We start from the raw sequence: 67654 nt of genomic DNA on the forward strand, positions 1-67654 counted from the left end.
GCTGAGGCAGGAGGATCTTGAGTTCAAAGCCAGCCTCAGCAAAAGTGAGGCCCTAAGAAACTCAGTGAGACCCTGTCTCTAAATAAAATATAAAAAAGGGCTGGGGTCATGGCTCAGTGGTAGAGCACTTGCTTAACATGTGTGAGGCACTGGGTTCAATTCTCAGCACCACATATAAATAAAGTCCATTGACAACTAAGAAAATATTTTTTAAAAAAAGAATATGAAAATCTGCAGTGTTCAGGTCCCTTTTGTGAAATGATGTATTTGCACAGAACTTCCATGCCTACTGCCATAGATTTTCACATTTCTTGTGTTTGGGCCAGGCTATGTGGGCAATGACCAAACCCACGCCATCTTACCCTGAGACTCCACTTCATGGAAGACATGCTTCTCCCATGGGAAAGCCCCGCCTCTGAGCCCACCAACAGTTGCTTAGCATAGAATGACAGCATGTTTGGCAACACAAAATGGCAATTCTTATACAATGTAAAATTGTTCTCTCTTTGGTTCCCATTTTTCTTGGACAATGTATGCTGTCAGAGATTGATTGTGTAGACATTAGTAACCATTCTTTAATTTGTACTCAACCCAGATCATTTTTAACCCACTTTCCCTTCTGCTCATGATTTTATGTCTCCTGACGTTTGTTTATGGTTTTGAATCATAGCAACAGCCACTTAGGGTTAATGTGGTTTTGAACTATAAATATTCACTCTACCCCTTGAGGGGGTTGAAGGGTGTAGACTGGCAGCCTGCCCCTTGGCCTGCCAGCTGGTGGATTCGTACCACTGGCTGGTGAATAAAGTTTCCATCTCCTGATTTAAGATCGACTCAGTGATTTATTGCAATCTCACCATAACACCTGTAATAACTAATGCAATGTAAGTGCTGTGTATCTATTTGTATATACATGTACATATAAACAGTAGGCTGTATTGTTTAGACAATCATAATAAGAAAAAAATTTCATGCACATTTAGTAAGGATGCAATTTAAAAAAAAAAAATTTCGACCTGTGGTTGGTTAAATCCACAGATACAGAGGCCTGGGTATAATGTCCACACAAGACTTGTACATGAATGTTCATAGCAGTTTTATTTGCAATAGCCAAAAGCTGGAAACAATTCAGATGCCCATTCAGTGAAAAATGAATGACACACTGTGGGTCCATCTGCACAATGGAATACTACTCAGCAATAAAAAAAGGATGAAATATTGATACACACAACAATGTAGAGAAATATTGAAATAGCTGCTAGATCATCTTGTTCTGCCCTCAGGGGAACCTCAGCCGGTCCCTGTCCTTCATGCCTCTTCCTGTCCCAGACTGTTCTAAGTGAGGACCATGAACAGGTGGAAGGTCTAGTTCCCCAATTATCCCAGTCATTGATTTTAAAGTTTCCATCGTCAGTTCTAAGTTCAAATCTAAAGGTATCCCATCAACACGGCTTGCATAGCTAGATTAGGTGGTGTGTATGAGCTTCCTATAGCTCTGTAACAAATTATCATAGACCAGGTAGAAGAAAAAAGCAGAAATATATTCTTGACTAGTCTGGAGGCTACAAGTCTGAAATCAAGATGTCTATGGGGCCACACACCCCCTGAGGGCTGTAAGAATCCGCATCAGGCCTCTCTCCTGGCTTCTGCTGGCTGCGGGAGAGCCTTGGGGTTGCTCAGCTGTGGAAGCATCACATTAATCTCCATCTGTCTTTCTGTGGCCTCCTGCCTTCTGTGTTTCTGGGTCTCTCCACTTCTCCTAAGGACACTAGGCCCTGGATTCAGAGTTCACCCTATTGCTATGGACTATTCACCTACCCACCTCAAATTAGCTAATTATACCCACAAAGACCCTGTTTCCAAGGAAGCTCACTTTCTGAGGTTCTAAATGAATTGGGAGGGATGCTACCAAAACCTGTTGGGGGTGTCCACTGCCTAAGCAGGAAACATTCCCCTGAGGGTCAAGGGAGCCATAGATGGGCAAAGGCTAGGTGTTTGGGCAAAGGTTGGAGGCCAGGGGATATTTGAGTCTTCCCGCCCACCTTAGGAGGGAAAATGCAGAGAGACGGAGGAGGAAGAGCCGGTCTCCAGCTCCGGGTGAGCACCTGCTTTTCTGTGCGACTTTGGTCAGGGGCTACTCCTCTCTGGGCCTCCTGTCCCTGCCTGATTAATGGAGCACAGGAGGTCAGGCCTGAATTCCCCCAAGATCCTCGCCAAGGTTGAACACATTCCAGGGGAAGGTGGGGTCTTTCTCAGGCCCTGGTGTTGGATCTGCGGGTTTTCCATGCTGTCCAGAAGGGCCACCAACAGCTTTCTCTTTGTGGACAGAGAAAACTCCGGTCTCATTTTGAGGGGCAGGAGCGGGAGGGAGGGCAGCCTCTAGGACTAGAGCCGGGAGCCAGGGAAACGGGAGCCAGGGAAACGACCACCTGGAGGTGGGCCGACCTCCTGGAGGCGGGGCCTGGGCCTCGCAGCCCCAGGCTTATTTGCATCTCATGCCCTCCAGCCAGTCAGAGGCCGGGCCTGTTGGCTGGAGGCCTGGGATTGGTCCATCCTGAGATTCCACCCCAGGTGGATGGGCCAGGCCGGCCCTGCCTTCAGAGGTTCGTCTCTCCCTGGTCATGGCCACCAACGTGTCCAGGGCCAGGGGTCCCGTCCACCTCCTGCCCCAGAAAGAGCGGATGGTCCTCATCGTTGGGCAGGGATCCAGGGGGCTTTTTGGTTCCAGGAAGGATTTCTTCAGGACCCTGAGGGTAGGGGAGAAGAAAGACCCCATCAGAGGTCCTGTCCCCAGGTGGGGATCCTGATGACCTGGGAGGACCAGCAGTGTGCAGGGTCGCACAGTATCTCCTTGTCCAGCACACTGTCTAGGCCTGTCCCCTGTCTGCAGAACCTCTCTTCTCTGTGCCTAGGCCACCTACAGTTCAGGCCACTGATACTCGCTCAGACACCGTAGCTCCCTCCCACCTCTGCCTTTCTATTTCCCTTTGAGAAAAAAATATTTTCCCACAGCAGCTGGAGGGAACTTTAAAACACTCGGGCCAAACCATTCCCTCCCCAGCAGGCCTGTCCCTGCCACGGCTGGTGCACCCGCTGTGACCTCCGGTGTCCTTCCCTAGGGCTGGCTCCTCCTCATGGGCGGCCGGACCTACCTCTTCCAAAACACCGACCTGACTTTTCTGGCTGCAGATGCGCCCCATCACAGCACCCCGCTTTGTTATCTTAGCCCCCACTGCCTGCTGGGATCCGACTTGTTTCTTTTTGTAGATTTCATCTGCTCCCACAGCAATCACATGCTGCTGGCCCACAGCCATCTACCCCCATCGTGTATCTTATGTAAGAGTTTTCTCTGAGTTGGCTCATTTTTGAATTAAGTCATTTTATCTTAAGAGATTATATATAAATATCCTAAGAGCAAATCTCTTGACCCTGACAGAGGTAGGAAGTCATCATAAAAAAAAAACAGATACAAGCTGGGTACCTCGGCACACACCTGTAATCCCAGAGACTGGGGAGGCTGAGGCAGGAGGATCACAAGTTTGAGGCCAGTCTCAGCAACTTAGCAAGACCCTAAGCAACTCAGTGAGACCCTGTCTCTAAAGAAAATATTAAAAAGGGCTGGGGATGTGCCTTGGGATGTGGCGGATGGGCTCATTGGTTACATGCCCCTGGGTTCAATCCCCAGTACAAAAACAAAAAAAACAAAAAAAACCCACAGATATGAGAAAAGTAAACAGTATTGAGCCCTGCTTGCTCCTGTGACCGGAAACACTGCATTCTCTTGGGGATGACCCTGCGTCCACCTGAGCCTGTCCACAGGAGGGAAGACAGGTGGGGACGGATGGGGACTCACCACATCCCTCCCCTGAGTTATGGCCACCCACCAAGTGCCCAGAACCACCGGGCGTCCCTTGCTGTGCAAGCCCAGCCGAGACTGACCTTCACCAATGTGTCGTCCAGGGCAGTGATCTCCTCCTTGGGGGCCACTGACGCCGTCTGCCGAGCAAGGTCCCACCACAGCAGCCCAGGGCCCAGGGCGCTGCGCTTGGTGGGGCCTGGGGGGGGGATTGAGGCCATTAGTGAGGAGGCAGTGGGGGCTGGGATGGGGCCCTGGGGGTGCAGGGGGGGCCTGGGGCCGGCGTGGGGTGGCTCCAGTCCCAGCCCCAGCAGCTCTGCCGGTCTCTGAGCCCGTCTCCTGTCCGCACAGCTGCTGGCCGGGGCGGGGCGGTGCCAGCCTGTGTGTCGCCCAGGGCAGCATCCAGGTGTCTTGAATGGCACCTGGCACGAGGAGGCTCAGCGAGGCCTAGGGACTGGAAGTCTGCCACTCGGGGAGTGGGACTGCCACTCTGTCGCTATTCACCTCTCTTGGCTTCTTGCTATTCTCCGTGGGAGTCAGAAATCGGCGCGGAGTCACCGCGTCGCGGAGAGAAAAGGCGTTTCAGCACCAGGGACAGCGCCCGCGCCCCCTCCCTCGCCTACAGCGGGGACTTGTGTGGAGAGGGGACAGCTCGTTCCTGCTTCTGCAGTAGGGCCAGCCTCGGAGGTGGGGACCGTCCCCGAGGTGCAGCACAGGGGTCCCAGTGCCAAGCCTGCAGAGTCCCATCCTCCTCTCGCTGCTGGGAGGGGCCCTGCGGCAGGGATGACCCGGATGACCCAGGTGGTGGGCCCGCTTACCGCTCAGGTAGCTGACCAGGGCCCCGCCCAGCATGGTGGTCAGCGTGCCCAGGGCGCCGTAGTACAGGTAGGAGATGGCGTAGAAGCTGTCAGCTAGAGCCGGCCTGCCCGGGGCCACCCTGGAGCTGGAGGGGAAGCGTGGGCAGGAGCCTCCCGTCGCACCCCTGCCTCCCTCCCAGAGCCCTCCCAGGCCTCCCACTGCTCTCCACCTCCACGGCCACAGCCTGGCCCGGAGGACCCCTCAGCCTCACTCCATGTCCTCAGCAGCCAGCGCTGCTCCCCCAGGATCTGCTCCCAGGCCTCGCCACGCTCAGCAGGAGCCAGCACCACTAAAACGTAACCCGGGCCTCTCCTGCCGCTGCCTGTCACCATCCATGGCTCCCTATTGACCCCAGAATCAAACCAAACTAAACCCTTGGAAGACAATGTACACATAGATCCATGAGGGATGGTGTAGGCACCGGGCTCCTAGACGGGACAAATCCGGCAGAAGCTAAGGGGTGGGGGGAAGACGAATTGGACTTCATCAAAACTAACAACTTTCGCCAGGCATGGTGGGGCCCGCCAGTGATCCCAGCAGCTCGGGAGGCTGAAGCAGGAGGATGGCAACTTAGCAAGGCCCTACCCAATTCAGTGAGACCCTGTCTCAAAACCAAATTTAAAAAGGGCTAGGGATGTGGCTCAGCGGTCGAGGGCCCCTGAGTTCAATCCCTGGTACAAAAAAAAAAAGAAGAAGAAGACGAGGACGATGACGATGACGACTGTCAGGGACTGGGTTGTAGCTCAGTGGCAGAGCACCTGCCTAGCATGCGTGAGGCACTGGGTTCCATCCTCAGCACCACATTAAAATAAATAAATAAATAAAACAAAGATATTGAGTCCATCTACAACTAAAAAATAAGTATTTTTTTAACCTTTATTTTATTTTATTTTATGTGGTGCTGAGAATCAAACTCAGTGTCTCGCACATGCTAGGCAAGTGCTCCGCCACAGAGCCACCACCCCAGCCCTACAACTAAACAAACAAAAAACAAAACATAACAAAACAAAAGAACACTGTCAAGAGAATAAAAAGATAAATTATAGAAGGTGAGAAAATATTTGCAGAATCACACATCTGATAAGGGTCTAGTACCCAGAATAGAGACATATATAGATGATGTAAAGACAAAGGACTGGGGTTGTGGCCCCTGGTAGAGCCCTCGCCCAGCTGCACCAGGCCTGGCTCCTTCCCCAGCACCGTCAATAAATAGATAGAATTAAAATTAAAAAAAAAAAATAAGACAAATGACCCAATTTTAAACTGGGCAAAGGATTTGAATAGACATTTCTCCAAAGAAAATATGTGAACAGCCAATAAACACATGAAAAGATGCTCAGTATCACTATGGGGAAATGCAAATCAACCCCAAGGAGAGGCCCTCCACCCTCTAGGAGGTCTGGGTTTTTTTTTTCTTTAAGAAACAGCATTGGAGAAGATGTGGAAAAGCTGGGCCCCTGGTCTGTGGCTGGTGGGAGTGTAATTAAACAGAATTACCATATGACCCGGCATTTCCACACCCAGGGGTACACCAAGAGAGGAAAACACTTCCACACCAACGCTCGTGCGCAGATGTTTACAGTGGTTCATGATCCCAAGGAGTGGACAACCCCCGTCCATCAGCAGATGAGCAGATTAACCAAAAGTGCGGCCACCCCCACTGCAGATCTACTCGGCCAGAGGAAGGAATGGAGTCAGCCTGGCTGAGCCTCGAACTAGGCTGAGGCCAAAAAGGTCACTTTGTCCAGTTTCGACTCCAGCTACAAGAAATGTCCACAAGAGGCAAATCCGTAGCAAGAGAAAGTGGATTCGTGGTTTGCCGGGCGGAGGCTGGGGATGAGAGGAAAATGGAAACGGACTGCTCATGGGATAGGGCTTCTCTCTGAGTTGATGAAAATCTTCTTTGTTAGATAGTGCCCGATGGCCGCATAAATTTTATCCATATATGAGCAGACCCACTTTTTAATCCAGTCTGTGGTATATGACTCCTATCTCAATTTTTTTTTGAATTTTAATATTTTTTATTCTTTAGTTTTCGGCGGACACAACATCTTTGTTTGTATATGGTGCTGAGGATCGAACCGGGGCCGCACGCATTCCAGGCGAGCGCGCTACCGCTTGAGCCACATCTCCAGCCCCTCCTATCTCAATTTTAAAAACTGGAATCCAGTTGAACTCCTCTCCTGCATGCCTCCTCCTCTTCCCTCCTCTCTGGACCTGGGCTGCAGCAAGCTGAACTAGCCTCAGGGCCTTTGCACTTGCTCCTCTCTCCTCCCGGAACACTATTCCCGAGCCACGCTCCTTCTTCCTCAGGATTCAGGGTTCCTCCCTGACCCCACACTCTCAGGCCAAATGTCTGCTACCTCCCAGACCAGCCTGCTCACCTGGAGGTCCTGCTGGAGGCATTGGTGGTGATGGTCAGCTCCAGAAGATCAGAGGCGTTGGCTGAGAGAGTCTCGCAGCCGTAAGAGGATGATGGCAGGACTCCCATGATCTGGGCGCTGGGCGGGTAGAGCGTGGCGCCCATGGCCACCCACAGCGAGAGCACCAAGCCCATGACTAGGCCGGAGAGGACGCCCTGGAGGCGGAGCCAGCGTCAGGGGAGGGGGCTGCCAGGCCACGCCCCCAGGCTCCCCCCCCCCCTCCCCTGGCCCTCCCCACTCACCGCCGTGTTGCAGGCAGGCAGGAACATCCCCAGCACGAAAGCCCCTAGCAGGGGGCCGCTGATGACACCCATGACCGTGAAGGACCCCTGTGACAGTAAGGGGGCAGGGCTGAGGGCAGAGCCGTCCTCAGGTCACCCACCGGGAAAGCAGGACCCAGGGGTTCCACCGTCCCAAAGGAAGGGGAACCCCTCCTCCCACTTCTCGGAGTCTTTCTCCAAGGCAGGGAAGTCCTTTCGGTCCCCAGGACAAAGCCCCCCACCTCCCTTGTCCCCTGGCCGCAGGAAGCGTCCTATCCAGTTCTGCGCGACGTGGGCGACCCTCTCTGAGCCTCAGTTGGGCCGGGACGATGCCCCACGTCTTGGGGAGATGGGGCGGGGTGGGGTGCAGAGCTCACCTGGAGGACACCACCCCCCAGCAGCGAGGACAGAGCTGCCACTGTGAGACAGGCTGAGCCGTAGATGAGCGCTGCAGGGGACACGGGGTGGCCGGTCAGTGGGAGGCGCCGCCCCGCTCCCGGGCCCGGGCCCGAGGTGCCCCAACTCACAGAGTCCCTTGGAGATCAGCATGAGTTTCCGGGGCGCCAGGTTGGGCTTCCGGGGCTTGATGAGGTCCTCCACGGTGACCGCGGCCATGGCATTGATGCTGGTGGACGCCGTGCTGGGAGCGGGGAAGATGGGAGAGGGGTCGGCCAGGTAGGGCTTGTCACCCCCGCTCTGGGGTCCACCTGTTGCACCAGCCACTCAGCTACCAAGTCCAGCTAGGCTGCCAAGACCCCGCCCATCAGGAAGCAGAGGTGGGGGTGACCAGAGTCCCCAGGGAGTGGAGGACCCCTGCAGTCCTGTCCTGCTCCGGAGACACGGGATACTCCCAGGAGAGCAAGGGTACTGTGACCAAGGTCACACGAGACAGAAAGGCGGGTTGCACAAGGGAGACTGAAGGCATGTGTAAAAGGACCAGTGTGGGTAGCCCCAGAGGGCAGGGGTGGGGTCAGCATGGTCAGGATGCAGGACAGCAACACCTGCCTCATAATAGGTGCTCAATAAACACTCATTTGAGGAGGAAGGAAGGAAGGCAGAGGAAGAGGGCTGCGTCCCTGCTGGAGCTGGGGTCCTTGTGCCCAGGGGTGCCCGCTGCCAAATCCCACACTGGCTGCCATCTGGGCAGTGGGCAGGGACTGTGAATGGGTGGATGTTCCAGCATCTTCCAGCCCCAGGGACACAGTCAGGATGGAGGAGGCCCTTGGGGACTTAGATGTGGCTGCTGAGCAAGTCGGAGGCTCACCTGAGGGTGCCACTGTAGGCACAGGCAAGGAAGAGCCCGGGGACTCCAGGCAGGTCCTTGAAGATGTCCAGCACGAAAAGGGGCATGTACTGAGGAGGAGAGCCGGGGTCACCCTCCAGGACAGCAGCGTCCCAGGGGAAGCCTCCTCTCTGTCCTGACCCTGCACGTCCCCACTGCCCAGGACACACGGGACTCAGAGTGACAATGTAGATCTGAGAACTGTCCCTGAGCCCCACTCTGTGCCCAGTCCTGGAATCCCAGTGACACAGGGTCCCCTGTCATTTTACTCACGTGGATTGTGGGGCCAGAGTGGGACCGTTAGGGGGCCTAGGATCTGACCCCGTTGGCGGGACAGCAGATGGGATAGCCTTGACCTCTGCCAACTCGGAACCCCATGGCTTAAGCTCCAGCGGGGATGTCACCCAAGAAGGGGACCTGGTCCCAGAGCTGCCCAGCCTCCTGCTAACCTCAGGCGCGTTCTTCCCCTCCGGGCCCCAGTCTCCTCCTCTGTAGAGGAGAGCTGCAGCAGCCTCGCCCTCTCCACACTGAAGAGCTGATGGCACACTGACGGCTTGTGAAGGGAACAGCATGAGGAACAGCAGGTGCTTGGGACATCAGTGTCAACACCACTTCATTCTGGGTCACATTCCCATATCCTCCTTTTTTTTTTTTTTTTTTAAATTGGGGATTGAACCCAGGGGCATTTGACTTACAACCCTAACCCTTTTTATTTTTTACTCTGAGACAGGATCTTGCTAAGTTGTGAGAGTAAAGGTTACTAAATTGCCAAGGTTAGCCTCAAACTTGTGATCCTCCTGCCTCAGCCTCCTGAGTAGCTGGGATTACAGTTGTTTGCCACTATACCCAGCTCCATCTCCTCCTTGATGTCCCCTAGGGGGTCTCTGGGACTCTCAATATGAATGTTCCCCTCCCCTGCTCACTGGGCTTCCCATTGCCTCCCAGACTCATCTCCCCCTTATCCTACATCCTCCTCCGAGCTGTTTCCTGCCTCCGGGCCTTTGCACAGGCTGTTCTTTCTGCCAGGAAGGCCCTTCTAGCTCCATCTGCCAAGATTGAGAAGTGGGGCACAGGAGTGCCAAGGGCCGGGGGCTCAGTGGGACTCACTTGATCTGGGGCAGAGATACGCCCTGTGAGGAGGGGGTCACAGCTGCTGTAGAACACAAACATGACGATGCCGCAGAAGGCCGCACTGGACACGATCAGGACCAGGCCCAGCTGGTTGATGAGGAGGGCCCTGGGGGGAGGGGCAGCTCAGGCCAGGGAAGGGGGCCGCGGCCCAGAGGCCTCCCGGGGCCCCACACTCACAGCTTGGCCTGCCTCTCCGTGCGGCAGGCGACGTAGCGCTGCACCTGGGCCTGGTTCACTCCGTACATGGAGAGCCACACCAGCGTGCCACCCACCACGAACGTCCAGAACGTGTAGCGACTGCGAGGATCAGGGTCGAAACTGGTAGGGACAGGGCGGGTCAGCCATGTGCAGATGTCACATTGACCTCACCTTCCCCAGGACCCCAGATGACCATTCTGGATGTCTGGGCCCTCAGAGAGCCTCTGCGGCCGGCCCTCAGTGTGAGGAGCCGTTTGTCTGATTGAATGCACTTTTTATTCCCCGAGTCACCTCCGTAAACATTCAGAAGATGCTCTCTCTGGGCTGGGGATGCAGCTCGGTGCTAAGGCGCTTGCCCACCTTGCATCAGCCCTAGCTTCCATCCCCAGCACGGAAAGAAGAAGAAAAGAGAAAAATAAATCAATGGGTGCAGAGGCACAGGCCTGTAGTCCCAGAGGCCCTGGAGGCTGAGGCAGGAGGATGGTGAGTTCAAAGCCAGCCTCAGCAACTTAGAGGGGCCTAAGCAACTCAGCGAGACCTTGTCTCTAAATAAAATACTAAAAGGATCGGGGACATGGCTCAGTGGTTAAGCGCCCCTGAGTTCCATCCTGAGTACAAAATAAATAAATAAATAAACAAACAAACAAACAAACAAACAAATCATTCTTTCTTTGTCCAGCTGGGAGATCCAGGAGGCTTCAGTGTCCAGGCTGGCCTGAGCATAAGGGACAGAGCTGGATGTAGACCTGCCTCTCCACCCCCCAGAGCCAGTCCTGGCCACAAGGAGGAATGGGGCTGGAGGGGTGCAGGGTGGCAGGGGCAGGTCTCTGTCTGCAGGGAGCTGGGGAAGGGGCAGAGAGGCTTCCTGGAGCAGGCAGCATTGGCTGGTCCCCGGGGCACCAAGGGGGTGTCCTGCTTTACAGTTAACTCACTCCAACAGGTTGATCCTGGAGTGATTCTGAGCGAGCCTGAGCACACGCCAGGGCCCTCCCATGAGCACGGTGCCACGGGCCAGGATGGCCCAGAAGCCAGCGAGCATCACCACCACCTGGAACACATCCGTCCAAATCACAGCCTTCATGCCGCCCTGCAGGAGGAGCAGAGAGGGGTCAGCTGGGCGCCTGACCGTGGCTGGCCCCGTCTGACTTGGGGACCAACGTGTCTCTCTGCCTTAGTTTCCTCATCAATAAAATAGGGTTAATAGGGCTGGGCTGGGGCTCAGTGGTGGAGCGCTTGCCTAGCATGTGTGAGGCCCTGGGTTCAATTCTCAGCACCGCAGACAAATAAATAAAACAAAGGTCCATTGACGACTAAAAAAATATTTTTAAAATTACAGTAGGGTTAATAATGGTTTTATTTGTGAGATCTAAATAACTTAATAAGTGAAAAAGACTCAGAAGAGCACCTGGAACTCACAGGGACCCAGTGAGCGATTACTGCATGACTATTCCCAGGACTCTACTGTCATTACTAATTATTATTATTATTGGTACTGGGGATGGAACCCAGGGGCACTCAACCACTGAGCCACATCCCCAGCCTTCGTTTATATTTTATTTAGAGACAGGATCTCCCTGATTGCTTAGGGCCTCGCTAAGTTGCTGAGGCTGGCTTTGAACTTGCGATCCTCCTGCCTCAGCCTCCAGAGCCGCTGGGATCACAGGGCGACTCCACTGGGCCCAGCCATTATTAGTTACTTTTTACCCAGCCAATCTGGTGGGCTTAGAAGTCCCCGGATTTTTCTTTGGAGAAGACCCTCCCCTCTTGCAGGGCAGCTCCAAGAATAGCCAATCAGAGCGCCCCAGTCCCTCAAACTGCCTGGAATGTTTCAGTCAGAACCTGGGACCATGATGAGCCAGAGGCTGGAGAGGCGGGTGCCGAAAGGACCCTGCTGGGCAGGAAGCCAGAAGAGGTGGGAGCCTGGACCTGATGGAGTCCAGAGAAGTGGGAGAGGGACCCCGTCGGAGGCCCTGATTCAGCCACGCCTGAAGCTAGCCTATTCCTGGATTCTCAGCAATGAGCTTTTCAGATCACTTTTCATTAGAAAGAAGAGAAAACCGAGACCCAACTAGGACCAGGGTCATAGAAATTTGGCGGACCCAAATTTCCCCCACAGAAGACCCAGTGGGCATGAAGCCCCCGCGTCCCCCCCCCCCCGGGGACACTCACCACAGTCGTGTAGAAGGTGCAGATAATTCCAGTGGACAGGAGTGACGCCCAGATGTCCAGCCCGGTCACTGTGCAAATTAGACATCCCCCAAATTAGTCGTCCCTGCGGGGAGCAAAGTGGCCCTCGGAGTCTTCGGCCCTCCTCCCCCTCTTCCTGGCCAGCCTTCTCCGCCGGGACCCCTCCCCCGAGCTCCCAGGCGACCTTGGTTCAGGATGAGCGCAGGTGCGTAGATCACGATGCCGGTGTAGAGCACCTGCAGGCAGAAGGCGGGGCTGTGAGGCAGGGCGGGGGCGGGACCGGCCTGGGCGGGGTGCGGGCGGGGTCCTGTGGGTGGTGGGAGGGGCCTACGAGGCGGAGCTAAATCGCTATGTGGGCGGGGCCTGGGGCTGCGCTGGATTGGGGTGGGTCCCGGGAGCTGGGGACCGGCTGTGCGCGCTAAGGTTGGAGCCTACGGGGTCGCTGGGTTGAAGGCGGCGGAGGCCACTCACTGTAGCCACCAGGTACTGCACTGTCCCGCAGAGCCGCACCACGCGGCTGAATCGCAGCTCCAGGTACTGCAAGAAGGAGCCGAGGGCTTGTGGTCACCGGGACAGTCCAGAGGAATCTGGGGCCCCTGCCCGGCCTCTCCGTTTGGACCCTCCCTCCGGAGGCTAACTGCGCTGGCCCTACTTTTGCCCGAGCGCCCCGCGCACACCCAGATCTGTCCGCGCACACGTGCCATCTCGGTGCCTTGCACAGGACGTGTGCCCTGAGGAGCGATCTGTACTTGCACACCTGTCCTCCCACTTATGTCTGACCGCTGGGATCGCCCTTACAGCGAAGTGCGACAAAGCACACTGTAGTGCCGGTGGCCAATGGCATTGGAGGCTACTGAATACCGGACACGATTACCGCTTTACTCTTCGTAAAGGCGCGGGGAATCATATCAACGGCTCACCTGGGACAGGTAGAAAGCCTGAGCAGAGAAGCGCCCTTGCTCAAGGTAGAGGTCAAGAGTTAAGCCGGGTTTTGGACCCAGAGCCGGGGCTCGTCCCCTCTGGAGTGCATAAGTATGAAAGTGCGGGACACGTTGGGGACAGGTGTGTGCCTGCCCACACGTGAGTACACTTCTGGCTGAGCCTGCACCGCCCTCGAGCGCCCGCACCAAGGAACCAGGACACCCTCTTCGCTTCCTCCTTCCTGCCCCTCGCACCACTGCCTGGGGCTCTTCCCAGAACCCTCCTGCAGGTCTGCCCGGGGCCCCACCAAGCGACAGGAGCGGATCTGCCTCCCGCTGCACAGTAGCTCGCAGCCCAGGTACCTGGTAGGTGCTGGTGAGGCCGAGGCGGTAGAAGACCGGCATGAAGAGCAGCGCGGTGAGCAGCGAGTTGAGCATCTGGCCCAGGCACATCCAGAGGAACTTGAGGCCGTAGCGGTAGGCCTCGGCGGGCACGCCCAGCACCTGCACGGCCGACATGAAGCTGGCGGCCAGGGACAGGCCCACCGGCAGGGCCGTCAGGCTGCGGCCCCCGGTGAAGAAGTCCTCGGCGCTGCGCTGCCCGCCCCGAGCCAGCCCGACCCAGAGCCCGATGCCGGTGGACACGAGCAGCATGAGGGCGAAGACCCCGTAGTCCCAGGCTCCGAACGTGGCCCGCGCTGCTGCCTCAGTGACCTCCATGAGGGCAGGTGCGACGGCCAACGGTGTCCTCGGCCAGGAGGCTGCACCGGTGTGGGCGGTGGAGGATGCAGGGGCCCTGCAGGGGAGTCCCAGCCTGTCCCCCTCCGTGTGGGGTGACAGCAGCAGGAGGGGCAGGGGCTCCCTGGGCCGGAGATCTGCGGGCCCTCGCCGTTTGTCCCTCTGCGCCTCCGTCTATCTGTCCACTTCACCGCGCACTCTGGGGCCAGCTGCCCGACCCAGCTGCGTGCGAGCAGCTGGCCAGTCGGACCCCCTCCCCGGGCGCTGCTCTCCGCTGACAGCGGGAGGTCGCGGTGGGGCTTAAAGAAACAGTTCGAGGTTGTGGGCTGCGGATTTATTGGGCTCAGGGGTCAGAGTGGCTCCGCCCCAGACCTGGAGGCGGCCCGACCCGCACCCTTTCGGGTCTGGGGCAAACAAGCTGGGAAGGCCGCGTGGTGTCTGCTGGGGGTGGGGGCGCGGGGTCCTCCCCAAAACTCCACTCCCCCGCTTCCTTTGGAACTTTTCCCGGACCCCTGCCTGTCCATGCCAGCGGTGGACCAGTAGGGAAACAGACTTAGGGGCCTGCCATTTGCCCAAGGCCACGGAGCCTGCTTCAAGCACTCAAAGTCCCTGGGCGCTCAGTGTCCCGCAGGTCGAGGTTTCACTTCAGGGTTTTGTGGGCGCCAAAGGGAAAACCGCTGAGCCTCAGCCGCTGGCCCCAACTAGTATCTGGATCTACTGTTTCCCGGAGCCTCTGGGAAAGGACATCATCAGCCCTGCCCTCTGGGCACCTGGGCGGGAGACATTCAGGGCTCCAGTCCTGCGCGGGTGTCCTTGGGGGATTCTTGGCTCTTTCTCTAGGAAGAGCAGCATTCCCTGGGGCTCCCGTTCCCCATCTGTAAACGGGAAAAATAGCCCGCGAGGAATGAATTGAGCCTGGTAAGGCCGCCTGGCCGCGGGGTGCTTGGTCCCGTCACCTGGAGTCCATTATCTCCCACTCACTGCCTCCTTCAACGGAGCAGGGGAGTCATCCCGGGCCCAGGCGGGAAAGTGGGCGACAGAGGTCATGGGGTGACTGCTGTGGCTGCGGACCTCAGTACCAGAAGACCTGCTGCTACTGAGGAGGCCCTAAATAATCCCTCCAGCTTCGCTTCCTCTTTTAAAAAAAATACATTTGTATTAGCTGTTGATGGACCTTTAATTCTTTATGTAATGTGGCGCTGAGAATCCGGCCCAGTGCCCCACACGTGCTAGCAAGCGCTCGGCCACTGAGCCACCACCCCAGCCCTTCACTTGCTCTTAATTGACTTAAAAAGCACTGGCCGTGGAGGCCACAGGGCTGGACAGGACATCTCTGGTCCCTCTCTGGCTTTGCTGCAGATCACACCTCTGATCTGTGGGTCACGATGATAACAGTTGCCTTTAGGGACTGGAAGGTCACTTGCTGCAAAAACCAACTCTTGGGCCCACGGGAGTGTGGTGGCTGGCTTGAGCCGGTGGGAGGCCCTGCCTCCCTATTGTCTGTCTCCTTTAACTTAAGGAGCAGGTGCAACGCCACTCTGCATGGAGACATGTGGCTGGTTTGAGTTTTGTCAAAACTCTCCCGTGGGATCAACGACTGGACTCCGGGGCTCTCTCTGCCCCTCCCCGCCCCCTTTAAGGCTAAGCACACCCACCAGCCACTTCGACCCAAACAGCAGACCAAGAAAGGAGTGATCGGAGGTGCAACCCAGTTCCTGGAAGACCTGCACCTCTGCCCAGAAGGACAAGAGGACTCCTCCCCTTTCCAGCCGGTCCCTCTCCCTCATTGTTCCTGTCCTATGTTCTGTCCCTCCCCTCCCCCCCACCCCACCCTGCACAGCCCCTGGGAGAAGCGGTTGTGAGCTCTCTTCTTTCTGTGTCCACTGGACACGCCTTGCTCACTCGTCTCCACGACGTCACCTTTTTTTGTGAGACAGTCCCCGGAACTGGGTTCAGAAGCACCTTGACTATCCAGGAAGGAGGGGGGATCTGGGGGTCTCCACTGTGCCCACAGCACGGAGGCGGGACAGGAGCTCAGGGTTGGAGGTCTGCTGCCTAGGGTCGTGTAGCCACGGTCCCTAGGAGCTGTCATCTCAGCGCCCTTCCTGGTGGACCTGGGGTCTCTCTGGGTTGAGGTCCTGCTGGGACCCGATTTCCCAGGGGACCTCACTCTGAGAGCTCAGTTCCCTCAGATTACTGTCCTCTTCTCCAGCTTCCGTCGCCCCCTGGTGGCATCCTGTGGCCTGCACATGCCACCTGGCAGGGTCCAGCACCCCCGAGAGGTCCCACCTGCCCCTGGACAGTCTTCTCATGCCTTCACGCTATGCTGTCACACAGGCAGCTGTTGAACAAAGCTCTGTCCCTCCACCAGGGTGATCCTGCGGGCACCAGGCTTGGGCTGTGAAACTGGTTCATTGAGCACCTACTGTGTGCAGGGCGTGTCAGGCGCTGTGACCCAGCAGCATCCAGGAGGGCCTGCCCTTGTGCTGCCTCCTGACGCTGACCCAGTCAGCAGTCATTTCAGGAGGTGAGGTGAGAGGTGGAGACAGCCTGGGGGTCCTGGGGGTCCCTCCTGGTGAAGACCTGCAGGGTGCGCGTGCTGGAGGCCTCGGGGAGGGAGCTCCAGGAGCAGCACCTGCTGTGGGAAGAAGCAAGCATGGAGGCCACTGTCCCCCTGGGCCATGGGGACAGTGCTGGGGAGCCACTTGAGTCTGGGGCAAGTGACCATATCCAAGATGGAGCTGCAGGCTGGATTTGGACATGTCCTGGAATCCTGGGGGGAGGCTGCAGGGCGGGCGGGGCACTCTCCTGTGGTGGTGGGGACGTGGGGGGAAGGAAGGACTAGCAAGTTACACAGAGACCGCGGTCCACAGGGTGGGCAGCCCCAAGTCAGGAGCCGGCAGGGACCATGGGCAGCTGCAGACAGTGGGGTGGAGGGGGCTCGGGTGCTGCTTGCCCCAGGCACCCCAGGGCTCCCTGAAGATGTGGCAGAGGCCAAGGGTGACAGCTGGAACTTCTGCGAGGTAGTGATAATCCCCACAGGGTTTGTCACCAGGATTCTGTCCCTGAGCTTTAGGACGTGGGTCTGGGCTCTGCTGTGGCCCTACTTATCTCACCTGGTCTTGGCATTGCCCTGGCTCTGGAATGGAGGCTCACACCCATCTCCCACATTCCCCGACACCTGGCACTTTGGCACCCAAGAACAGGGCTCTGGAGAGCCTCAATACCAAGAGGTGAAGGGGTCCCTGGACCTTCCCCCTGCTCCTCCTTGGGCCCCAGCCCCACTTCCTCCTCACTGGCCACATCTCCAGCCAGCAACCCTAATGCCTGTCAGACTAAAGAGGGTAGGCATGTCCCCAGCAGTCTCTACAATGCCCTGCCTCCTTCAGGCCCTGCTTTAGTTAAGTCCCATCTAACAGGGCAGCCCCTGACCACAGCCTGGTGACTTGACATATTCTAGTTTTGAGGAAGTGGGTAAGACCCAGGGGTGGGGGCACTCTACGGGGTCAAGGTACCAAAGTTCCTCCCACAGTGTTGCTTGTCTTCCTCATGGTCCAAGAGGATTGCTGGAGGGCTGGCCCTTATTCACACTCTCTGACCAAATGGTTATTTCCTGAAAATGGCTCACATCACAGAGCCACCTGATAGGGTGGCATTTAACTAGGGCGATCCGGAGAAAAGATAAGCAGGTTGACTAGCAGTTTCTGTCAGAAAACACGAACATTAACAAAATCCATTAGACAAGTTTTTTGAAGTTTAGCCACATCTCCAATAGCATACGCTAAGGAACATCACAGGTGTCCTGCAAAACAGCATCTGGGACTTCCCCGGGTTTCTGCCTGTGTATCTAAAGAGCTCTTACAAAAACAAGAACAAAAGTGCTCAGCTTCCCTCACAGAAAGAAAACAAGACAAATTCAAATGTGACTTAGGAATAAGTTTGATGACCCATGGTTGGAAGTGGCCTGTTCTTCAGTATTGTTGGGAAGGTAAACTGGTCCACCCGTAGAGAATCTTCAATGTTAAAAAACCCAGGCTGCAGGCCGGGGCTGGAGCTCAGTGGCAGAGCACTTGCCTAGCAAGCATAATGCACTGGATTCAATCCTCTGCATCGCATAAAAAATAAAGGCATCGTGTCCATCTACAAATATTAAAACCAAAACAAAATCAAACCACCCTGGCTAGCCAGCCACACCTGCAACCCCATGGGCTCAGGAGGCCAAGGCAGAAGGACCCCAAGTTCGAGGCCAGTCTGGGCAATGTGGTTAAGACCACAGGAAAATTAAAAGGATGTAGCTCATGGATGGGGTTGTGGCTCAGTAGCAGAGCACTCGCCTAACTCGCGGGAGGCCATGGGTTTGATCTTCAGCACCACATAAAATAAAGATATTGTGTCCAACTTAGCTTAAAAAAGGGTGTGTGTGTGTGTAGCTCAGTGGTAAGGCACCCCTGGGCTCAAACCCAGTACCAAAGCTGCGGGATGGGGGTGGGGGAATGGGACGTAACCTGCCTGTCCATGTGTGAATACACAGCCAGTGTACTCCACGTGATGTACAACCACAGAATGGAGACCTACACCTCATGTGTATATGAGGTGTCAAGATGCACTCTACTGGGCCAGGGCTGTGGCTCAGTGGTAGAGCGCCTGCCTAGTAGTATGAGGCACTGGGTTCAATCCCCCCGTACCACAAAAAACACAAATAAATAAAGGTATTGTGTCCATGTACTAGTAAAAAACAAAACCAAACCAAAAACCCTCCACTGACATTTAAAAAGAATTAACCCCCCCCCAACCCTGTCAACCCTACCCAGCAATTTATTAGCAACAGCACCCCACATGGTAAAGGGACATCCATTTCCCCCGAGACTTGCCTCAGAGCAAAGATCCTGAGATGGAGGAGTCAGCTGTTGAACGGGGACAGGGTGACCAATGGGCTTCTGCAGGGTCCCACCTGCAGACCTCTATTTCCTGTGACTCCATGGACACAGCTCAGCAGGCCCCACTCCTGGGCCTCTGTGCAGGCCCACTGTGGAGAAGAGTGGGGTGCTCTGGACACTGCAGATCTAGGGGTTGCCCCAGGTCTCCTCTCAACCTGTGGGTCTCTGGGATATTAAGGAAGGCCCCGTAGCCTGTCCCCAGTGCTCACAAGGTGGTCATTTTCCAACTATTGACAAAACAGTAAATGTCATGCTGACCTTCAGATGAAAACACCAAGCACCAGAAAGCCAGGGCTGCCCAAGGTCACACGCCAGGGGAAGGAGGCTCCCCAAACCAAGTTCTTGGCTGAGCCTCGGCTCCATCTCTGCAGACTTAGCTTCCTGCTGGTTGGGGAAGCCAGGGTGGTGACCTCCAGGGTGGGATTAGCTTGTGCCTGGTTTTTCCAGGCCTGAACTTGTTCCCTGGAGACAAGTACCTATGGGGAGACCTTAATCTCCTTAGGCAAGATTAGCGCTACCTCATCCAAGAGAGCAGGTCCCCAGGATGGCAAGCAGGTGCCCCCACGTGCCTACAGAGAATCTGGGGAACTGCAAACCCAGTTAGTTCTAAGCCAGGGTCAGCCAAGAGGGTGAAGCCTCAGGAGGCGGCAGGGAATGTTGCCCCACCACCTCAGAGGACTCTGGCCAGGGGCAGGAGATAGACAGGGCTGAGGCCTGTGTCTCAAACAGAGTGGGGACAGATCCAGGGAACTATGACCTGCAGCTCACAGCCCTGGACTGGCTGAACAAGCAGGAGGGAGCTCAGGGGACTGGGGAGACGTGGGTTGGTTCGTTTGCACTGAGGACTTTAGTACACAAGGATCAGCTCAGTTGTCCCCCAGGGAGGTGACCCGGGCTGGATTCCTCTCACTGCTCAGTCTTGAGTTCTGTAGAGCGTGCAAAAGAAAACACAGGTCTGAGCCTAAGAAACAAGTTTATTTGGCTAACGCCTGGGGGGGCCCTGAACCTAGAAGAAGGTGTTGGGCCTCTTGGTGGTGAAGCGTGGCTTGTGCTGGCGACGCAGGACCCGATGGGGCAGCGGGAACTTGATCTTGGAGTCCTGTGGGGAGAAGGTAGTGAGGGGATGGAGGCCTCTTACCTGCATCTTCTGGGGCTCACCCAGGTGTGACAAGCCCCCTGTGTGGGACCCCCTAGGTGCAGCCTGCCCAGCAGGGCCCTTAGGGCACTCACGTGGAACTGCTTGACGGCCGGCCGCCGGCACTTGCTGGCCGCAATCTCCTCCACCTTCATGATCTGGATGGAGTGGGCCCGGGCACGGTGCCGGGCACCCATGTCTCGGTCTGCACAGGGGGGAAGGGGCAGTCAGCCAGGTAGTAGCCTGGGGGCTCCAACTGGGGGATGACTAGAAGTCACAGGCTCTGGCCCCAGCAGGCCTGGTCAAAGGAGTGTAGAACCTCCAAATTCACTTTGAGGGGCACAGCCACAGCCTCTCAAAGGCGACGAGATCCACTTGCTGTGCGCACCTCTGTTTAAACCACTGCTACGAGAAACAGCAATTCTTGGGTTGAGGTGCAGGTGGGAGGCACGGGGAATGGAGCCAGCCGCCAACAATGGGCAGGGCCGGGCCAGGTTCTTGGTGGGTCTGAAAAGACGTGGGGAGGACTCTCTAAACCGGGGAGGTTGGGCATGGGTATGATGAAAGATGGCGCATGATCCACACAGCCAGGGGTTATTCCCTCTGAGCTAAGGTGTACCTGCTACCAGGGTCCAGACAAAAAGCCCCCTGGGGCCTGAGCCCCTCCATCCGTCCTGCCCTGGAGTTCTGGTGTGCCCAGTCAATGGCCTGAGCACCTCTCATTTGCTCTGAGAGTCAGCTGGAACTGGAGATGCCTGTACTATTAGCCTGAGGTAGGAGGCGACACCAGCAACTCACAGCACTGGGTGACAGCGCCCGCGGTGGTCAGGTCGCGGTATTCTCGGTACATGTTGTGGGTGCCACTACGGGAGTCGTAGCGCAGCCAGATACCAAAGTTCTTCACCCGCAGCGGGGACTTCTCAAACACCTGCCAAGGCAAGGGGTGGTCAGCATGAGGTGCAAATGGCAAGAAGGCTCACCCGGGTCCTTAGTCCTGCCTCGGAAAGACAGCCCAACCCCCCCGGGGGGCCAGACTCTGGAGCAGCAGTTTCCAAGTCTTGCTCCTCTAGGCACCCTCAGGGGGCATGCTAAGTAAGGAAAGCACCCCAAAAGCCCAGTATAGAAAGGGTTCAGGCAGGGCTGCCTCCTAGCACACACGGACACAGCTGTGGACAGTCCCTGATCTCCAAAGACAAGCAGGCCAAACTAGCCACTGCCTAATGTCCACTACAGTGCACCTGCCCAGTTACAGGACCTCTCCCTACTTCACAGACATGGCTTAAGAGTCTTCACCAAGGAGTCCTGCCACGCCAACTACCCTCCTCCCAGGGTCCCAGGGTATATAACTATGGATCTGCACAGGGAAGCCCATCCCACACCATGGCTCCAGGTCTCTGAAGACTGCTAAGCCTGCAGATATGCCCAGTGCCAGCTGGAAGGCGGAGATCCACTCCAGATCCCGTGCCGTCTCAGACTCTGCATACCTGCCCACAGTAGACAATTTCCCCTGAAGACTTCTTCATCTTCTTTAGCTGAGATACAAAATACCAGAAGCGGGACTTGGCAACAACGTGATTGGGTGCAAAGATTCGCATTCGGTAGAGAGGTGGGGTGTGGCATTTGGGGGTGGGCAGGCAGCGGCCCACCACCTTGTATTCTCGAAGCTGAAAGAAAATAGCAGTAAGGCCAGGCTAGCACCCAGTACCAAGCCTGGCAATAGCCAGATACAGGAAACGGATGCAGGGTTCTCCTAGGACCTCCAGCGGGAATTCAGATGTTGTGGATCGTATTCCCAACCAGACCTTCAACCACAAACAAGTTTATGAGTCAGAACAGTGAGGATTCTGGGTGTATTTCAAAATTTCTGATGCGCATTTCAAACCTGCTGTCCCTCCCTTTCTTTTTCAAGTGGGAAAACTGAGACCTTGATTGGCAGCCTCCTTTCTCAAGCTGTCATCCCTAACTGCTCTGTGATCCCTGAGAGTCACTCTGCAGTTTAGCGATCATGCTCTTCTATCGTGGGGTCTTGAGATTTCGGACAACTCAGGAAAGAACCAGGACAAGAAGCCCTCTGCAACTGTGGGTTCCCTGCAGAACCCTTGTCTACAGGTGTAAAGGTGAGGATGTCTGCCAAGTCCACAAATGGCAACGCAGCCTTTACTGACATAAATGAAAAGTAGCCACAACTTTCCAAGACTCTGCTCCTACTTCCTGCTCTGGGCAGATCCACTGGCCTTGTAACCACCCACCTAGGAAGGGAACAATGGAGCTGGCCCACAACTGATCCAGGGAGGAAACCGAGGTTGCAGGTCTGTACCTCACCCGTTCTTTTTTCCCGGAGGCAGAGTCTTGCTAAATCGCCCAGGCTGACCTCGAACTCGCGATCCTCCCACCTCAGTCCTCCGAGCAGCTGGGACTGCAGGCGAGCGCCACCGCGCCCGGCTGGCCGTACGTTTTCCCCGGTGCACTACAGTGCCCCGACTCTGCCCGGCGCGTGCACAGTCCTAAGACCCGAGCTCCTAGTTTGCGCTCGATGTTTGCCATGTCTCCTCCCAGCCACGCCAGGGCAGAAGCGACTGCTATCCCCTACCAGGTTAACTTCGCAGACGGGCAAACTAACGCTCAGAGACTAGAGGAAAGGCCGCGGCACAGCCCCCCACGCTGTGCGACGTGTCCCTTCCCCTGGGAAGCGGACTCGGCCTCCCTGAGCCCTTGCGCCGGCCCAGGCCAAGCGCAGGCCTCCCCACGCGGCGCCCGCACGGCCGCCATGTTGGCAACACCTCGGGGCGTCGGAGCGCGGCCTAGGAGGACCCAGACAGGAGCACGCACCGCCGACTCGGCCTGCGCCACCGACCCGGGCCCCTGGTGCGGTCCGCACCGCGTCCCCCAACCCCAGGCCACACGCGCCCATCTTACCGTGCCCGAGGCCTTCATAGCGCTCTCTCTGCGATCGCCGCCACCCACAAAAGGAAGTTGCTTCCTTCGCGCAGCCGCTCACCATGAGTCCACGGCAGGAAGTCCCGCCCTCTAGAAGCTATGCGCTCATTGGCTTCTTGTCTCGGCGCTCAAGGAGGTCCGCTTCCTCATTGGCTTCGAATCCATCCACCAGTCCCAGCCCGGCCTCGCCTCACCGCGAGACTACATTTCCCAGGTGCAGCGGGCGTCACCTGTTCCGGGGCCGTGACCCAGCGTCGGCGCCAGCGGCGCTCGAAGGGTCTCGTGTGGACTCCAGCGTTCCTTTCCCCACAGAGCCCGGAGGCAGCAGAGCCTACGATGCATTCGTGGGGATTCTTCCAACCTGGCGCCTCTTCTCCCCTTAAGTGCGTTACGGAGGTCTTGAGTCACGTGCCTAAGAGTTCTCATCTGTAAAATGGGAATAAAGATGTTTTTCTCCTATAGATGTTCCACACGAACGTTGATGAAGCGCTGAAATGCTAGTTACTGTTTTGGGAGGTCTGATTCGTGTTTTGTAGTAGCTGGGATTCAAACCCCACCTGTTTGCTCCCGGTTCTCACAGATCCTGGGGGACCCGAGGATGGTGGTGGAGGATATTGGGATTGATCAAGATTCAACCCTTAGGGATGAGGGTGTATCTCGGTGGTAGAACACCTGCCTAATATGCATGAGGCCCTGGGTATGATCCCCAGCACAGAAGATCCAGCCCCTGGGTATGATCCCCAAATCCAAGATCCAGCCCCCATCCTTGAAGGGTTTCTGGCTTAGCAGTTTGCTCAGGCAGAAAGAAGTCTCTTTGGCGAAAAGGAAATAACTACAAACAACTTACTGATAACAGGTTATAAAATAAAGCAAAGAAGAAAAAAAAGAGGAATAAGTATTTATTTTCGAGCGGGGGTGGGGCGCGGGCTCCTAGAGGAGATGACACTTGAGCCCCGTGAACATTTTTCCTTTTTAAATTAAAATGTAGTAGCAGCTGGAACTGAAGTAGAGCGCTCCCTGTCACCAAAACAAAACAAAAAAAAGTAAAAATAAAATGAAATAATTAATAAAGGTTTAATTAAGATTCCATACAGTTCATTGAACGTGTACAATCTCCTGGATTTAGTGGTGCACACCTGTTGTCCAAGCTATTCAGGAGGCTGAAGCAGGAGGATCACTGGAGCCTAAGGTTTCAAGGCCAGCCTGGGCAGTATGGAAAGTATTGACTCTTTCTATTGGAAATAAATTGTACAATCCAAGGACTTTTAGTACATTCGAAGATGCACTTTCATATATCTTTCATACATGTACAGTTGTGTAAACATCACAACATTAGAATATTTTTACCATCCCCAGAAGAAACCCTTTACCAATAGCTTTCACTCCCCATTCCCTCCCCCAGCCCTAAGCAAATTTGCCTATTCTGGACATTGCACATAATCCTATAAAATGAGGTCAATTGTGATTGGCTTCCTTATGTAGCATAATGTTTTTTAAATTTTTTTTTTTTTTTAAAGAGAGAGTGAGAGAGGAGAGAGGAGAGAGAGAGAGAATTTTTCAATATTTATTTTTTAGTTATCGGCGGACACAACATCTTTGTTTGTACGTGGTGCTGAGAATCGAACCCGGGCCACACGCATGCCAGGCCAGCGCCCTACCACTTGAGCCACATCCCCAGCCCTTTAAAATATTTTTTAGTTGTTGATGGACCTTTATTTTATTCATCTGTATGTGGTGCTGAGAATCTAACCCAGTGCACCACACATGCTAGGCAGGCGCGCTACTGCTGATCCACAGCCCCAGCCCCAGCATGTTTTTAAGGTACATTCACATTGGAGCATGGCTCAATACTTCATTTTTTAAAACCTATTTGTTCTTTTTAATTATACATTACTGTCGAGTGTATTTTGACATATCATGCATATGTGGAGTATAACTTCCCATTCTTGTGGTTGTACATGATATAGAGATACACTGGTCGTGTATTCATATGTGAACATAGAAAAGTTATGTCTGATTCATTCTACACTAAAGTTATGTCTGATTCATTCATACACTACTATTTGTAGTATGTAACTACAAATGGAATCAATGGGTTCTATGGTAGCTCTGTTTCCTATTGCCATCTACCCTCCTAATTAAAAAAAATATTTTTGGTTATAGATAGATGTGATACCTTTATTTAATTAATTTATCTATTTTGGGGTACCAGGGATGGAACTCAGGGGCACTCATCCCTAGCTGAGCCACATCCCCAGCCCTGTTTTATCTTTTATCTAAAGACAAGATCTCATTGAGTTGCTTGGAGCCTTGCTAAGTTGCTGAGGCTGGCTTTGAACTCGCCTCCTGCGGTGCTGAGAATTGAACCCAGTGCCTCACACATGCTAGACAAGCGCTCTGCCACTAATATTGCTAAAAATATTAGATTGTACGAGTACATTATGTTTTGTTTATCTGCTCAACAGTTGGGCAATTTGTTTTTTTTCCCCCTTTTGGCTACTGTGAATAAAGCTGTCAGAACATTTGCATACAACTCTTTGTGTCAACTTGTACCTTCATTTTTCTTGTGTGTGTAACTACAAATGGAATCCACGGGTCCTGCGGTGGCTCTGTTTAACCTTTGATGGCTGCTAGGTTGTTCTTCAAAACACCCGCATCAGGGCTGGGCATGTGTGAAGCACTGGGTTCCATCCTCAGCACCACCAAAAACCAAATAAATAAAGATACTGTGTCCATCTACAACTAAAAAATTGCCTGCATCATTTTATATTCCGACTATCAACACAGAAGGGTTCTGACTTCTCCACATCCTTTACAATGTTTTTTGTTATTTTTCTCTCTTACTGTAGCCATCATAGATGTGTGAAATAGTATCTCATTGTGGTTTGGATTTTCATTTCCCTGGTGGCTAATAATGTTGAACTAATTTATTTATTTCCTTTTTAAAATTTTTACAGTGCTGGGGATGGAAGCCAGGGCCCTTGGGCATGCTAGGCAAGCTTTTTACCACTGACATGCAACCCCAGCAAATATTTATTTTATTAATTTATTGCAGAACATCTATCCATTTGGCCATTTCTATATCTTCTTTGGAGACATCTCTATTGAAATGCTTTACCCAATTTTAAATCGAGTTGTCTTGTTCCTGTTGAGTTGGAAGAGTTCTTTATTCTGTAGATACAAGGTCCTTATCACACATGTGTCTTGTAAGGTTTTTCCCTCCTGTGGGCTGTCTTGTCACTTCCTTGATGGGGTTCCTCTGAGATGCTAAAAGATTCAATTTGCACAAAGTCCAGTTTATCTTTCTTTTTCCCCTTTGGCTTCTTGTGCTCTTGGTGTCACATCTAAGAAACTATTGTGGAATCCAAGAGCATGCTAGGTATGCCCAGGCTCTCCTTAGAAGAATTTTGTAGTGGCAGCCCCTATCACTAGCTCTTCCCGGGTTAGGACCCACTTTTCCTGGCCAACGGCAGGCGAAAGGCAACTCGGTCCTAAAGGCGCTGCCGCCAACGTCCACCAGGTGGCAGAAGAGCCCTTCTTTCGTTGTGCGCAGCGAGCCCGAGAAGCCAGCCCGCGGTGGGAACGTGCTCCCGGTCCTCTGGCGCCTGGCCCCGCTGGGCAGGTTTCTCCCCCCGTAAGATGAGACCCACACCAGTGCCCAGCCCGCAGGGTTACGGTGAAATTCAAGTGGCCGCGGGATTATTCCTCCTGGGAGGGCGGAGACCCCACCCCGCCCCTGGGCTTGAACCTGCGGCTCTGCGCCTCGGTTTCTGAGCTGCTGCAAGGGGACAGGATGACAGAAAGAGGTCCTGCAAAACCAAGGACCGAGTCTCAGGTTGCAAAGGGATCCTGGGAGCTGGGGAGAGAACCGGGAAGGGAATTAGGGCAGGGGCGGGGGTTGGGGAGGGCCTGGGAGGATCCTGAGCCCCAGCCTTGGCCTTGGGCCTTGCGCTTTTATGTGCGAAGCCTGGGTCGCAGTGACCCGGGAGAGGAGGGAGGCTGCGTGGGCGTGGGTGCTCCGGGTGGGGTCCCGGCCTCCGCCCATTTACTTATAAGTTTTATTTGCTTGTTCCCCACTCCCCTCTAGGACCTGGGGGGCCTCTACCTTCCCATGACACACCCTCTGCCCCCCAAGAGCCTCTCCCCAAGATCTGTCCTCAGGAATCTAGGCTTGGCAAGTTGGTCCGGACACCACTGTGCATCCTGGCTGCCTCTGTCACCACCGCTCACCCAGGTGTGGTGAGTTCCTGGTTGGCAAGGCGGTGGCCAAACACCCTGTCCCCCCTGTCTTTCTTCTCCGCAGGACCTTGAAGGCACCCATTTATTAATCCACGGTACAGGGCCACACCTCAGCTTGGATCGTGGCAGGGTGGCCCTGGGGGTCTGTCCCCTTCCTACTCACTGCAGACTCAGGAGTCGCACCTGTGCCCAGTCAGCTGGGCGCAGGATTCTGCTCCTGGGACGGTGAGTTCAAAGCCAGCCTCAGCAATTTAGCGAGGCCCGAAGCAACTCAGCCAGACCCTGTCTGTAAGTAAAATACAAAAAGGGCTGGGGAGGTGGCTCAGGGGTCAAGTGCCCCTGGGTTCAGTCCCTGGTACCAAAAATAAATAAATTTTAAAAATCTGCTTCTGGCTCTTGACCCTTGATCTCCAAAATGTCCCGAAGCCATGTCCTCCCCTGAACCCCAGGTGCCTCTTGACCCTGATTGTCACCTCTCTGCTCCTCACCTGCCCAAGGCTCCTTCTCTGAATTCCTTCCCTCCCTGCTCTGACCAGGCCCTGAACTGACCCTGAGGCCTCAGCGGGAACCTGGACAAACAAAAGCCCCAGGCCCTTGGCTGGGGTGGAGCTGGGGGGGGGGTACAGCTTGCCCAAAGGAGGCCCTGATTTTACCCCCAGTCCCCCCCCAAAACAAAAACAAAACAAAAACCACACACCCAAAACTTCCCAGTCCTAGAGGGGGCCAGGGACCATGATGGGGGTAATGGACAAAAGCCAAAACAAATGAGTAAAATACACCCCTGGCAGAGTGGGCCGTGTGCCAGGCAGAAAGTAAAGGGAGGAGGGAGAGGTGCGGGCCCCAGGTGGCTCTTCCCCAGGCCCCCCACCCCAGGCCCCTTGACCCAGTAGGGGGTCCAGGAGCGGAAAGTGAAGCTGGCAGGTGCCTCTTCCTTCCTGTCACTTGCCCTCAGGGCCACGGGTATGAGTGAGTCTCTGAGATTGTGGTGATGTCAGATGAAGGCTACTTGGAAAGAGCCACAGTTGGCACCTGGGGAGCTGCGGACACTTGATCTGTTTGCCATTCCCATTGTTAAACTGATTGTTTTGCTTCCTGGCCAAGCTCAAGGTGACGGTTTCAATAACTCTCATTTTCTTCCGTTCCATTCAGTTGGTTGTCTCTCTTAACCAAACAACTTCCCTTTAAACACAATTATTATGAAATGCGCTTACAAACAAGAAAGGTCAACACTATGAAATGTCTCCCTCCTTCACCCTTCATGGCTTCTGGGTCCCCTCCCAAGCTGACAAATAAATTGTGCTTCCTTTCGGAGACAGTCTGGGCAGATCCAAAGAGGTCTTTGTTGCCAGCCTCATCTCATTTAAAGTTTCTGACCGATGAAGTCTGCCCCTTCCTCTTCAAAGTACAGTGAACATCTTTCCATATCATCTTATCTTTTTTCTTTCTTTCTTTCTTTTTTTTTTTTTTTTGTACTGGGGATTCAACCCAGAGGTGCTTAACCACTGAGCTACATCCAGTAGGGACCACGGGTGCATGTCTGTCATCTCAGTGACTCGGGAGGCTAAGGCAGGAGGATTGCAAGTTTTGATTCCAGCCTCGGAAACTTACTGAGTCCATCTTTCAAAATAGAAGATAAAAAGGGCTGGGGATGTAAGTCAGTGGTCGAATGCCCCTGGGTTCAATCCCTAGTACCAATATATAAATAAATGGGAAATGCCAGAAATAAACAAATTACAAACTTTAAATGGTGCACTCTTTTGCATAGTATAATGAAATCTCTTGCCACCCTTCTCCATCCCACCAGGAACAGGAAGTATCCCTTTTTCCAGTGTATCCACACTGTATCCCCTACCTACCCGTTAGTTACATAGTAGCTGTGTCCATTATCAGATCAACTGTTGAAATGTCTCAGTGCTTTTGATCAAGTAACCCTAAGGAGTAGCCTATTGGTACTTCACATTGCATGTGTCACCCACCTCACTTCATCTCAGATTATCACAAAAAGGGTGAGTACAGTACAATAAGATATTTGAGCTGGGCTTGGTGGCCCACACCTGTAATACCAGCGAGTGGGGAGGCTGAGGCAGGAGGATTACAAATCAAGGTCAGCCTCAGCAACTCAGCAAGACCCTATCTCAAAAAAAAGGGGGGGGGCTAAAATGTAGCTAAGGGGTAAAGCACCCTGGGAGTCAATCCCCGGAACAGGAGGGGGACCCAAAACATGTATAGGGAAAGACCCAGCATGTATGGAGTTTGGTATTATCCACAGTTTTCAGGTACTCACTGGGGTTTTAGAACATATCCTCCATGGTGAAGGAAGTACTCCTATATTCCACAGTAAGACTGGCCTTACCTTTGTCAGAAAATCCCCTCTAGCTGGGCATTTAGGTTGTTTCCAACTGGTTGTTGTTATAGAGAGATACATTCCTGGAAGTCCCAGTTCCTGGAAGGAGCCCAGCTGGGTTCTAAGGCCCGGGCTCTTGCCAAGTCTTCCTTTCCTTCCCCGGCTTCTTTTTCTTTTCTTTTCACCAGGGATGGAACCCAGGGCCTCACACAAACCAGGCAACCCTCCAACCCGCCCCCAGAGCCATTTTTTCTTCCTGCTCCTCCCTGATCCCATCCCCAGGGCTGGATCATTCTCACCCTCAAGAGCTGAGGATGAGGATTCCCATCTGCACACCTTTGCCAATATGCAGAGTCCTCACATTTTTCATCCGTGTTAGTCCAACAGGTGAGAGATGGGTTCATGTGGTTGCTCTCCTGCCCCGTTGGCCATTTTTCAAATTACTGAGGTATATTCTGAGTATTAAATTACATGGTTTTAAAACACATCACTGAGCCAGGAGCGGTGGTGCACATCTGTAATCCCAGTGACTCGGGAGGCCGAGGCAGGAGGATCACGAGTTCAAAGCCAGCCTCAGCGATGACCAGGTGCTAAGCGACTCAGTGAGATCCTGTCTCCAACTAAAATACAAACTAAGGGCTGGAGTTGTGGCTTGGTGGCAGAGTACTTTCCTAGCATGTGTGAGGTACTGGGTTCGATCCTCAGCACCACATATCAATAAATGAATAAAATAAATGTCCACCAACATCTAAAAAAAAAAAAAAACTTAAAAATATACAAAATAGGACTGGGGATGTGGCTCAGTGGTCCAGTACCCCTGAGTACCGCCCCCCCCCCAAAAAAAAAAAAACCACTGAGGTGTAATTGGAGTACAAAAGTCATGTATTTAGGATGCACTGTGAACAGTTTCGACAAGTATGTGAACCCACGAAACCATTGCCACGGTCAAGGTCCTGACTGTCGTCATCCCCAGCAGTTTCCTTGGCCCTTTGCTGTGATTCTTCCCTCCTCCTCCATCCTTAGGCAGCTCTGATCCACCTTTGGTCACTAATAGAGTCATGTGTGTGTTCCAGAATTTTATATAGTGTCTTTCTTCCTTCCTTTCTTTCTGCTGGGGATGGCACCAGGTCTCACACATGCCGGGCAAGCCCCCTACTGCTGAGCTACACTCCCTGACCATTTAATTTTTAAATTTTGAGAGAGGGTCTTGCTAAGTTGCTGAGGCTGGCCTTGAACTTGTGATCCTCCTGTCTCAGCCTCCAGAGTTGCTGGGCAACTCATAGGCAGGTACCATTGCTCCCACAGACTCTGAGGATCATTTTGAGATGAATCATCTTAACAATATGGAGACTTCCAAACCATGAACATGGTATACCTTTCCATTTATTCAGGTCTGCATAAATTTATCTTAGTCATATTTTGTAGTTTTTAGTGTTGAGGTCTTTTGTTAAATTTTCCCTAACTATCTGTCTTAGTCTGTTTGTTTGGGTTGTGACAAAGTACCATGAACTATGGAGGTCATAAGCGATAGAAATTCATTTCTCTGTTTTGAGTCCTGTGAAGTTCAAGATTAAGGTGCCAGCAGATTTTGAGGCTGCTGAGGGCCTGCTTTCTCACAGATGGTGCCTTCTCTCTGTGTCTTCACCTGGTATAAGGGGCAAGACCTTTCTCTAGAGCCTCCTTTATAGGGACCCCAATTCTGTCTATCTTCTCTTATGACCTAATCATCTCCTAAAAGTTTCTGCCTCCCAATACTATCCGTTTGAAGGTTAGGAGTTCAACACATTAACTCCCTTCTCCTCCGCAGAGCTAGAGATGAGATGCAGGGCTTTGTGCATGCTAAGCAGCTCTTGTACCACTGAGCTAGGTTCCTTGCCATCAGCACATGAATTTTGGAGAGACACAAACATTCAGACTGGAGTGATATTTTATCTCCTTTTACATATCCTATTACAAATGGGCCTTTAAAAAAAATTCCCCTCCCAATTGTTTTCTGCTAGCATATTGAAATTTAATTTTATTTCATATTGAATTCAATTGCTTTTTTGGGGGGCTACCGTAGATTGAACTGAGGGGCACTCCACCACTGAGCCATATCCTCAGCCTTATTTTGTATTTTTTTAATTTAGAGATAGGGTCTCACTGAATTGCTTAGTACCTTGTTTTTGCTGAGGCTGGTTTTGAACTCACGATCCTCCTGCCTCAGCCTCCCAAGCCATTGGGATTACAGGCATGTGCCACCACAGCAGGCTCAACTGATTTTTAACCAATTTGCTAAATTCATTCATTAGTTTTAGTATTTCTTTTTTTTTTAATATATATATTTTTTAGTTGTCAGTGGAGTCAATACCTTTATTTATTTATTTTTATGTGGTGCTGAGGATGGAACCCAGTGCATCGTGCATGCTAGGCAAGTGCTCTATCACTGAGCCACAACTCCAACCCCTAGTTTTAGTAGTTCTTATAGATTCCCTTGGGTTTTCAAAACAAACAATTGTATTACCTGCAAATAGCAACTTTTACTTCCTCTTTTTGAGTCTTTATGCCTTTTATTTATTTTTCTTGCCTTATTACAAGGGCAAGGACAATGTTGAATAGATGTGCTAAAACCTGCCATTCTTGTCTGGTTTCCAGTCTCAAGAGGAAACAATTTGATCTTTCACCATTAAGTGTCATATGACCTGCAGGGATTTTGTAGATGTTTCTCATTTCATTTGAAGAACTTTCCATTCATACTTAATTTGCTGAGAGTTTTTCTTTTTTCTTTTTTTTAAAATTTTTTTTAGTTGTAGATGGACACAATACTTTTGTTTTGTTTATTTATTTTTTTATATGGTGCTGAGGATCGAACCCAGTGCCTCACACGTTAAGTGAGCATTCTAACACTGAGCCCCAGCCCCAGCCCCATCTTTTTCTTTTTTTGGTACCAGGATTGAACTCAGGGACACTCAACCACTGAGCCACCTCCCCAGCCCTATTTTGTATTATATTTAGAGACGGGGTCTCACTGAGTTGCTTAGTGCCTCACCAATACTAAGGCTGGCTTTGAACTTGAGATCTTACTGCCTCAGCCTCCAGAGCCATTTGGATTATAGGCATGCACCAACACACCTGCCTTGAGTTTTTTATTTTCAATCATGAATGAGTACTGAATTTCTTTAAATCATTTTTGCATCCATTGAAACGATCATGTGAATTTATTGCATTTTAATACACATTTCCTTCATCATGCGCTGTGTGTGCCCACCATGGTGTACACGCTATACAGCCAGGTGACCATGAACTGAAACCTCTACAAGTGTGAGCCAAAATAAACCTCTCTTCTTTTTAAGTTGAATATCTTAGGCATTTTGGTACAGTAACAGAAAGCTGACTAACACGTTAAGAATGAGGCTGAGCCTTGTTCTTGTGCTTAAGAGCCATTTGCACTTCATATTTGTGTGATGTCTGGATTTATATCCCTCTAGGTCATTAGCATTTTCTTTTTGCCTTCTACATGTTGCTTATATAAGGAGAACAGGTCAACTTTGCTTTTCAGTTTCATTTATTATTTTTTGACATTATTTATGAACCTTCTGCCAGAAGAAAATTTAAGGTGTATCTACGTCACCTCTGTCCTGCTCTCAGGTGATAGCTTGGCTTCAGGTCTCTAGCGACGGCAGCACAAATGCTGAGAGCTAGTCACAGAGCAAAGTGCTGACCTCGTGAACCAGGAAGCACAGGAGAGTGGGAAGCAGCAGGCCCCTGGATTAGGATCTAGGGACGTCCTACTTGGCCCATCTCCGAGAGGTCCCACCCACTCCCAGTACTGCCACCAGGGACTAAGCTTTCAACACATGGTCTCTGAGGGGGACACTCATGGTCACAGGGTGGAGAAATCTGAGAACAGTGACTCGTGTCCATGGCTTGGTTGGTACCAAATTCCAAAGCAACCTTCCTGCTCGGCCATTAGAAACCCCTCAAGGATTTAAACTTATGAAAAAAAGAAAAAAAATATATATATATATTTTAATGTTTGTGTCACTGAGTTCTGGGTTTTCCCTGGGCAGGTTTTGGGCTTGGTCCCTAGACCTTCCTTGTGGGGCTTCCCTGGGGCTGAAGGTGTCACCTCTGTCCTGCTCAGTCTTCTGGCTCATTCTCAAAGTTTTGCGGAGAATGTCCCCAAGGTTGTCAGTGGCCCAGAAGCTGGCCAGTCCTTTTGAAGGGCCGAAACCTCAAGTTTGGGGCCAGAGAGGAGGACACAGGTCTGTGCGTCTGGGCTGTGGCTCGCAGAAAGTGAAAGAAAAACACTGAGCTAAGCCCCCACCGGCACTTCCTGCCCCACGACGGCAGCTCCACCAACAGGGGACACATGTCTACCCGCGTCCCTCTGTCTTATCCTCCAAGTGAGGCGCCCTGAAACCTGCCTTCTCAGGAACACCCTGATCGCCCTCACCCTGACCCCCGGGCCCTTCCACAAAACCTCAAATCACTCTGGGCCCTCCCACTTGTCAGCGTGTCCCTGAAACGCGGCCCATCCCGGGAACACCCTGATCCCATCCACCCTGATTTAGTGCCCTCCTCCCCAGAAACCCCCAAACCTCAAACCACGGTCTGCTCCTCCCACTTGTCCTTGGGTTTCAGTCTCAAAGTCCTTTCCTCCAGGAAGCCCTCCTGGCAGCTTGGCTCCGAGGGTCCCCGAAATCGCTTCGGGGTGACAATCTACCTTGGCCTCCACCAGACGGCCAGCTTTTCTGGGCAGGAGCTGGGGCCTCCTTGTCCCCCCGGCCTCACACACAGGTGGTGTCTGGCACGCACCCAGAGTTAAAGTCAACAAATACTCATCAAAGTCAGGACTTATGATGGGATTACAGAGACAAAGAAGAACTCTTAAATCTGTCCTTAAACTCTACTTCCTCTTGAGGAAACTGGCTCAGCTGTGTGTGTGTGTGTATGTGTGGGTGCATGTGTGGGTGCCGCAGTACTAGGGATTGACTCCAAGGGTAGCTCCCCCTGAGGTACACTCCCAGCCCCTTTATTTATTTATTTTTTTAATTTTGAGGTAGGGTTTGTAAGTTGCTGAGGCTGGCCTCGAACTTGTGATCCTCCTTCCTTAGCCTCCCAAGTCACTGGGATTTCAGGTGTCTCTTTACTTAGATGCTGCCTAGGCTTAGCCCCTCCTCCTCAGGGTGGCTTCAGGCTATAGTGAATGCCACCAGCCCCGCCTTTGTACCTTCCTGTGGCTCCTGGTTACTCTTAGAACAAAAGCCACCTTCTCCTAAAGACCCTGAAGTCCCAGGATCTGGCTCCTGCTGACACCGCGGCCTCCCACAGGGGTCTCCTGGCTGTCCCCCTGAACTGCTAACCCCCCTCTGCCCTGGCTGTGTCCTCCTGGGTACCCCTGCTGGGGCCAGTTCTTAGCCCTGCTTCAAGTCGGGACCCCTTTGCGTCTGTCTCTCCTGTCACCACGCCTTTACTATCCCGGAGAATTTGGCTTGTCCTGGTTTGCTGTCTCCCAGCCAGGCTGCCGACCCCAGGGGGCAGGGCTGTCCCCCTGTCTTTCTAGGGCCAGAGTCCAGGAAATGGGCTGGGGAAGTGGCCGAGTATTAAGAAGTCTCCCCAGAGAAGCACCTCAGAGGAGAGCTTGACCATTGCTTGGGCCACTGTGTCCCTCCCGGGGAAACCCAGCCCCTGCCCTTCCCTAGGTGCCTATCAGTTCTACTGGGCACCAGGCCACACTCGTCACCGGTGGGTAAACCCCAGCACCAGCGGCTAAGCCACGAGTGGACCTGGAGCCCGCCGACCCGCGGACATGACCTGGGCCCCATCTGTGCGTCGCCCCTTCCCCCGAGTCTGGCTCTCCAGCAGCTGGACTGAGAAGGGCTACCCCTGCCGAGTTCTGGAACTTTCTGCCCCTCCCTGGCCAGACCCTGCCGCCTCCCCTCCCCCGCCCCCACAAAGGGCTCTGACTTTCAGTAAATGACAGAGGCTCAGGAAACCAAGGGGCCCGCACAGGAAGGAGCCAGTGGGGCTTTCCTGCCGGCCTCCCGGCCTCGCGCGGCCTTCCTTAGTCCAGGGTTCCCACGGCCAGGTAAGAGCCGGCGGGGCCACAGGCTCTGCCGCCCCTGGGGACACGGTGGTGGCCAGGGACGGCTGGGCTGGTGGAGGGACTGAGGAAGCCAAGGAGACCTGGTCCTCAGGCGCCAGAGCAGCGGCGGCTGGGCCTCTTCCCCAGGGACAGCGCGTCTCTGGCTCTTGGGGTCCCCGCGTGGCCCTGCCTAGAAGAGCGCCCCAATTCTAGCCCTGCGCCCCTGCAGGAGGCATTGCGCATGCGCCCGGTCCCAGGGGGCCAGGGTCGCAGCCCCCCTCCAAGCCCGCCCCAGACTAGAGGGCCGCCTGGCTCTGACAGGGGACCTCGGGGGTTAAAGAGGGGCATTTTTCTGGGCCCAAATTTTACCTGTGACTTTTACTTTTTTACTTTCAATATGCGAAAATATGTATATTTTAAGATTTATTTCAAAAACAACAGTACTATGTCCAGGAGGCCCTGTGATGCTGGCCTCTGGTGACACTGGGGTGTCCCCTGGAGAACATTCGCTCTCCTCAAGCCTCCAGCCAAAATGGTACCCACCACACCACTGGACCCAGTGTCCTTCCCGTCAGTGGACAGGCATTTGTTGGACATTCCCTGGGCTGGCGTGGAGGACTGTCCCACCATGTCCTCGCTCTGGGCCTGGGTTGGGTCCAGCCAGTCACCTCCCCGAGACTGGAGGGGGTTCGGCCCATTTCACAGCTTGAGAAACTGAGTCCATGGGGACAGAGATACGGCAGGACTGGAATTTGAATCCAGAACCTGGCGGCTTCACGCATCCCCAGCAGGAGGCTATATTATGGGGGTGTTAAAACATCATTTATGCTGTGTCCCGTTTCCTGCCCTACCGGGGCCCCCCATTATTTTGGAGCACACACACACACACACACACAAAAAAAAAAAAAAAAAAAAAAAAACTTTTTTTAACCCAAGGTTCTCTCTGGGTGTCTCCGCAGGTCAGCTGCAGTTCATCTTGAAGACCTCTGTGTTTTTTCTCAAAGCTCCACCCCTTGTCCCGCCCAGTTGGGGTCCCTGAGCAGAGGCGGTTGCACCGGAAGGAACCACAGACTGGGAGGTGGAGGGGGTCGATTTCCTCCTGGGCCCATCTAAGGAGCTTTCTTGCTATGGGAGCCCCCCGTGGGGCATGGGGTGGGGGACGGTGGCGCAGGCCTGCAACCCCAGCAGTTCTGGGGGCTGACTCAGGAGGATTGCAAGTTCAAGGACCCCCTGGGCAATTTAGCCTGACACGGGGGAGGGAGGCAGAGAAGACCCAGAAAGCGCTGTGGGTTGTCACCTGACTGGACCCACCCCCAGGGCACATGGGGCACCAGGTGCAGAATCCTTCAGCGGTGACCTCAGACCCACAAGAAGGATGGCCGTCCCTGTCCCTCTAAACCCCACAGGCACAGGCCAGCAGCCCTTGGCTCTTTGGTCCAGCGAATCTGCACAGCTGTGATTGGTCGCTCCAGCTGCCCGGGGCGGGGCGGGGCGGGGCGGGGCGGGGCTGGTTGCAGACCGGTGTCCACCCGGACCCAGGTGTCCAGCCCCAGCACAGCCCTCACCGGGGCTGATGGCTCCTTCCACACCTGCCCACTCAGCTCCTTCTCCTGACTGTCCCTCTCCAGCTCTGCCCTCCCGGCCCAGAAGCCCTGAGCCCTCTGGAGAGGACTCAGCGCCCCAGGCAGGCTGCACCCATGGCACCTCCAAGTGAGGAGACGCCCCTGATCTCCCAGCGCTCCTGCAGCCTCTCCTCCTCCGAGGCTGGTGCGCTCCACGTGCTGCTGCCTCCTCGGGGTCCGGGGCCTCCTCAGAGGCTGTCTTTCTCCTTTGGGGACCACTCGGCTGAGGACCTGTGTGTGCGGGCTGCCAAGGCCAGCGGTGAGTGGATCCCTAGGGGACTGGGTTAGAGGGAAGGACAGGGCTGTGTGGGGCCCAGACTGGGAGAGGAAATAGTTGCCTACAGGGATCAGCCCTGGAGCTGGGGCTTTGAGGGATGAATAGGAGTTTGGTCAGGGAGGAGGATGGACATTTGAGACTCTGAAGTGTGATGGCACGTGAGAACAGCTGGACGTCCTTTGAGATAAAAGAAAGCAGAGGGGAGCCGGGCGTCGTGGCTCACCCCTGTAATCCCAACAGCTTGGGAGGCTGAGGCAGGAGGATCTCGAGTTCAAAGCCAGCCTCAGCTACTTAGGAGACCCTAAGCAACTCAGGGAGACCCTGTCTCTAAATAAAATACAAAATAGGGCTGTGGATGTGGCTCAGTGGTCGAGTGTCCCTGGGTTCAATCCTGGTACCAAAAAGAAAGAAAGAAAAGCACAGAGTGGGGGAGGGCATAGAGGGAGGTTGAGTGACGTGTCCTAGATGAAGGTGAGATAGAGCCCTGTGAGCCCGTGTGGGGGTGGCCCAGCAGCCCTGGTGCTCAGGAGGGAGCTCACGGCCCTCTCCTAGGCATCCTGCCCGTGTACCACTCACTCTTTGCCTTGGCCACGGAGGACTTGTCTTGCTGGTTCCCTCCGAGCCACGTCTTCTCTGTGGAAGATGCGGGCACCCAAGTCCTAGTCTACAGACTTCGGTAAGAAGCCCCTCCCAGCCCCAGGGATCATAACATTTTATTGACTCCCTGAACTTTGAGGACATGATCCCAGCCCAATTCATAGATGAGGCTAAAGAGGCCAGAGAGGGTGGTTCACTTGCTCAAGGTAACACAGCAAAGCAAGGGTAAACGACCTGGGCTCTGAGAAGCCTTGACCAAGTCTGCTACAGCACCCCAAACCCTAATCCTGCTGGGGCCAGGTTGCCCCTCACCCAGGGCTTTCTCCTTTCTCACAGCTTTTACTTTCCCAACTGGTTTGGGCTGGAGAAGTGCCACCGATTTGGGCTACGCAAGGACTTGGCCAGTGCCATCCTGGACCTGCCCGTCCTGGAACACCTCTTTGCCCAGGTGGGAGTCTGCGGGGCTCAACCCAGAGGTGGGATCCCAGGGCAACATGGGCTAGTGCTAGTGGTTGCTGACCTTCGCTGTGGCCTCCCGCAGCACCGCAGTGACCTGCTGAGTGGGCGCCTGCACGTGGGTCTCAGCCTCCAGGAGCAGGGCCAGTGTCTCAGCCTGGCGGTGCTGGACGTGGCCCGGATGGCCTGTGAGCAGGGCCAGCGGCCTGCCCAGCTCCTGAAGACCGTCAGGTGAGGCCTCTGCTGAGCCTGGCAAGGAGCCAGTGGGGCTCCCCTACCAGCCTGTGTGTCCATGGGACTCAAGGGTCTCCATGAACTCGGTACCCCCCACCCGGGCTCCAGCTGGTCGGAGGGCCTCCTCCTGCAGCTCAGAGACCTGTGAGGTCCTTGTTTGTCCAGTGGATGCCGAGGGCCTCCTCCCCACTGAGGTCCTGCCTCGGTTGTGTTCACGAATGTGTCCCTGTCTGCCTCGTGTCCCCACGGAGGCTGCAACTGCCCCTGAAGCTTGGTTTGTGTGCGACCTTGGAGGACCCCTCCCCCTGCTGAAGGCCAGCTTGCTCCCCTCCAACCCCCACCCACAGCTACAAGGCCTGTCTGCCGCCTGGCCTGCGCGACCTGATCCAGGGTCTGAGCTTCGTGACCCGGAGACGTATTCGGACCACGGTGCGCTGCGCCTTGCGCCGTGTGGCGGCCTGCCAGGCGGACCGGCACTCGCTCATGGCCAAGTACATCATGGACCTGGAGCGGCTGGACCCTGCTGGGACCACCGAGACCTTCCGCGTCGGTCTGTCCGGGGCCGCGGGTGGCCAGGATGGGCAGGGGTTGCTCCGTGTGGCTGGTGGCAGCGGCATCTCCTGGAGTCCCGCAGCACAGGAGGTGCGCGCTGGCACTGGACCGGGTTGCACGGGGACCAGCTGGGAGGGAGGGGCCGGCAGGGGGCGGGGTCAGGGGCGGGGCCTAAAGGAGGGTGGGAAAGTGGGGGAGGCTCAGGGAGGGGCGGGGTTGGAGCCTTCGGCAAGTGGTGGTGGGCGGGGCTTAAACAGTGAGGGAGGGGCGACCAAGGGGCGGCAATGGAATGGGGGGAGCTGAGAAGGGGAGGGGACTTAGTGGTGGGCGGGGTCCAGGGGGCTAACAGAGGGTCTAGGAAAAAGGCGGGACTAAGGGAAGGGGCGGGGCTCCAAGAGCTGGGGACCCAGGATGGAGGAGGCGGGGCTTGGCAGGGCGTGGCCAGGATGGGCGTGGTCGGTGGGATCCAGGCTTCCAAGAGGGACTTGAGACCCCAGCCTCAGCCCTCTCGCAATTTCCCAGGTCTTCCAGCCCTTCTGTGACTTTCCAGAAATCGTGGACATCAGCATCAAGCAAGCCCCACGGGTTGGCCCGGCCGGGGAGCACCGCCTGGTCACTGTCACCAGGACGGACAATCAGATCCTGGTGGGTACAGCACCCTTGCGCTAATACTTCCCCAGAGCGTCAGGGACGCGGGACCCCGGGGCTGCACCGAGCGCTGATGGGGGTTCTGCGCAGGAGGCCGAGTTCCCGGGGCTGCCCGAGGCGCTGTCCTTCTTGGCTCTGGTGGACGGTTACTTCCGCCTGATTTGCGACTCCCGCCACTTCTTCTGCAAGGAGGTGGCACCGCCACGGCTGCTGGAGGAAGTGGCCGAGCAGTGCTATGGCCCCATCACGTAAGGACTCACCCCTGCCGGCCAGCTCAGGGTCACTCTCCTTCTGGGCCCTCCCTCAAGGTCCCAGCTTTTCAGGAGCCCTGCACAAGCGGTCAGGTGCTCAAAACGCAACGGTGGCCCTCCATGAGGATCTGCCTTCTGCTGCCAAGGGCAGCCTCTCTCCTGCTTCCGACCCGTGGGACCCCAGGGCCATTTCCTGGAGAGGCCCTGATGCCTGGGTTCACCTACAGCCTCTCCTTAACCTCCCAGATGAAGTCCTGTGCTGACTTACGCAGGGGGGGGACCCGGGAGAATGTTCCTTGATGGGGGTCCAGGGCTTCAGAAGGATCAGAATTCAAACCCAGGTCTGGCCTCTCCGCCGCCCTCTGTCTCTTGCTGCTGTGGGCTCCCTCTCTGTGTCTTCTCCCTTCACTCCGCCCTCCCTGCAGCCTGGACTTTGCCATCAACAAGCTCAAGGCAGGGGGCTCACTTCCCGGCTCCTACGTTCTGCGGCGCAGCCCCCAGGACTTCGACAGCTTCCTCCTCACTGTGTGTGTCCAGGTTGGTGCACCTCCTGGGGCCAGGAGGCCAGAGCGGGCTGCCTGGAGAATGTGACATCCGACCTGAACGGAGTGAGCCTTGGCTCTTGGGGGAAGGGGAAAGGCTTGGAGACCCGAGTGAGCGGACGGTGCAGAGGGAGGAGGGAGGAGGGGAAGTGGCGGCCCAGCCCCTACTCAGGGGTCTCTCCCCTTTGCAGACACCCCTCGGCCCTGACTACAAGGGCTGCCTCATCCGGCGAGACCCCATAGGAACCGTCTCCCTGGTCGGCCTTGGCCGTCCTCACAGCAGCCTTCGGGAGCTGCTGGCAGCCTGCTGGGACGGCGGGCTTCACGTCGATGGAGTCGCACTGCATCTTAGCTCCTGCTGCACCCCCAGACCCAAAGGTGAGCCCACCTTCTCCCCTGAGCGGGGCCATCCATCTGCAGCCCTGACTTTCTACACCTGTGACAACTCTTATGTGGTGAGAAGTGGCAGAAACCACAGGTCCGGGTGGTTTCTTGGCCCCTGGGCTAGCGTTCAACCTTCAGGCACAGCTGGATCTGCGCGGTACCAGTAGCATGTACTTTCTCTCCATCTCCTTCCTCTTGTGGGTGACAAGAAGAGGAAAGAGTTTTGCTCAGACAAACCCCTCTGAAGGGACAGCTCCCTAGGAGCACCAGTCAGTGCTCTGGTGACACTCCACAAGGGCTCCTTCCTCCCTGCTCACATCCCTGACCCCTTCTCAGGATCTCCTTTCAAATAAACTGTGTCCCCTGAGTCTTCATCTCAGAGGACCCCCAACTAAGGGAGCACCTTGATTCTTGGGGACCTTTCTCTGACCTCTGATTGTCCCCCTCCACCCCCTCCCTATAGAAAAGACCAACTTGACTGTGGTCCGGAGGGGCTGCGGCCCACCCTCCACCTCCCCTGCTCAGCCCCAGTCCCAACATAAGCTGAATCAGATGACGTTCCACAAGATCCCTGCCGACAGCCTGGAGTGGGTAAGGGTCCCAGGAAGTGGGGGGCTCCCTCAGTCTGGGGACCAGAGACTCAGCTCAGCGTCCGCCTGTCCCAGCTTTGGGCTGTAACCTCCCCAGCCTCTGTTTCCCCATCTGCCAAATGGGGCAGAGGCCGAGCCAGGAGCGGGGCCCCACAGGAGCCCCTCACTGGCCTCTCCTGCTGCCCCCTGCTCCAGCATGAGAACCTGGGCCACGGGTCCTTCACCAAGATTTACCGGGGATGTCGCCACGAGGCTGTGGACGGGGAGGCCCGGGCGACAGAGGTGCTCCTGAAGGTCATGGACGCCAAGCACAGGAACTGCATGGAGGTGAGCCCAGTGGGGACAGATCCTGGGGCCAGGGCTGGCTGGAGGGAGGGCCTTGGATTCGGAGAGATTAAAAGACACACAAGCTGGAAAGCAACCAAAGCGCCCCTGCGGTCCCAGCTGCTCAGGAGGCTGAGGCAGGAGGATCCCTTGAGCCAGGGGTTGAAGGCCAGCCTGGGAAACAAAACAGATGGCTAAGTGCATGGCTAAGGAGGCGTGAAGAGGCCAATTGGCCGGAGAGGAGAACATTGCAGTGGACCTCAGCAGGGGCTGGACACACAGAGGAAAGTTGAAGCTCTTTTCAAACCCAATTCTGTGTGAGAGACTCAAGGTAGATGAGAGTGGGACTTCCGCTCCCCATCAGAAAATCATCATCAAGTGTTGTGTGCATTGATGGTGAACTTCAGGGCCAAAGGGGGCCTGTGGCCAGTTCTCCTGGTGCGGGTTTTTGAGCACTAAGTCTGGGGTCCTCGGTTCCATCCCAGAGTCCAAGGAACTCATGCACCTCCTCCCCCTTCCCGCCCTCCCCAGTCCTTCCTGGAAGCTGCGAGCTTGATGAGTCAGGTGTCCTACCCGCATCTGGTGCTGCTCCACGGCGTGTGCATGGCTGGAGACAGTGAGAGCCCTGCGCCCCACCCGGCACCCCAGCCCTGGCCGCTCCCCACTGCCGCTCAGCAATAGCTGAGCCCCCAGATGGTCCCTAGGGTCCACCAGGTTCCCACCAGTCCTCCAGAATGACCTCGAGTCTGTGCTGCCCTGCGCGGACGCATAACCTCTCTGGCCCTGGGTTCCAGTAGCTCAGCTGAGAAGCTATTTTTCGGGAGTCTGGTGTGTGCCAGGAGCTGGCACACGGCCTGGAAGGTGACAGACAGAGCAAGAAAGGGCACTGTATATGCTTAGGGGACCCTTCTGGGTAGGGGGCCTTTCCAGAGTCAAGGGTGAGGATGGAGAAGTGGGGATGAGGCAGAGTTCCGAGAGCAGGAGAGGCTCGGAACCGAGGTGAGGAGAGGGTGGGGATGGGCGGGAAGGAGGTGGGCGGAGCCAGCGCTAGGGATTCTCCCACAGCGCGGGGTGGGCGGAGCCTGCAGGGTGGGCGGAGCCTACTGATCACTACGCACCTCCGTCACCCTGCTCCCGCTGCCACCAGGCATCATGGTGCAGGAATTCGTCCTCCTGGGAGCCATAGACACCTACCTGCGCAAGCATGGCCACCTGGTGCCAGCCAGCTGGAAGCTGCAGGTGGTCAAACAGCTGGCCTACGCCCTCAACTACCTGGTGAGTGCGCTCCAGCTCCGGGGTGGAGGAGGAGTGGTGGACATGGGCACAGACGGTTTGCTAAGGAGGCCAGGGGGCTTTTTAGAGTGGAATAACCCGTGCGCAGGCGCCGAGGTGTGGGAGCCCTGGCAGGGGGAATGACTGGTCAGCCCGGAGGTCAAGGGAGGCCCCGCCTGGGGAAAGGCGTCCCCAAAGAGTGAACGTTAGAATCGGGGTTTTGGAGCTTGTGTAGGAGTTCATCAAGCGGAGAAAGGCAGGAGGGTGTGTCAGACTGAGGAGGGGCCTGGGCAGAGGCACGCAGGCTGGAAAGGGTGTTGCCCACCCTGGGGTCTGTGTTTTTTGAGAGGGGGAAGGACACAGTCAGGTGGGTTAGAGGAGCAAGACAGGACACCAGGAGTCTGGGGAGGTAGCCGGAGTCCATCAGAGCTGTAGCGGGTGGGCTTTGGAGGGTGTGTAGGAGTTTGCCAAACAGGATTCACTCATCAAGCCCTGGCTGGCATTTCCCATGCCCGCCCACTCAGGAGGACAAAGGCCTCCCTCATGGCAACGTCTCAGCCCGGAAGGTGCTCCTGGCCCGGGAGGGGGCTGACGGGAGCTCGCCTTTCATCAAGCTGAGCGACCCTGGTGTCAGCCCCACTGTGCTAAGCCTGGAAAGTAAGTGCCTAAGGAAGTGGGCTGGAGGTGTGCAGGAGTCTGCCGGGCAGAACGTGGTCCATCAGTCCTTCCTGCATTTCCCTGTGCCCGGCCCACTCAGGAGCACAGAGGTCACCTCCATGGCAGTGACCCCTGACCCTGTCCCTGTCCCTCAGTGCTCACCGACAGGATCCCCTGGGTGGCCCCCGAGTGTCTCCAGGAGACCCAGACGCTTGGCTTGGAAGCCGACAAGTGGGGGTTTGGTGCCACAGTCTGGGAGGTGTTCAGCGGGATCCCGATGCCCCTCAACCATCTGGACCCCCCCAAGGTCAGCACTCCCACTGGACTGAAGTTCAACTCCGGGAAGTTGGCGGACTCAGGTGGGGGGCTCCTGAGGATGGACTGGGGGTCACCACCCTCTCCTCCCTGCCTCAGAAACTCAAGTTTTATGAGGACCGTCAGCAGCTGCCGGCCCCCAAGTGGACAGAGCTGGCCCTGCTGATCCAGCAGTGCATGGCCTACGACCCAGGCCAGAGGCCCTCCTTCAGAGCTGTCATCCGGGACCTCAACAGCCTCATCACTTCAGGTACCAGTGGGGGTGGGCAGAGTGGGTGGGGCTGCAGTGTCCTGTTGGGCCAGTGGGAGGAGCATGGTTCGCATTCAGAGCCTCCCAGGTGCCTGGCAAGGTTGGAGTCGGTGATGGCTGCTCACAGTCAGCATGAGCCATGAGGTCTGCTATAACAAACAGGCCCCTAACTCAAAGTTCAACTCACTGGATATTTAGTTCTCATTTGATGAGGGTGTCCAGATCCATAGCACTTGGCACTTTGTGAATCTACCCAGCTGGCTTTCCAATGGCCAGAACTGGAGGAGCACCAGAACACCTCCTGTGTCGGTCCCAGTTCACTCAAATTCTGATCTCATAGGAGATGGGCAATGGGGTCTCACCAGGCCCCTCTGGGTCTGTACCATATGTGTGCACTGGGCGAGGGGGCTGCCTTGGCCAGAAGGTGCCTCTTTCCATTTCCCACGAGGTACTCTTTGCCTTGCCATAGTGCACAGAGACAGGTAGTGTGCAGATCTGCAGTTACCCAGCAGATCAGCTTAGGAGCCGCCAGAATGAAATGTGCCGCTCACCACTCTCTGTGCCCCTAGACTATGAGCTCCTCTCAGACCCAACCCCTGGTACCCTGGCGCCCCGCGACGGGCTGTGGAGTGGTGCCCAGCTCTATGCCTGCCAGGACCCTACAATCTTTGAGGAAAGACACCTCAAGTACATCTCACAGCTGGGAAAGGTGAGGGGGCTGGGCTGAGGGGGCAGGGCAGACCCCAGGCGTGAGGATACCAGCTCTGTCTCTCCCCAGGGCAACTTTGGCAATGTGGAATTGTGCCGCTATGACCCGCTGGGTGACAACACGGGTGCCCTGGTGGCTGTGAAGCAGCTGCAGCACAGTGGGCCAGATCAACAGAGGGACTTCCAGCGGGAGATCCAGATCCTCAAAGCCATGCACAGTGACTTTATTGTGAAGTACCGTGGTGTCAGCTATGGCCCTGGTGAGCCACCTCTGGGAGCTCTTCCAATCGCACCTACTCCTGCTGTTACTGCATGTGGGCTCAGAATGCCAACCAGGAACGATTCACGTTTGGTAATCTAGATTCAGATGGCCATTGGTTCAAACCCTGCCTCTGCCCCTTACCAGCCAGGCAAAACCTTCAGCAGGCCGTTTAACCTGAGTCTCGATTTCCCAACTGAAAAAAGAGCTATTATGAGATTTAAATGTATCCATGTATGTTGTAGAAGGTGCTCAAGAGAAGTACCATTGTTGCTGTTCCCATTTTGTGGACAGGAACACTGAGGTAACAGGACACAAGGAAAAGTGGGAGGTCAGCTGTAGTGGGGTGCATCTTCAATCCTAGCTGCTCAGGAGGCTGAGGCAGGAGGATCCAAAGTTTGAGCCCAGCCTCAGCAATTGAGCGAGACCCTGTTTCAAAGTAGAAAAGGTTGGGGGTGTAGTTCAGTTTACAGCGGTTGCTAGCATGTAAAAGGCTTGAGTTCCATCCCCAGTACTGAAAAAACAAAATAAAAACACCAGGGGAGCTGTCAGGGCCGGTGGGCCTTCGGTGACACCTCTCACCCGCTGCAGGTCGCCAGAGCTTGCGGCTGGTCATGGAGTACCTGCCCAGCGGATGCCTGCGTGACTTTCTGCAGCGGCACCGCTCACGCCTGGACTCCAGCCGCCTCCTCCTCTACGCCTCGCAGATCTGCAAGGTGCGGGGCGGGAGTCAGGATGGGGCGACCCCAGGACCTTCGGGGGCCCATCGGGTGGGGTGCAGGCCGAGGGGTGGGGTTTGGGATCCAGGTGGGATTGCGGGGTGGGGTCGAGTTGGGCTCTGTCAGAGCGGAGCCCAGGAGTCCGGGGTAGGCTCCGGCTTGGGGTCTGGGTCGGGGTGGGGTCGAATTCCAGTTTGGGTCCCTTGGCAAGTGCACGCCGCCCACCCGCAGGGCATGGAGTACCTGGGCTCCCGCCGCTGCGTGCATCGCGACCTGGCGGCCCGGAACATCCTGGTGGAGAACGAGGCTCACGTCAAGATCGCCGACTTCGGCTTGGCCAAGCTGCTGCCGCTCGACAAGGACTACTACGTGGTTCGCGAGCCCGGCCAGAGCCCCATCTTCTGGTAGGGACCCACCCTGGGCGCCCGGCCCCGCCCCTACCTGGCACAGACCACGCCCCTTGACCGTAGCCCCGCCCACCGCCCTCCGAGGCTCCTCCCCTCCTCCCATCTCTAGCCCCCAGCCCAGGCCCCGCCCCGCCCCACCATGGCCCCGCCCATCAGTAAACACTGGCCCCGCCTCCTCCCTCTACTGGCCGGGCCTCCAGCCTTAGCCCCGCCCTCCTCCCTACCTGGCTCAGCCCCCACCCCACAGGGTCCTGGCTCCGTCCCCTCCCGCCCCTGAGCTCCTGGCCTTGCCCGGGCACCAGGTGGGGTCGGAGATCCCCCCTGTCCTCCAGTCAGGGAACCAGGCCGCCGGGCGCGACTGGCCTCCTAGCCACCACCTACCCTGGCAGTTCCCTGTCTCACGTCCGTCCTCGGCCCCCCACGAATCTCAACTCCGCGACCCGCCAGGTACGCCCCCGAGTCCCTCTCGGACAACGTCTTCTCGCGCCAGTCCGACGTCTGGAGCTTCGGGGTCGTCCTCTACGAGCTCTTCACCTACAGCGACAAGAGCTGCAGCCCCTCCGCCGTGAGCAGCGTCCGCCACCCCGCTCCCTGGTGGCCCATCCCCATCCTGCCTTCTGCTGGGATCCCCTAATTCTAGGCCCCTGGGGAGGACCCCCTTCCTGCCACCCACACCCACGGGCGGCCCCTCCCCCTTCCCTCCCCCTCCCCTCCCCCTTTCACTGTGGCAGACCCCCAGCCCCCCACCCGCCGCCCCCTCCCCCATCGTGGATGGCTCGTCCCCAGCGCGGCTCTCCCTTTTGGTCCCAGGAGTTCTTGCGAATGATGGGGTGCGAGCGAGATGCCCCGGCCCTCTGCCGCCTCTTGGAGCTCCTGGCCGAGGGCCAGAGGCTGCCGGCGCCCCCCGCCTGTCCCCGTGAGGTGAGCGCTGAAGGGCGGGTTCCCGAGGTCTCCCCACCGCCTGGTCTCTTGATTGACAGCTGGGACTGGCTGTGCCGCTGGAGGGGATCCTGACCCCGAGGTAGCCCCGGGCGCCCTGTGTGGCCGCTCACAAACGCTCATCAGAACCTCAGTTTACTCATTTCCAAAGTGAGGGTCGTAAGGTCTCCTGGGGAGGGAGGGTTAGACTAGGCAGTGCCTTCAGAGCCCAGCTGGGAGCCCTGCCCCCTGTGGTGCTTCCTGAGTGACGGTGATTCTCAGGGTTTACGACCTTGTGTGTGTGAGACGGGTGGGTGGTCATGCACAAATTCATCCACTCAGGTCGCCATTCATTGAATGCCAACTATGTGCCAGGCCCTGGAGTGGGTGCCGGGGACTCAGTAGGGTAGAGAAGAGACAGATACTCTCTGTCTTCAAGTGAACAAGAGCACCTGGTGGGCATGGGCGCCTTGACATAAGACACAAACAACAAAAACCTTGAAAGAAATAAACAGGGAGGAATGGTGGAATGGGGTCACCAGGAGGTCCTGTTAGAGGGGGTGATGCCTGACAGAGGAGGAGAAGCCCATCCCTGGGTACAGATGGGAGAAGGGATCCCAGTGTACATACAGCAGGTGCAAAGGCCCTGAGGTGGGAATGAACATGATGCATTTAGATAACAGTGAGGCAGAGGTAGGAGTGGCTACTCGGAGGAAACATGAGAGGGTGGGAGGGGGGAGATGCCAGGAGGAGGGCTTCAGGCCCGGGATCCACTGGGAGCCGTGGGAGGAGAAATGGGATGGAGATTAATTTCTGTTTTAAAACTGTGAATGGGAGTCTTGTCCTTCCAGCTGCCTGGGCCTGATCCCACTGTACTCCCGTCCTTTCAGGTTCATGAACTTATGAAGCTGTGCTGGGCCTTGAGCCCACAGGACCGGCCGACCTTCAGTGTCCTGGGTCCCCAGCTGGACGCGCTGTGGAGTGGAAACCGGGGATAGCAGCTGAGGGCGTCAGACCTACGCCTTCTCCGCTGGCTCATCCCAAGGGCAAACCTGTTCCCCGTCCTCTTTATATCTCCAGAACTCAGATCTCCGTGTGACCTCAGGCAGAGGGCTGCCCCTCTCGGGTCCCCTGAGGCCTTTGAGGGTCCCCTGCTTCGTGAAGACCCCTCCTGGGGCAGATGACATTGGTCAGCAGCCTAGTGGCCCCAGGAACTTGTAAAGATGCACGGCAGATGGCTCCTGAGCCCTGCCCGCAGAAGCAAGGGACAAAATTCAAGCCCCCCCTGGCCTCCCATCCCTTCTTGGTGTGGCTCTGAGTTTCCTTTCTTCTTCCCAAAGTGGAGACAATGTAACTTTGAGTACATGATCCCAGGCGCTGCTTTTTGGGGGTACTGGGGATTGCACTCAGGGACACTTGACCACTGAGCCCATCCCCAGCCCTATTTTGTATTATTAGAGACAGGATCTCCCTGATTGCTTAGGGCCTCGCTAAGTTGCTGAGGCTGGCTTTGAACTCACGATCCTCCTGCCTCAGCCTCCAGAGCACTGGGATTACAGGAGTGCACTACAGCGCCTGGCGAGGGCGTTGCTCTTTGACCCAAGGATGAGAGATGCTGTCCTGCTTGGGGTTTGCAGGACAGAGCCTGTGTCTGTTCCGCATGGAGTAAGGGGACAGGGAGACCGGGGTTCCAGTGTCCCCCTAGCCATGCCTGAGTGTCCCTGGACTTCAGTTTCCCTACCTGTCAGTAGGACCCTTTCTGTCCTGACCCTCTGAGGTCCCACAACAGATGATATGAGAGCCTGGTGGGAACTTTTGAGGCAATTGAGAGAAGGAACAGCATTCCTGGCAGAGAGAAGAGCACGCCAAGGGTGAAGGGGCTCAGAGTACGGAGGTGAAGAGGCCAGGTGTTGGAGCCCACCTTTCCCCCACTTACTGGGTGAGGGTGGGCAAGTTGCTTCTCCTCTCTGGTCTCAGTTCTGCAAGGGCAGAACTGCCCTTTGGTGGTAGAGGCAACTTCCTGAGGCTGGTGAGGAGGTGTCCAGTTCAGTATGCTCCCGTCACTCTTCTTTATCTGAAGGGTTTGCTGTTACTTTGCCTCCCTGTGAAGCTCTTATCCATCTCTCAAAACCCCAGCTGTCATGGCCTCCCGTGGCCCCCACCACGCTGTGCCGGCCCTGTCCTGCCTTCCAGTCCAGCCGCTGACATGGGGGGCTCTTTGGGACCTGAGCTGAGGCCTTAGCACAGATGGGCACACAGTGGAGTCTAGGAGTGTTTGTTGAATGAATAAAGGATTCAGTGGGAAGGAGGATTTGTTGGTGTACTTGGCGTCTGAGGGTCTGACAGGACTGTGGACCAGGACACTTTGGGGGTCCACTGTGGGATTCTTGGGCCAGACTGGGGAGGAGGGCAAGTGGGGGAGACCTTGGCCAGAGGACAGGCCTCCTCCCCTCCAGCCCAGCTGCCGGCCTTGGCTCGGACCGTCCTGGGAGCTGATTACAGGTTCCTGGGGGGCGGAAGGAACAGCCTGCTCTGGGGTCAGAGGGCAAGGCTGGACAGCAGAAGGCAAGGCTACGGGGATGGGGCCAGCCTCAGCTGGGGCAGGCCAGCCCCCATGACGCAGAGACGGAGAAGGGGGGAGACAGGGAGGCTAAGCGATGGAGGCCAAGAGACTTAGAAGCAGAGACCAAGGACCTCAGAGGTCTCCATCCCTGCTCTCTCAGCCCCAGCAAGGCCCCGATTTGCTGGGAAAAGGGAGAGAGGGGGCTGCTCTGGGAGGGAGCCAATCCACTGCCCACCCAGCTCCCCTCTCTCAGCCTCAGTTTCCTTCTTTGGCAAAAGGGAACCACAAGACACACACCCCCAGGCCTTGGGCAGGCCCAGGACAGACGGGCTGTGCGTGGTCTCCAGCCTGGCTCCCGGGAGACCCTGTGTGTGGAGACCCCCGCCCTGGGGCTTGGAGGAAACCCAGGCCCTGCTCAGTCCCCTGGGGCCTTGGACAGGCCTGGGGTCCCTGTGTGGACCTCAGTCTCCTCAGGTGTACAGTGTCAGGGACAGGAAGTGCCTGAACACTGCTGAGCTCAGGAGACCCCGCAGCCCCCCATGCTGGCTTCCCCCTTTCTTTCTGTGTCTGCTGTCCATCTGTTTCTGTCTGTCTGTCTCTCGGGGACTGACCCAGGCCGGGTGCGTTCATTTGCTCACACTGAGTCCCGCGGTAAAGCGTCCCCTGGAGGAGGCGGCTCCAGGGCCCCCAGGCCCTGATCCCACCCTTGACCTTGGCCCGGCCCCGCTGGGAAGGCTGTGTTCCTCCTCCAAGGGCCCCCAGCTGGGGCGGCCCAGGCCCTATAAGGGGAGAGTCCCCGGTGGGGCTGGGCGTCTTCTGCCACCATGGACCCTCGTCTGCCCGCCCGGGCACTGGCGCTGCTGGTCGCGGCCCTGGTGCTCGCGCTGGGCCCCGCGCTCGCCCTGGATGCGCGCGAGAAGCTGTGCGGGCAGCACTTCGTGCGCGAGCTGGTGCGCGTGTGCGGAGGCCCGCGCTGGTCCCCCGAGGCTGGGAAGCCGGCGCCAGGCGGCGACCGTGAGTGGGGACGGACGGGGACTGCGCTCGGGGATGCCTGGGTGGAACAGGTGCAGGCGGGCAGCGGTGAAGGTCGCCAGAGGCTGGGTCCCCTGCGGGTGTGGGGACCGTGGGCGCAGGAGAGCAGGACATTCCAGTGCGCGGGTGGGACGCTCTGTATTTAACAACATCTTGATTTTGATGAATTTTCCCCTTAATTTTGATGTATTAAAGATTTTTGTTTTGAGACAAGGTGTCCAGAGCTGCTCAAGGCCTCGCGAAGTTGCTGAGGCTGGCTCTGAACTCGCCATCCTCCTGCCTCAGCCTCCGGAGTCGTTGGGAGACCCTGACTCTATATAAAACAATAAGAGAGGGGCTGGGGATGTGGCTCAGGGGTAGAGCTCCCGGGTTCAATCCCCAGTGTACATGGGGGGGGTTATTGCTTTATATTTTTTTATTGTCATTGTCGTGGTGCTGGGGTTGGAACCTATAGCCTGGTGCATCCCGGGCACCAGTTTTACCACTGAGCCCCATTCCCAGTCCCAAAATATTCGTCTTGGTTTTCTGCTGCCTTCTCTGTGCCTCTTCCTCCTTACTCTGTCCCCGAGTCTCCTGTAGAGGGTGCTGGGTCCCTGGGTGTCCCTTCCTGCACACATGTGCACCTGGAGGGGCCCCACCAACTCTGCACCTCGGGGAGTGTGTGGGTCCATCTCTGACCAGGTCTGGACCTCTGGGGGAACCAGCACCATCTGCAGCTCCAGGAGCCCAACATTCTTTGGGTCGGGCTTGGGGCAGGCAGGTGGCAGGTGGGGACATGTACAGCTGGGGACATAAGTGTGGGCATGAGAGGGGATGACGGAACAAACAGCTTCCTATGTGTGCAGGGGCCCCAAATAAGCAAGCCAGTTTCTCTCTCTCTTTCTGTACCAGGAATTGAACCCAGGGCGCTCAACCACTGAGCCACATCCTAGCCCTATTTTATTTAGAGGCAGGGCCTCACTTTTGCTGAGGCTGGCTTTGAGCTCACCATCCTCCTGCCTCGCCTCCTGAGTGCTGGGATGGCAGGTGCGCCCCACTGCGCCAGCCTTTTATTTTTCATTTATAGACAGGGCCTCACTAAGTTGCTGAGGCTGGCCTCAAACTGACTTTCCTCCTGCCTCAGTCTCCTGAGCTGCTGGATCACAGGCGGTGCCACTGCGCACAGCCACTCCCTGTTCCCTGTGCATGACGAGCCTCTGGTGGGTCCCCGGCTGGGTGCACACAGTGTGGGGTGTCCTCTGGGACCCCCATTTCCCTGCTGACTTCTGCTCTGTCCCCAGGTGAGCTGCTGCAGTGGCTGGCGGGAAGACACCTCCTTCACGGGCTGGTGCTGGACGGGGACACTGCGCTAGTGCCCGGCCCCGGGGCCCTGCTCCCGGCTTCTCACCACCGCCGCCGGCGGGAAGTGGCCGCCAACCCCGCAAGGCGCTGCTGCCGCAGTGGCTGCACCCAACAGGACCTGAGGGCTCTCTGTCCCCACTGAGCCCTCCCTGGGGGTGGTCCCAGGGACAGGCCCAGAGGCACAGAGCCCCGTGATGACGGGGGGGGGGGGGGGGGGGGGCAGGGCATGGGGGTTGCCTGGGACAGGCGCTCACCACCTCTGCGGGCCAGTGTGAGCTGTCCTGTGACGCCGTCTGGGGGACACCGCAGCCTGGATCCCCCAGTTCATGGAGCTGGGGGGGGGCAAATGTCCTCTTTGAGAGGGGCCCCAGACGCTGCCCTCCTTGTCCCCGTGGGAAATAAACAATCCGGAGCAGCTCCGCGTGTTCTCTAGAGAAAGGGACGAGCCTGGGTCAGCCCTGCGTGGGCTCCTCCTGATGCCAGCCTGAGGCTCGCCACAGAGGGGCACGCGGTAGCCCGCTGCAGGGCTTCTCCCACTCTCCTCCAGGGGACCCCCCACCTCCAGCCCTGGAACAGTGGACACAATTCCTGAGTGATCATCCGAGTGGACATTCATTACTCCAGCTCTGAGCGTTCCTCTCACCGCACCCTCCCTCCACCCTGAGTGGGGGATTGTATGATAGGACCCTTTCATAAGACTAGTGAAGCATTTGGCTCAGTGACCCATTTACCTAGCGTCCAGGGCTGCTGGCACCAAGGACCACAAATTGGATGACTTAAACCGCAGGAATTTATCCTCAGTTTGGAGGCCGCTTGTCTGAGGCAAGGTGTTGACAGGCTAGAGGCCCTGCGCGAGAGTCTTCCCGGCCTTTCTCCTGGTAACTCCTGAAGTCCGTAGTGTCTCGGTTTGTGGCCACATCGTGCCAACCTCTCCCATCATCACGGGACCTTCTTCTCTGTGGGTGTCTTTCAAACAGCCCTGGGGTTTAGAGGCCACCCTAATACAGCCCTCCGTATTGACCTTAATTCCATCTGTAAAGATCCTCTTTCCAGATAAGGCCGGGAGGAGGATGCGGCCCAGGGCTGCAGGGGAGCCGTGGGGCAATGGGGAGCCAGGGAGGGTGTGTGAGTGTGAGCAGGGACAGGGTGGGGGAAGTTGTGACCTGGATGTCCCCACCATGCTGGCTCCCGTTGCCGGGTTTCTGTTCTCGCGACTAAAAGGCTCGGGGTGACTCTAGTTAAACTGGGCTAACTGGGCTGCACGAAATAACCACACGAGAGACACAGATACGTTTTTCTTTGGGGTCGCTGTGACGGATTCTCTGACCTTAAGGGTCCGCAGAGAGAGAGAGAGAGCGCAAGAGCACGCGCTGACCCCTTTTATTGAGGAGAAGCTATTCAAATGAGGCCAGGGGTCAGGTTTCAGGGGGCTGAGTCTATCTTCATGATGTCCACTGTCAGCAGGTTGGCTGACACTTGGGTAGGCCACACCCAAGGGCACAGTAAGAGGAGGGGCACACACAAGGCACTTCCATGGAAGATTCTATCCTAAACAGGGCAAGGGGTCATATTACAAAGGAACAGGGGCGCATAGCTTCACCCACGGGGCTGGAGCAAGACACACCCATTTCTGTGACTGAGCGCCTCAGCACCCAGCTAGGGAGTGTCACTCAGTCACCCGGAAGGTTGGCCTCCCACATCCCGTCACCTGGATTTGGGTCTCCAAGCCCTCACCACTCCTGGTACCCACCTGTTCAGTCTTTGACAGGTTTGCTTTTTTGCTACCAGGTGGGTCTGTACGGGGACCCTTCCCCCAGGAGGCAGGAGGAGCACCCGGCAGGGTGTGAGGCACACAGTTGGCGCCCAGTGGATACTTGGGGGAGGAGAGGAGGGTTGGAGATGCGCAGCCATTGTCCTGGTGGGAGGAGAAGCGAATGGGGTGGGGCTGGATGGTGGCCCACAGGATTCAGAAGGGGGTCTAATGTCCCACCCATCAGGAGCAGTGCCACCCACCGCCTTTCACTCCAGGTCCTGAAAACCCACAGCATGAATCAGCCTTGGCAGATGTGAGCGGGGGGCAATAGGGAGCCACAGAGGGCGTGTGAGCAGGACTGGGGTGAGGTCCAGGTGCCTGACAGAAGCCCTCTGTTCCCACTTCAACCACCCACTGCCGCCACGGGTACCTCCTCCTGAAATCGAGACCTGAAGATAGATGTCGACCAGTCTCTTGTTAACACTTAGAAACAGTTTTTTTTTTTTTAAAAAAAATAAATTGATCTCCAGGTTTTCACAAAATGCTTTATTCCCTGAGGACACTCTGCCCAGCTGCCTCATCCCCACAGGGCCTGGGGAGCTCAGGTCCCGCCTGGGGGCAGCAGGGAGTCACCAGCTCCCGTGGACCCTCCCACCTGTAACACACACTGGGGCCGCCTGGGCACCTGTCACCCCTTCCCTGGGCAGTGGGTGGGTGCAAGTTGGCCCCACCCTGAGCCATTCCCTGAGCTCTTGGGGGGGTGCAGGTGAGGGGACGAAGCCCGGCTGGGGACCCCGAGCCACTCTGAGCTCCCACAGCCTTACACGGACAGCTGTGTCCCTCCAATGTCACTCGATGCCACAGGCGAGGTGGGGTGGGCTGGTCCCCAGCCTCTGTGGCCGGTCTCTCTCTAACCCAGGGGCCTGAAGCCCACAGAGGCATTAGGAGTAGAGCCGCTGGCCCAGGCTGACCACTGCTTCCCACTCCAGTGGACACAGGGGCCCCTGGATGGCCTTGAACTGTGGCTGGAACTATCTACCACAAAATGACCAGAGCACCACTTGGAAAGAGGGGTTGTGTCAGTCCAGTCTGCGATTCAGGTCAGAACTGGGAAGTGGGGCCTTCACCCAGGGGACCGGAGGCATCCACAGCTGGAACCCTGGCAGAGGGGCCTCCCGTCATCAGACACCATGGAAAGGTGTCGGTCACATTGCTTGGGTTTGCTCCCATCCGGAGAGGGAACTCTGGAGCACAGACCCAGAGGGTTTTGAAGGGTGTGTAGGAGTTCACCAGGCAGCAATATTCACTCCTTAGACCCCAGGGCTCCTCTGTGCTCAGCTCCCCTGGGAAGACCAAGTCCTCTGCCTCCTGCTTCCCAGGAGGAAGGGATCCTTCATTTTTGTTCAAGTGGAGACAGGAGCTCAGTGGCGGGGGACCTTGAGGTGACCTTAGAAGACCTGCACCCGCTTGCCGCAGGTGAAGTCGGGCTGGCTCAGCGCGTCCCACATGAGCAGCATCTCGTAGGGCAGGAAGCGGTGGACCAGCAGCAGCTCCCGGTAGAAGCAGGGGTCAAAGGAGGACAGGCGGGTGGACGGGGCTTGCACCCCAGCCGTGCGGATGCCGCTGTGGGAGGCGGGCTTCAGCCCCTCGCGCTCCAGGCACATGCCCAGGAAGACATCGTCAATGGGGAAGAGGTCCAGGGCAGGGGCGGCCCTGCGCAGGGCAGCCGCGGTGAAGCGCGACAGCAGGAAGCCACCTCCCCCGCAGTAGGGAGGGTAGCGCTCCTCGCGCGTCACCACCTGGGGCACGTAGTACTTGCTCCAGGGAACCCGGATGGGGCCCACGTTCTGGATCAGATGCCCCACGAAGAGGTGTCGGTCGGGGTCAAGGCCCTGCAGGTAGGTGACCATGTTGTCGGTGTGTGCAAAAACGTCATCGTCCCCGTTGAGCACGAAGCTGGCGTCGGTGCACCTTGTCTTTTGCCACTCGAGGAACAGCACCTGCAGGGCAGGAGGGGCATCAGCTTGAGGGCTGGAGTCACTCAACAGGGCTAGCCTGTTACTGCCACTCTCTGGGGTGACCTGGACCTCAGTTCCCAACTTTCCCACAGGCCTCATCATGGCACCTGCTTCCTTGGTGGAGCTCCAGGGAGGAGATGCTTTGTAAAGAATCAAGATGTTCTGAAAATTGTGCCATTTATATTTATTGTGATTCCTTTTAACTCCACCTGGCTGAGCCCTGTAGTTACTCATGTGACTACTAGTTGACACCTACCTCTCCCACTGGTCTCTGGGCTCCCTCAGGGTGAGACAGTGTCTTTCCTTTCTATTCCATCTCCCCAGCACCCAATACGGGGCCAGCATGTCACTAGTGCTAGGTGTATACTTGTTAAGGCGAAATTCACTGCACTTATGCTTTAAGAAATCTCAGCTAGGGGCTGGGGATGTGGCTCAAGTGGTAATGCGCTTGCCTGGCATGTGTGCGGCCCGGGTTTGATCCTCCGCATCACATACAAACAACGAGGTTGTGTCCCCCGAAAACTAATAAAAAAATAAATATTAAAATTTAAAAAAAAAAGAAATCCCAGCTACTTGGGAGGCTTGAGCAGGAGGATCTCAAGTTCAAGGCCAGCCTCCGAAACTTAGTGAGGCCCTAAGTGAGTCGGTGAGGCTCTGTCTCTAAACAACAAAATACAAAAAGGGCCGAGGATGTGGTTCAGTGTTAAGCACCCCAGGGTTCAATCCCTGGTGCCTCAAAATGTGACCTTAGGAGACAGGTGTGGTCCTCAATCCTGGTAAAGAAACAGACAGGGCATTGAGCAAGGTGACACATGGAGAAAGAGCCACCAGAAGCCTTGGATCCAGGCCTGCGTGCCCCTGCGCTGGCCCCCAATGTGTCTCCACTTGGCTCTCCTCTTCCTGCTGCCCTGGGCTGGGTTCTTGTCCATCCAAAGGTCCTCACTGAGCACCTACTACGTGCCAGGACTGAGACACCGACCCAGCCTCATGGGGAGATAGAGTCAGCACAAATAAATGAGAGGGAGCTCCTGTCACCGCCAAACTTAGCTGAGCACCAGGTGCCTGTAGACGTGCCTTAGGGTTTTGTTTGTTTTGTGATGCTGGGGATGGAACCCAGGGCTTCAGTCATGCCAGGCAAGTGCTCTACCTCTGAGTGACATCCCATCCCAAGGTGCCTTACTAATACTGTCTCATGTAGTCCCCAGAGCGGCCCTCAGAGGTGGGCGGGTCTAATTCACATCCCATTTCCCAGGTCTGGAAAACAAAGGCACAGAGAGGCAAATGAACTCCCCCAAGGCCAAACAGCAACCAAGAGGCAGAGGCTGGGTTGGAACCAGTGTCATCCCAGCAGATCTCTGCAGGTCATCTTAATCCCTCTGCCCTTCCTCCCAGTCACCCAGGGGAGGAGCAGGTCACTAAAGGACAGCGAGGTCAGAGGAGGGGCAGTAGAGGGATGAGCAGAGGTTTCTGGTCCCCTGTGCCCCTGGGGGCAGGAAGGACCTGCCAGCGCACCGCCACCCGGCGCCCAGTCGCGCCCACCTGCTTGAGCGTGAGGTTGAAGAAGGAGTCGTGGAAGTCCCACTGCAGGATGTCGCCGTGCGTCCGCGCCTCCAGCTCCAGCAGCCGGTTGACCTTGCGGGCCTCGTGCTGGTGGCCGGCGCTGCCCACGAGGAAGAGGCGCCGCAGCTGCGCGCCCCGCACCTGGCGCTCCTGTCCCCACGTGCGCCGCACCAGCTCCCGGCGCTCGTAGTTGCTGGGCGAGGACTTGATGGCCAGGAGCAGGAACACGGGCCGCGCGCACTTGTCGGGCGACGCGTCCTGCAGCAGCGGGAAGCTGCGACAGTGGCGGTACAGCAGGAAGTCGCGCACGTGCCGCGGCTGCCCGGCAAAATCGGGGTGCGCGGTGGCGGAGGTGTTGGCGAGGCACGGGGCGGGGCGGGGGCGCGCGGGCGGCGAGGGCCAGGGGAGGACCTCCGGGGTCCCCAGGGGCTTCTCGGGCAGCAGGCAGCTGGGCGGTGTGGACACGTGCAGGCTGAAGAGGACCAGGACGGCGAAGGTGGCCACGGCCAGGACCAGGCCCAGGTCGGGCCGCAGGGGGCGCGGACACCTCATCCTGGCCAGCCCGGCCCGGGGGTCCCAGGAGCAGGCCGTCGAGGGCCCCTGTGGAGAAGGACGGCCTGGAGGGCTTGCCACGGCCGGGGACCCCCAGCCACCAGGGGAACCCCGACACCTGCCTGGGCCTTGGGTGGCTCTGGGTGGAAAATACTGAAATCCCCACCCCACCGCCCCCCACCCAGGACTCCCCCCCAGCTCTGATGGCGCCCCCGGGGGGGTTTTCTTTGTTAGGAGGAAACCCGGGGGCCCCTCTTGGCTAGGTAAGTGGCTGCCAGGGGGCTCGGCCCAGCCCGGCCAGGTTGAATATTTTCCGTGTTCTCATTTTATAGGGAAAGTTGACCAATGGAGATGCCCCCCCAGGTCCCCCCCCCAGGCTCATCACACCCAGAATATCTCACTCAGCCCCCAGCCGGGTTCTCCCCATGTTCCTGCTTCAGAGAGCACCAAAGAGCCACGGGGGGGGGGGGAGGCGGGGGAGCCTTTAGATTTTGTGGTGCTGGGGGTTGAACCCAGGGCCTGGTGCATGCGGGACAAGCGCTCTACCAACTGAGCCACAGCCCAGCCCGGATCAGCTTTATAACAGACCAGGAAGCTTTGAGCTTCCGGTTACAACAGCTCCCATTCTTCCTGATTCTTCCTGTTTCTTTCTCTTTTTTTGGTACTGGGGATTGAACCCAGAAATGCTTAACCACATCCCCAGCCCCCCCTTTTCCAGTTGTAGATGGACAAAATACCTTTTTAAAATTATTATTTATGTGCAGGGCTGAGAATCCAACCCAGGGCCTCACAGGTGCTAGGCAAGTGCTCCACCACTGAGCCACAACCCCAGCCCCCTTTTTATTTTTTACTTAGAGACAGGGTCTCACCAAGTTGCTTAGGGCCTCGATAAGTTGCTGAGGCTGGCTTTGAACTCATGATCCTCCTGCCTCAGCCTCCTGAGTCCCTAGGATTATAGGCGGGGGCCACTGTGCCTGGCCATTCTTCCCTTTTTTAGTGGTCCTCTAACCTGACCAGGGGCCCTGGCTCTGCTTAGATCCTTCAAACACCGCAAGTCTCAAACAAAGCCATCTTCCCTGGCAACCTCCTACGGATGCCTCACAACCCATCCCAAATGGCCCTTTCTCCAGCAAGCCCTCGTTGGTCCCTCTGTAAGGGTCCCGGTTGGCCCTTGTCTCTAGTCCTTCTCTCCCTCCCTGGCCCGGTCCTGATTTCCTGGCGGTGTCCATGTCTGGCTTCATCTTTCCCAGTATGTAGGCAGCTTGTGGGTTTGGCATCACCCAGAATGAGGCAGACACACGGGGAGGAAGGGAACGATAAAAAGTGAATTCACGCAGTGTCTCTCTGGTGAACTTGTATGTAGCCTTCAAAAACCCGGCTGCCACGATCCTTCCTCCTGTAAACTTTCCCTGCACGCATCCCGGCGGAGCCCACGATCTCCCTTTCAGATTCCTTCCCCAGGCTTCCCCGGGCACCTGCAAAATCCTTTTGTTGGGCGAGGTGGGTCTGTGTTGTTCTCCAGCCTTGAACTGAGGATCTACTTTCTGGTGAAGCATGACAGGACCAGATTAGACTCAGGCAGGACTTTTCTATTCAGCAAATACGTACTGGTACCAGGGAGACCCGGAACATGGCAGTCTCGGAGAGCACGCTTCTGGGTTTGAAGTTGATTCTCTCACACCCTGGCTGGGCTTCTCGTTCCCTGGGCCTTGGGTCTCCTCAGATGTAGAGGGGACCTCCAGGCAGCCCCCAGCTCACAGGGTTGTGTGGCCACCAAGGGCACCAGCCACCTGTGCACAGTGGCACTTGAGTGTTTGTCGAATGAACATCTGAACGTACTCACCTTGGACTGTCTTGGGGTGCCTGTGCTGAGCTGGGTCTCTTCTGTCTCCCCAGTGGCACCTGAAAGAGTACAGGGTGGTCAGAGGGTCCTGTCAGGCCTCTTTAACCCCGAGTGACCCCCTCCCAGCTACAGGCTAGGAGCAAGGCAGAGAGTAGCTTCCTGTTTCTATCTTGGGTAAAAACTTAGCATGGAAACCGGGGACAGGGCTTCCCTTGCCAACCCACGAGACCATTTCCCAACATGTTTCTCTCAGCCTGGCCAAGGTCTCCTGGGCCAGATAGACATGTGCAGCCCCCCAAACAGGGCTCAGATTCTACACCGCAGGTTCCACTGTGTGACCTTGGGAAAGCAGCTTGCTGTCTCTGAGCCTCAATAGCAACAAGAAGAATCAACCCTACTCAAAGTACCAAGGACAGTTTCTCCTCTCATACACCGGGCGTGGTCCTGCCTCAGGACCTTTGCACAGTGTCTTCACTCTGTCTGGATTGCTCTTCCCCCACCCCCCTAATCCCAAGCAGTTCAACTCCTTCCTGTCATTGCACAACTGTCACCTTCCCAGGAAGACCTTTGTGGGTGGGACATGCCCTCTCACCAACTATTCTGATCTGTATTCATCTTACTACTTCTTTTTTCTCTAGCACTAGTCACCGCCTAAAATACATAATGAGACTTTTTAAAGGGTTTTTTTTTTCTTTGACCATTTCCCCACCACAATGTGTTTTCCCATTTTTATCCCCAGCCTCTATGTGCATAGTAGGTGCTCAATAAACGTGTGACTAATGAATGAAAGAATGTGGGGTCGCCACAGCCCCTGGAAAAAACCCCGATTCTCAGGATAATGCACCACATCTGTTATGGCCTGCGCTCCTCTAATACGCCAGGAGCTGGGGACACTTCGGTGGATAGGCGCGGGGGACACATGGGTCCCGCTACTGTGGGGCCCACACCCTGGAGGGTGGCGAACAGCAAGCAACTAACTCAACCAAGGCGACGGGAGAGAAGACTCGGGGGGAGTAGAGAGCAGCCCAGGCTTGGTTCCTGGCTGGGCACACACCACGTCACCGCTGCAAGCCAGACGGGTGTGGACTTCTCACCAGCCGCCAGGTGGTCAGCTCTGCAGTGGACACCTGCGCAGCTTCCTCTAACCCAGTTCTGTTCTGAGTCTCTCCCCCGGAGGCGGCTCAGACCCCACAGGCCGAGGCTCAGCCCCAGCCCTAGGGGGTGTTCTCTGGGCTTCTGGCTGCAGTCGGGGTCCCGGTCCTCTTCCTCGGGTCTGGTCAGTTTGCTCGAGAGGCTCAGAGATAAAGGTGGCCGGAACCTGCCCACGTGGAGCCCTGATCCCAGACTGCCCTGTGGAAGATCCCCGGCCTGGCCTCGAACCTGCGTCGTCCTGCCTCAGCTTCCTGGAGCCGATGTGAGGACAGGTGTGCACCTGGCCCAGCTCCAGCTCTTTTGCCAGGTGTGCTGGTGCACGCCATCATCCCAGCCGCTCCGGAGGCTGAGGCAGGAGGATCGCGAGCTCAAAGCCAGCCTCAGCAACAGCGAGGCCCTGAGCAACTCAGTGGGACCCTCTCTCTAAGGAAAAGACAAAATGGGGCTGGGGCCGGGGCTCAGCGGAGGAGCGCTGGCCTGGCCCGTGAGGCCTGGCTCGATCCTCGGCACCACAGAAAAATGAATATAGAAACAGAGGCCGCCAGCCGCCTAGGGCTAAACCAAACAGAGCAGCAACGAGAGCCTGGAGTCGAGCTCCCAGATCAAGAAAAGTCACACGTAAAACACAGAAGGGACGGGACCAGGTGTGCGCAGAACCCGGGGAGTCCTGAGCGGTCACCACGACCCCAGGCTGAGCAGCTGCTGGAAGGTGGAGTGTGGCCAAGAGCGGAGGCAGGGGAGCAGGAGCAGGGGGTCCCGGGCAGAAACCCAGGTCCCCTGTGTCACCAGGGACGGCCTTGCCCCTGGTCTGTCAGAGAGGCTAATGGGGAACCCAGGGAGGACGATGACCATCCAGGAACCCAAACAGACGATTTCCAAACGTGTCAGGGATGGGGACGGAAGTGACACAGTGACCTGGCCATCCAACCAGCGTCTGCCACAGGGCCCGTCACCTAGAGGAAGGAGGGACAGCCGGGTCTTCCCTTCCCTGCGGGCTGGTCGGCAGTCCGAGGTCGTCCAAGTCCCTGCGCTCTGGTGCCTCTGATCGGAGACCGGCTTAGACCAGAGGAAGAGCCACCAGGCGGAGGCTGCAGGGCCTCCTCCTCCTCCTCTGCTGGCTGCAGAGGAGGCCGCTCCGGGGCTGGAGGTTGGAGCTGTAGGACTGAAGGGCCGCCTTCAGGTTGCGACTATGGCGGGGAGCGCAGGGTGTCCCGGAGGACGCGGACGGACAGGCTCCCGGTGCCAGGAACCCTGGGAAGGGCAGAAGCTCCCTGGGCTCCCTGGGTGTGCCGCTCGCGGGAACCTCCACCTGTCTCCACCTGAAGCTCTGGAACCCTGTCCCTCGGGCTTCTGGAGGCTCGTCCCCAGGCAGGGCTGCCGAGATTCTTGGCCACTGCCCAACTCAAGCCTTAGCCCCTCTGCCCTTCCCTGAGGTTGGGGGTAGGGATGAAGGTCCCCAACTTCCTCATCCCTCTTGGTGACCAGCAGCTACCTGGGGCTGCTGCCACCAGTCACCTCATTAGTATACAAAGACACACTCTCTGGGAGATTCCCAGGATTTTAGGAATTGAATTCTAGGGAATGTGAGGAAGACCAAATGTATTTCACAATATCCTAGGAGGAGCTGGGGTCTGGGATGGTTTGATTTTAAGGTCTGGTTGACATCTGGGCTGAGAGATGAATGAAACGCAAGGAAAAGCCAGCAAGGTGGCCACCTGGGAGGGAATAGCAGGTGCAAAGGCCCCGAGGTAGGAATGGGCTGAGTGGCCGAAGGCCCTTCAGAAAAGCTGGGCGCCAGCCCTGGAGGCTCAACCTCTAGAAGATAGGTCCAGGACATTCAAAAAGTCAAAGAGCTGAATGCTGAAGGAGATTTCAGTTTCACAATGGAGACGGTCTCCCAGCCACATCCTGAGCCTCCATAGAAAGACCAAGTCACCAAAGAGGAAATCACATGAAGGAGCTAGGGCATCTCCTAGATACCCCAGCAGCCAGGGTGCTCAGATGGTAGGGAAGAGGGTGAGTCATGAACCTAATTTTAGGGCATGAGATACAGTGGGTAGAAATAGGACATTCAGGACTTTTGAAAAGTTTGGGGGGTGAGGCCCTGCCCCATCTGCAGCTTACAATCTAAGCCAATCTCTCTCTCTCTCTTTTTTTTTTTTTTTGGTACTGGGAATTGAATCCAGGGACCCTTAATCACTGAGCCACATCCCTGCCCTTTTCTATATTTTTTTAGAGACAGGGTCTCACCGAGTTGCTTAGGGCTTCACTAAATTGCTGAGGCTAGCTTTGAACTTGCGATCCTCCTGCCTCAGCCTCCCAAGCCGCTGGGATTACAGGTGGGCACCACTGCGCCTGGCTTAATTCTTAACAGAGTAACCTAGTCCCAAGGGACACCTGCCTGGGGACATATTTGTGTGTGTGTGTGCGTGTGTATGTGTGCATGTGGTTTTAGGGATTGAACCCAGGAGGGCTCTATCACTGGGCTACATTTCCAGCCCTTTTATATTTTTATTTTGAGACAGACCCTTGCTCAGTTGCCTAGGCTGGCATTGAACTTGTGATTCTTCAGCTTCAGTCTCTCTAGTTGCATGGACAGCTGCATCCAACTGTATGGGGACATTTTCTTTAAAAAAATCAATTAATTAAAAAAAGTTTGTTTGAGCCAGATCTCAGTATGTTGCCGGGCTGGTCTCAAACTTCTGGGCTCAAGGGATCCTTCTTGAGCCTCCAAGGCCTCTGCCTCCCGAGTCACGGGGACCACGGGCATGCGCCTGGCTTGGAGATATCTTGGGTTGCCATGACTTGGGGGGCGGACAGGGGCCTCCTGGGGACCTTCTGGCCGGGAGACAGGGACATTGCATAACATCCTGCACGATTATAGCCTGCTCCAGCACAACACCCACCCCAACGCGATACTTGACAGCTTGAGACCAACAGATAACCCAGAAGAGAGAATTCAAAGTGAGGGGCCAGGTGCCCGGCTCAGGGGTCAGCACCGAGACCTTGGCTCCATCCCCAGCACCGGAAAACCAAACGAGAAAAAACCTAGACCAAACCCAGACGGCGACGAAGCCCACCAAACAGCAGCAGCCACAAAACCCCGGGGAGGGGGAGGGGCAGGAGGAAGGAAAAGGAGGGACAGTTCCCAAAACTGGGGCTGGGCATCCAGGGGAAATGGAACCTTCGGGCACGGCTATTTGGCTTTAATGGATTCCATAAATGCCTATTCTGTTGCTTGTGTTTTATTTTCATGTTTATTTGTAAGAACTTTTTTAAAGTCTTTTTTTTTTTTTTTTAGTTGTAAAGGCTCAGAATGCCTTTATTTTCTTTTGATGCGGCCGAGGGTCAAACCCAGCGCCCGCCTCCCCCGTGCCACCCGTGCCAGGCAAGCAGAGCCGAGCTGCACCCCAGCCCAGAACTTTTTGCTTATTCTTTGTTGGCACTTCCTTTTCTCCTCCGGGTTGTTTTCTCTAACTGGAGGGATTCTGGGGGCTACCCTAGTAGATCCTGGCAGATCCCATCACAAAACTCACTGACTCCCCATTCACCCAGCAGGTACGGCGGGCGCTGGGTCTGGGCCGGGTCTGAGCGGCAGTGGGAGGGGCCAGGTTCTCGGTCCCTTCCTGTCCCCTAGGGTCCCCCTAGACGCCCATTAATGCAAACTGGATCCTGTTTTTCTCATTCACCAAGGCACCCACTGAACTCAGATCCCTTAAGACCTCACTCGGGGAATGGATCTTCCAAGCCGGCCCGACAGAGGGGAGCAGCACCTCGGGGCTCCTCTCAGTAGGAGGCTGGACCAGGGCACATTCGAGGGCTGGTCCAGGAACTCCCACTGGGCACCACACTGGGCTGTGCCGGGGCGGTACCCACCCATCCTCAGAGGTCTTGCTATCAGCGGGGTTGGGACCCCACAGCTGCCCTGGGAGACACGGGGCGCGGGGTTGGCTGAGGTCAGGGGTTGCCTGGGGGCCAGGGTCGGCTTCCTGGAGGAGGTGCACAGGGCTGGGTGTTGGTGGGCAGCCCCTCGAGGCCTGGGTTCGAGTCTGTGGACCCCAAGATCCTGGGGCCAGCAGCCTTTCCTAGAAGCCCCTACCTCAGAACACACACGGAGGTCACTCAGTCATTCCACAAGCACGTGCTGGGTGCTTGTCACCACCCTGGATGCCCCCCCCAGTCAGATGTGTGTGCACCTGGGGGGCCTTCCCGTGCACCCCAAGCAAGCTGTGGATGCCCTGGGGGAGGCCAGCTGGGGTCCTCTAAGTCAATCCAGTTTGGACAACCAGGTACCTGCAGTCCTGACAGATCCCACAGGTTGAGGCTCAGTCCCCAAGACTGTCCCCTCCCCGACTTCCAATGCCCACCATCAGCCCCAGGTGGGTTTCCAGGGTTTCTCACCCACTAGTTGGAAATCGGGGCTCCCAGACCCCTTCTTTGGGTCCCGTTAGTTTGCTGGAGTAGGCCACAGAGCTCACGGGGCAGCGGGGGTCGGGGGTGCAGAGACGGCGCAGCCCGAGGGGCGGGAGAAGGGGGCGGGCTTCCCCACCCTCCCCGGGCAGCGCTGTTGGGTTCTCCCCTGGCCTCCTTGCCCAGGTATGATTGGCAGCACCTCGGCCAATCAACTCCCCTCCAGCCCCCTCCCCCTCCCTGAGGGCTGGGGTGGGGCCGACAGTCCCAGCCCTCTAATCCCGCTCCAGGTCTTTCTGGTGACCAGTGTCCCTCCAGGAGCTACCCAGGGGCTGCTGCCAGTTGCCCCATTAGCATACAAGACCCTGGGGCTGCAAAGATCCCTCAGGTGTTAGGAGGTGCGCCAGGAACTGGGATGAGCCCTAATCTGTGCTTCCAGCAAAACCCAGGATCCCTCTGCAGGGAAGAAAGAACGTTCAGGGGTTCAGGGGAAATGCTGGGAAGCCGGGGCGGTGGCTCCGCCTGTAATCCGAGCAGCTCAAACTCGAGGTCAGCCCCAGTCATTTAGCCAGGCCCTAAGCAACTCAGGGAGACGCTGTTTCTCAGTACAATACAGGGGCTGGGGCTGGGGCTCAGCTGGCAGAGTGCTTGCCTCACGTGCTCAAGGCCCTGGGTTCAATCCCCAGCACCACACACACAAAAAAAGTGAATAAAATATAAGAAGGGCTAAGGACGTGCTCAGTGGTTAAGCACCCCTGAGTTCTATCCCCAGTACAAAGAAAAAGTGCCTGGGGAGACCCCAGGACCCCACAGACCTCACCTGGCCCCTTCCCAGCGGGAAAGAGAACTTGGCATCAGATTTTAACTCCATCCGCAAGCGGCCAGGTCCTGTTTGGCCCTCAGTTCACCCCTGGGGGTTCCTAACCCAGAGATGCCGAGACTCCACCATTTGGGGGGGGGGGGGGCGGAACAAGGCCCTTAGCTACCTTCAAGGGCTTGGCACATTTCAGCTGCATGGTGATGGCCTCAAAAACAGTCAGGTCAGGGTCCTGGCTCCTTTGGTCCCTCAGAAGCCCCCACTTACAGCTGGGGACACTGGGACTCAGCATGGAGCAAGCTCAGAAGCCAGAACTCTGAGAGGGGCCTGCCCCCCACTCCCCACAACTGCCTTTCAGAGTCAGTCACAAGGAGCTGTGTCGTGGGTGACACCAAACGTGGAGGGACAGAGAGCCTGGGGACACAGGGGCACCCACGCTGCACTGCCCACCCCCGCGTGGGCGGCCCGCGAACCTGTGGCACACAGGAGCCCAAGTCTTATCTGACGCACTGGCTGCTGGGCCATGGAGCACTTATTGAGCACCTACTGTACACTGGGTTCTGGGGCCACCCGCTCTGCCCTGTGACATAGTAACCAGAGGCAGCTTTTATGAATGCTGTAGGGGAAGAGGAAGCAGCAGGGAACCTGACTGAGCGGGCCCCAGGAGATTCTGAAGGACACTGCGGAACCACCGGGCCGGGCCCTGGGGAAAGGTCACCTGAGGCAGAAGGCACAGTATGCGCAGAGCCCCGAGGTGGGCACAGGCCTAGGGTGCTGGAGGGGGACATGGAGGAGACAGGAGGGTTCCTGGACCAGCCTGGAGTCAGAAAGCAGAACCGGGCCGAGCGGGAAGAACCTCATGTTCCACGCGGGAGGCGACGGGGACTGCGGGGGGCCTGAGGCCTGAGCCACTCCATTTTAAAAGCTCCAGTTGGAAACCTGCAGTCTCACCAGGCACAGCCACAGGGCCCCCAGTGTGGCTCAGGGAAGTCACTTCCCCTCACCCTGATAAACAGAGTCAAGCTGACCTCGCCTGATAAGAGGGAAAGGCGAGGATCAGGGTGGGGACCACCAGACCAGATGCTCCTGTCCCCAGGGTGAATGATGTCACCGGAGAAC

The 67654-nt window shown here is 56.5% G+C and overlaps 5 protein-coding genes and 1 non-coding gene across 6 annotated transcripts; 2 read left to right on the forward strand and 4 right to left on the reverse strand.

The window, feature by feature from the left end:
• Positions 1-2597: 2597 nt before the first annotated feature.
• On the reverse strand, positions 2598-13835 carry Slc5a5 (solute carrier family 5 member 5). The gene is made up of 15 exons (XM_076870378.1): positions 13479-13835; positions 12667-12732; positions 12380-12431; positions 12178-12245; positions 10941-11095; positions 9988-10128; positions 9787-9916; positions 8662-8750; positions 7925-8037; positions 7775-7845; positions 7380-7466; positions 7099-7292; positions 4675-4799; positions 3940-4055; positions 2598-2747 (listed from the first exon to the last, which is right to left on the reverse strand). The coding sequence occupies exons 1-15, from the start codon at positions 13833-13835 to the stop codon at positions 2598-2600; spliced, it is 1914 nt and encodes a 637-aa protein (XP_076726493.1).
• Positions 13836-19746: 5911 nt separating this feature from the next.
• On the reverse strand, positions 19747-22930 carry Rpl18a (ribosomal protein L18a). The gene is made up of 5 exons (XM_076870386.1): positions 22842-22930; positions 21410-21589; positions 20724-20853; positions 20021-20130; positions 19747-19889 (listed from the first exon to the last, which is right to left on the reverse strand). The coding sequence occupies exons 1-5, from the start codon at positions 22857-22859 to the stop codon at positions 19797-19799; spliced, it is 531 nt and encodes a 176-aa protein (XP_076726501.1). The 5' UTR covers positions 22860-22930; the 3' UTR covers positions 19747-19796.
• LOC143384136 (small nucleolar RNA SNORA68) lies at positions 20234-20366 on the reverse strand. The gene has a single exon (XR_013089262.1). It is a non-coding gene; the product is annotated as a small nucleolar RNA SNORA68 (small nucleolar RNA).
• A 12519-nt stretch (positions 22931-35449) lies between the features above and the next one.
• On the forward strand, positions 35450-49738 carry Jak3 (Janus kinase 3). Its single transcript, XM_076870394.2, has 25 exons — positions 35450-35515; positions 36472-36590; positions 37141-37393; positions 37964-38087; positions 38345-38456; positions 38550-38695; positions 39046-39340; positions 39773-39895; positions 39989-40146; positions 40575-40686; positions 40883-41069; positions 41539-41666; positions 41861-41992; positions 42521-42605; positions 43137-43264; positions 43786-43918; positions 44074-44225; positions 44333-44483; positions 45053-45192; positions 45262-45451; positions 46042-46166; positions 46401-46573; positions 47024-47141; positions 47387-47497; positions 48385-49738. Exons 3-25 carry the CDS (start codon positions 37210-37212, stop codon positions 48490-48492), a joined length of 3315 nt encoding a protein of 1104 aa, XP_076726509.2. The 5' UTR covers positions 35450-35515; positions 36472-36590; positions 37141-37209; the 3' UTR covers positions 48493-49738.
• A 1143-nt stretch (positions 49739-50881) lies between these two features.
• Insl3 (insulin like 3) lies at positions 50882-52572 on the forward strand. The gene is made up of 2 exons (XM_076870400.1): positions 50882-51071; positions 52370-52572. Exons 1-2 carry the CDS (start codon positions 50882-50884, stop codon positions 52570-52572), a joined length of 393 nt encoding a protein of 130 aa, XP_076726515.1.
• Positions 52573-55277: 2705 nt separating this feature from the next.
• Positions 55278-58313, reverse strand: B3gnt3 (UDP-GlcNAc:betaGal beta-1,3-N-acetylglucosaminyltransferase 3). Its single transcript, XM_076870408.2, has 2 exons — positions 57741-58313; positions 55278-56183 (listed from the first exon to the last, which is right to left on the reverse strand). The coding sequence occupies exons 1-2, from the start codon at positions 58311-58313 to the stop codon at positions 55632-55634; spliced, it is 1125 nt and encodes a 374-aa protein (XP_076726523.2). The 3' UTR covers positions 55278-55631.
• Between the last annotated feature and the right edge of the window lie 9341 nt (positions 58314-67654).

This window comes from Callospermophilus lateralis, chromosome 1 (genome assembly GCF_048772815.1).
Source record: "Callospermophilus lateralis isolate mCalLat2 chromosome 1, mCalLat2.hap1, whole genome shotgun sequence".
Classification (NCBI taxonomy): domain Eukaryota; kingdom Metazoa; phylum Chordata; class Mammalia; order Rodentia; family Sciuridae; genus Callospermophilus; species Callospermophilus lateralis.

Coding starts and splice junctions, on each gene's coding strand:
- Slc5a5 (XM_076870378.1), bottom strand. CDS start 13,835: ATGGAGGTCACTGAGGCAGCAGCGCGGGCCACGTTCGGAGCCTGGGAC. Junction 7,846..7,924: donor GCTGATCTCCAAGGGACTCT/GTGAGTTGGGGC, acceptor TGTCCCCTGCAG/CGCTCATCTACGGCTCAGCC. Junction 2,748..3,939: donor TGGACGACACATTGGTGAAG/GTCAGTCTCGGC, acceptor CCCTACCCTCAG/GGTCCTGAAGAAATCCTTCC.
- Rpl18a (XM_076870386.1), bottom strand. Junction 20,854..21,409: donor AAATTGTCTACTGTGGGCAG/GTATGCAGAGTC, acceptor TTGCCTTGGCAG/GTGTTTGAGAAGTCCCCGCT. Junction 20,131..20,723: donor GGGCGCTGTCACCCAGTGCT/GTGAGTTGCTGG, acceptor CCCCCTGTGCAG/ACCGAGACATGGGTGCCCGG.
- Jak3 (XM_076870394.2), top strand. CDS start 37,210: ATGGCACCTCCAAGTGAGGAGACGCCCCTGATCTCCCAGCGCTCCTGC. Junction 38,088..38,344: donor GTCCTAGTCTACAGACTTCG/GTAAGAAGCCCC, acceptor CCTTTCTCACAG/CTTTTACTTTCCCAACTGGT. Junction 41,993..42,520: donor AGCACAGGAACTGCATGGAG/GTGAGCCCAGTG, acceptor CGCCCTCCCCAG/TCCTTCCTGGAAGCTGCGAG.
- Insl3 (XM_076870400.1), top strand. CDS start 50,882: ATGGACCCTCGTCTGCCCGCCCGGGCACTGGCGCTGCTGGTCGCGGCC. Junction 51,072..52,369: donor GCCGGCGCCAGGCGGCGACC/GTGAGTGGGGAC, acceptor CTCTGTCCCCAG/GTGAGCTGCTGCAGTGGCTG.
- B3gnt3 (XM_076870408.2), bottom strand. CDS start 58,313: ATGAGGTGTCCGCGCCCCCTGCGGCCCGACCTGGGCCTGGTCCTGGCC. Junction 56,184..57,740: donor TCAACCTCACGCTCAAGCAG/GTGGGCGCGACT, acceptor CCTGCCCTGCAG/GTGCTGTTCCTCGAGTGGCA.